Consider the following 72,089-nt stretch of genomic DNA (forward strand, 5'->3'; position numbering starts at 1 on the left):
CTGTGGTAATACCGAGGGTTCAACCCTCGGGAAGGCCGGCGGGGAGGATCATTCGCTAAGAGCATGCCTAGAGAAAGAAAAACCTCGAGAAGAACCCGATCTGGGCAGCCCGTTAACCTCTGGACGGTGTGTGCTAACGGAAGGAAAACTCCGACAGAAAACCAACTTTTTTAAAATTATCATGGTAGATTTCAAGAAAGAGAAGTAACTTACCGGCCTAGGGGTTTCGGATCCCCAGAGCCAGGCGGGTGTGGAGGATTGTCCCAGCCTCCTCTCCATCGACATCCAGAAATGGGCTACCGGGGGAGTTGCAGGCGAGCTCTACCGGCGAATCTACGATCGCCTCGAAAAAGGGCGATTTTCACATCACCCCCTCGGGTGAGATCCTGATCGTTAAGTCGGTCGTGACCTCTGCCTCGAGGGTGGTGCTTGAAAGACGTCGGGAGGTGGAGGTGATGATCAAACTCGAGCCCCCCTTAAAGGCAGTAAGGATAAGAAACCAGTATTCGCGAAAGGGGGCGCGTCTAGATCTCTCGCGCGGGTACGCGTAGTTCACAGAGACTCAGGGGGGACATAGAGACTATTTCTGTTCCAGGTTCCCACACGGAGTCCACTGAGGATACAGCCTCTTCGGTTGATTGGGAGTCGGTGAGCGTGAAGTCTTCCTCGCAGGTATCGGCCGCCTTTGGGAAGAGAAAGAGGTCTGCCTCCTCCGGGGACTGAAGGAGCGGTTGGAGCGTTTGGAAACCCTGGAGTCGGAGAGTGCACTCTTCGACCACGAAAGGAGAGGACTCACACAGGAGTACAAGAGGGTACACTTAGTCCTCAAGGAAAAGGAGGAGATCCGACAGCTACAAGAGGAGCGGGATCAAGCTGTACAGGAGAGGAACACGGCAAGACGGGAGAGGGACGCCCTGGACAGAGACGTTCTCTCCCCTCTAGGTCCGACACCGGGAGGCTCCGCCGACCAGCTGGAGCAGTTGAAGGAGGATTACTCTGTCACTGTTCTGGTGAAGTTGATGGAGCAGGCGGCCTCCGATATTGACAAAGTGGCGGGGTCCTCCTCAAATCTGAGGGGGAACTATCCCATCCTTAAAGAGGATACTAGGCATATGGCGGCAGCGGGTCGGCAGTTTGAGCGTCGACTCGCTGCCGCTTACCGACCAGTGGAAAATGGAGCGCCGACCCAAGGATCCCTCGTTGGCGAGGTCGATATACTCCGTGGAGCTCTTCGGCTGATGCGGCAGCAAAGGAATAAGGAGAGACGACGCGAACTGGAGAAACGGGTCCGGATGTTGGAGACCGAGGGCTCTCCTGATCGGGCGCCCGAAGGCCCAACAAGGACCAGACCATCCCTCTCCTCCCGTCGGAGAGAGGTCTGGGGCGAGGGTATGGAGGTGGTAATGGAGGAGGAATCTGTCGTCCCCCGCATATGCGGGGGGTCCAGAAGAGGAGGACTCTCAGAGGCGACTCTGAGAATGCTCCTCCAACGGTTGCCCACCATGACCCGGGAGACAATTTGGTCTCCCGAGTCATGGAGGCAATGAGGGAGAGGCTTGGCTCTCTCAGGGCGGAGATCGTCAGGATTGGCGCCGCCCTGGGGGAGCCCCAGCCGGTTAAAAAGAAGAAGAAAAGGAAGAAAACGGCGAAGGTAACGACGGCGGCGGCAGCGGCAGCTTCGGACCTACAGCTCACTGTCCCGCTCTTTCTCCCTGATGCTCGGGGAGAGGGAGGTCAAAGTTTTGGAACGAGGGGAAAGGGCGGCCCGACGGAGGGCACGGAAGCCACCTACCGGGCTGCTCGCTCTTCCTCCTCCCTCTCCTCCGGCCGAAGGGAGGAAAGGAAAAAGAAGAAAGACGCATCTTCGCAGCACCCGCCCCAAAAGGCGACTGTGAAGAAGGGAAAGGGAAAGGCGAGGGTTTGCCCGGCTCCGAGGTTGGCGACGGTCTCTTTGATCATCGCTTCGAACTTCGGGCGGACCTACTTCGAAATTATGGCCGAGGTGAGGAGGAACATAGACCTCTCCGCCTTGGAAATAGAAGCGGCTCGCGTGAAGCGAACAATACGAGGGTCTCTTATTTGAGATCCCCGGCCAGGTAGGCCATAATGTGGCAGATAGACTCGCTGCATTTCTGCAGCGGGTCTATTGAGAGAAAGGAGTCGAGGGGGTTCGAGTCGCCCGGCCCATGAAGTCCGCGGATATGCGGATTGGTAGGCTGAACGACTCGATAACGAAGAAGGATGTGACGGATCCCATAATTAGGATGACGGGGTATCCGCCCAAGGCCATTAGGATTGGGGATCTCCGCAAGACGAAAGACTCGGGTTCGATTCCCGATCCAGCCACTTGCGCCTCACATATTTTTCTAGTCTGCGAATATTGTTTTCTAGCAATTATTCGTTAGGCTGAAAAATGTGTGAATGCTCTCTCCACAGGATATGCGTCAATGCCGTTGCCACGGATTCTGTCGCTCGTTGATCAAATGGGCGTAAAGACACGTCCGACCTCCTCCCACATACATCCCTATCTTTCTCTGAACTCGGAGGAGGGGACTCCTCGTGGCCTATTTTTGGCCTGGGTGCGGTGCCCCGTCACGGTTGCGCGTAAGATCATGCGGATTGGACGATTCTGCGTCGGCTGGGCTTCGGTGACCATAGAGCCGCTCGCGGCTCGGCCGATGCGGTGCTTCTGGTATCTCATGTTAGGGCATGTGGCGACTGGCTGCACGGGTCCGGATAGGAATCGGCGTTGCTTTAGATGCGCCAGCTCCCACCCGGCAAGTGGATGTCATTCTCGGGCGCTCATGTGTCCGCTGTGTGCGGACAGTCATGTCTTGGGGGCGAGGTCGTGTGCACCTCCGGGACGGGAGCTGAGGACGGCTCTACGTGGAAGGAGCCAAGGTGGCCAGATGGTGGGAGACCCGCCGGAAGGGGCTCCTAAGTCGGCCACCTCAACAGTGTCCGCGGGTGGGGGTGGGGAGGCCGGTTTGGTTAGAAGTCGGCCCTCCTCGTCCTGCCAAGCAAAAGGTACATATGTGTACAGCAGGTCTAGTGAGGCCATCCTGTTGGGGCCTCTAGAATGGAAACCGATGCCTCGCCGCCTTCGGTGCGGATTGAGTGGATTTGGCGGACGACTCCTCCCCCCTCAGCCTCGAGCGAGGAGGAAGGTAGGAGCCCTTCATCTAAAAGATTCAAGGAGTGCGCTGGGGATGGGAGTGGCTCATTGGCGCAGAGTACAATTGGACACGTTGCAATTGCACACCGTGCTATTAGACACATAAGATTGCGCACCGTTCATTTGGACACATATCTTTTTTCGCACCGTTCAATCGGACACGTTGCTTTTGGACACAATACAATTTTCCATAATTAAAAACATAGACGCATGTATGTAGAAGACTTGAAATTTTTAACAATTTATTAATTTTTTATTTTATAAATGAATAACAAATGCAGTAAATTTGCGCACAGTTCTTTTGCGCACATTACTTTTGCGCACAGTTCTTTTGCGCACATTACTTTTGCGCACATTACTTTTGCGCACAGTTCTTTTGCGCACAGTCCTTTTGCCCACAGTTCAATTGCGCACAGTTCGTCCCGATATCTTCCTGACAGATTGATCATTTATAATTATAAGAAGAGGAAGAAGAGGAAGAAACTTATATTTGTAAGTGTATTTCTACTTTTTGCATGGTAAATAATTGTATAGTAATTTTATTATAGCATTATCCGTATCTTTGTCTTGCATACTGCTGTTATGACAGATTTCCTAACCTCTCGTAGTGCCACATTATAATCTATTTTTTATTTTTAAAGTGTGACCTCCAAAATTTGTAAAGTGTAAATTCTCCAAATCCTTTTTTGTATAAAGTATCATTGCACAGATATCATATAATGTAATCAGGAGATAAGAAAATATAACAGTTAAATATAAAGTTAAATATTATTTTCATATGAAACAAAAAATCCAAATAAAATTCTTTAAATTTCAACTAGATACATTACAATTTTAGTAAGTACTATATTTAAATATTGAATAAGAAATAAGAATGCAATTTAGTGTAGTTTAATTTACATTCCTAGCAGTATTCTAAGAAGTAATAGATCTTTCTTATTTTCAGTGATGATTTTGAAAGATTTCCATATCTTTGTTATAAATAGCGTCTCATGATATTTTATGTAATATCTCCATCAGTGCTGTGAAAGAAGTCATTTATAATGCAAGTTGCTGCTTTCATATCGGTAAAATAATTTGCTATTTAATAAACTATACATACGTATATTGTAATATGCGTAATGAGATTTGATATTTTTTAATAAAGTTATTCTATATAAAATCTATAAAATTCTAATATGTTATTTATATTAATATTTTTAAATGCTTATTTCAGATATAACAGAACTGAGAGCCAAATCTCCTATGCATCTATAGTAATTTGCACAGCAGGCCTGTCATCGAGCAAAAAAAAAGAATTCGTTAACAAAGCACGAGATTTAGACTTTTAAGCGAGAGTTTATTTAAATTTTCTCCGCTAATTAGAATCCTGTGTAATGTTATGAAGACATCGACGATTATCTATTTATCATTTGGACTTTTTGGAATTTACTCTCAAGGCATATTTGTACAATGTCATTTATTGTCCATTGCGTGTGCAATCAAAACAAAAAGCAACATTATGTATTAAATATGATTATGTATATTAAATATGTATTAAATATGATATAAAATTAAAAGTTTAAAATACGATATAAAATTAGAAGTTTGAAATATGATATAAAACTAAAAGTTTGTCCTCAAACACTAATAGAAACAATATAAATATAGTGTTGTAGCACAGTATATACAGTAGCGCAACTCTCTGTCGGCACCTTTGATGTATGTGTAGCACAAAAAGAAATATGCATGCGCGAAGTCAGGGAGTATAACTAGTACTGCCATCTAAACTTTTATCTCATTCTCTCTTGGCTCATCTCGTTTTGGCTCTCTTTCTAGCACATTACCGCATGTAAAACTATTAATAATATAAGATATAATATATACAGTATAAGATAAAAAAATAGAAAATATAAAGTAACATATTATATACATATTAATTAATAAAAACCTATAATAAACTTATAAAACATATTTTTTTATGAAAATTTATTAAATTTTTATATTAATTTTATTTTACAATTAAAAAAATTAATTACATATGTATAATTAAATTAAAGACAACATATTATATTAATTAAATGCATTATTAAGAATTTATTATATTTACAATTTAATTATAATAGCACATACTGTGACCGTTAATTTAATTAAGGGCTGATGATATTACTTGGCCGGTGATTTTGGCCCACGGCACACCTTCGGCGCGATTTCTCTTCAAAACTTCAACTCTAAATTTGCATGGGCGCCAGGTGCGGGAATACGCACCGCTCTAATAAAGTCTTTGGACGATATACGACACTTAAAAGAAAGCGAAAGAATTTCAAAGCTATCGCGACGGACACTCGGCTAGCCCCGTATCGAGAATGGTAGAGGGGCGGTCCGTTTAATTTCTAATTTAATTAGGAAGGATCGAGAATACAAGGTCGCTGAAAATAACACAAGTTATTAAAATGACAAAAATGGTAGTATATTTGACATGGATAATTAAGAACATTAATGTTTGTTAGCAGGCCGGCGCGGGCGGCTTGAGAAAAAGGTTTACATAATGGGTTTTATTTCATCGCCGGCAGCAATGGGCCGGTGTGCGGACACAAGTATCGCGGTAACACACGCCAAGCGTTGACAAAAAGCGTTGAGGGAGTTTTTGGAATTCCGCGCTATGCGAGGCTTGTCGGAGTCTCGACAGCTAAGAATTTAAACAAATCTTTGATAATGATTACCGCGCTATTCGCCCGGTTAATTTTATTTACCCTGCGTGAAAGAAAGAGAGCGAATTATGAGATTAGAATAAATAGCCGGACGCAAAATGAGTGAATTCTTTACACAATGAATTTGATTATCAGTTACCGGTATGTTACACGTTCACGAAAGGAATTTAGATACGACTCGATTAGTTAATAAAAGACACACTAAATCAAACGCGAACAATTACTCTCTATGATATAATACACGGAATGCGAGTTGACGCTGCAACGCAATTGCCAGCTATCGAATATCAAGATCGCCGTATGTGTGTGAGCTCGGTTACAGTACTTTTAACGGACAAAAATTTACAGTTAGCAATAATAATTGTACAACAAACACTTAAAGTGACTGTCGCGCAACTGGGAGAGAGGGCACTTAATTTTACGAAAGCTCGAACAAAGTCTTCCGGCCGGCCGTCGTACTTTAAGACGCAAATATTAAAGACGCAAGAAAAGGAATCTCACCATGAATTTAATGACGGCAGCTATGCGGCACCGACATTGTTCGAGCTAATTCTACCTGAATTATTTAACAAAAGCGGTCAGATGGGGTCGACGCTTGTCTCACCGGTGACTCCTTGCGGTTCTCCGTGCTCTCGGCATCCACTTATCGAATCGATAATTTTGGGCCGTCGTTCCCTTCGCCGGTCCGCCGAACAGTGGCGAGCGGAAGGCCCGTCGGAATCACGCCGGCAAATTAACGCGTAACTAGGCCACCTGTGGCGCTTCCGCAACCCTCAGGGTCGTCGTGTGGTCCATCTTATCCTGCGGCCTTCAGGGCCGTACATGTGCCTGTCGCACCCCGTTTTCCCTTGGATTTTTCCTAATTCCTCTCGTTGAGGCCCGTCAGGAGAGATATTTTCGGCAGCCACTCGCCGTTATTTATAATGTTCTTCTTTAGCGCTGTTCCGGCCGAGGGGGCTCCGACTCGGGGTCCCAGTGTTAATTTATCCGCTGGTTGGCCTTCCCCGCAATTGTTCCCCGCACCTGCTGGGCATATGAATGTTCACAGGGGCGGCAGCGACAGTCTTAAGTGGACTTTACTATTGACGAAATTAGATAATAATACTTAGCTTGGCGTGTTCCTTTTAGTCGGCGCCTCCGCTCGCCCGTCTCCTTGTATCCTGGACTTCTTCCTCAAGTTGAGCCACCGGATGAGATCCCGCCAGCGTTTCCCATCACGTCCGCGCTTAACCTAATCTTATCACGCTAATACATAAATTTTTACGCAAAGGAGGCGAGTTTAATCTCGCCTCCAATAGCCGCTCTCTCCCTAAATCCGGGGAGAACGAGGGCCCACGACTATTCTCGGTCAGATCTCGCGATCCTTGTGACGGACCGTCAAGTGTCACGTCACAATACATTAATTAATAATACGTTAATATAATAATACGTTACAATATAATAATACGTTAATATAATAATACATTACAATAATTAGAAATGTAAAAAAATACATTAGTATAAATACATTAATTATAAATATAATAATACATTTAAAAAATATATATACTCTTATAATGTAATACATGTGATAGAATTCTATATATAAATACATATGATAAGAAAACTAATACATATTATATATTAATTAAAGTACACATTATTAAGAAAAGTAATGTACATATAATAGTAGTATACATATAATTATCTAATACATTTAAATGTATATAAAATATAAACACATATAGTTATTATTGTTTTTACATAATTAAAATTACAACCAAAAAATAATGCAAAAAATATAAAAATACGAAATTATCATATATTTTTTAAATTTAAATTAAGAAATAATATAAATGTTATACAAATGTCACAAAATAAAAGTTAACTTTTTCTCTTCTCTAACAACACATACATATGTCCGAAGAATGTTCGGAGGATATCCATAGAATATTCAGATATCCTATGGATGTTCTCTGGACATCTTTTGGACATTTTGTGCTGTTAGGATTTCTAGGGTTGTAGGGCTCTATCACCCTGACCATACTTCAGCTACTCGATCCACCTCAGTATGAATCAAAGAGAGAGAGAGAAAAAAGAGAAGTATCCTACATTTAACTTAAATATATTATAAGTAATATTACAATATGCATAATATATTAAATATTAAACATTAGTGATATTAATCCATAATTTCAAGTTTTTTATCCTTGTGTTACAACTTACCTATACCTCGATGCAACGTTAATCCTAAACAGATAACAATATTATAAGTAAAATATTTCATAATTAATTAGTTTATTTCATAATTAATTAGTTAACACTACTGTAATTTATGCAGCGCATATTTACCTATATATAATGAAATATAATGCACACTCATGCAAATAACCAAGTTAGTGCAATAGAGAATAGGACAATAAAAGTTAGTGCAATAAAGAATAAGACAATTAAAAAAGAACAATGCACGAAATTGGAAAATCAAAAACATACAAATGTGTATCAAACCATGCAATACAATTGAGTGTATACATACCATAAATAGAATATAGTTAAGTATATACATAAAAGTGTAAGTGTAGTTGATTTAAAGAATAACGTTATGATGAAATGTAAGTAATAAGTAATAAAAGTAAATAGTAAAAATAAAATAAAGAAATAAAATTATTAAAACATTCATAATATTAAAATGCAAAGTTAACATAAATTTAAATTATAAAAATAAGACTGAATAGATATAAAAGCAATTTAAATCATATAAAGAAAATTATAAATGTGAAACATTTAAAAGTTTCCTATTTTTTTTACTGATGCTTTTGCATGATTTATTATGCTGCGATAATGTAAAATAGATACGCATACGTAAAAATAATTTTATCAAAAAAGTTGTCGAAAAATCTGGACATGGGCGTTCAAAAGTTACAGTCTATGCAAGTTGAAACAGGTAGTTGCCAATATTTCTTTTAAAACAATTATTTTCAAAATTTTTTACAAATAATTCTTCTAATCGATGTATATAAAAACAAAAATTATTATTTGGAATATGTAAATTTCCAAATAAATTACCTTCTTCATTAGAATAAGCTCTAAAAGAACAATATAAAGTATTATCATTTAACTCAGTCTTATTTTCATTTACATATATTTTACATGCATTACATGAGTGAAATTCAATACATTTTTTAATTAAGAAACCGCACACATATAAATGCATTTTCTTCTGGCAGATCCATAGTATAGTAATCATGATTTGGGATGTGTAAAATTTTATGTAGCGAAGATGGAATAAAACTTGTACATTCATTTAAGTATGGCTTTCTGATAAAGTTTAACATTTGATCGTTATCTTGTGCACAATTTTGCGCTTCTGAATGTTGTAAAAATTTAATACTAAATAATTTCTTAAAGGCACGTGCGAACTGAATAGGTGTGGGATTTAAAGAATTACCACCTTGTTGCCTTATAGTACCAAAAAAATTTTCAACACAATCTTGATTAATTCTTCGTGTTCGAAGATAAGAAAAATTCAATAATTTTAATTTATCCCATAATTGTATTATACTTTTTATTGTAATCTGCCAACATTCAAAGCATTTTACTTTTACACGTGAACCGTTGGTATTAATTACAGTAATATTGTTGCGTCCGCGGAACGATATTTATCGAATCGCGCGCGACACAACGATCGGCACTCGCGCACACGCTCGCGCACACGGAAATAAACACTCGTGTTTAAACAAGAACACAGGAACTTTAATAACACCAGAGAACACAGAATGTAACAGATATAACGATATTAATAAGCTGCGGATCGAAACGCGTCCGTTTAGCTCGACAGCTATTTCCCGACTCGACTGTCATTCGACAAATCAATATTCTTCTTGACAACGAGATCTTCCTTGCTTTCCAAAGCTGACTCGACCGCTAATTGAACCAGGGACGTAACACGGACGTAACACTTGCCCCCCTCTTTGAAAGATTGTCGTCCCGACAATCACGAAATGGCAAGCTTCTCCAGGAATCTGGTCGAATTAAAGTTCCCGATGTGTCTCCATGTTCTCCCTGAACTGTTGTCCAGGTTACCGAACTGCACATCCTCTTGGGCCCAAACGACACAAATGATCCCAGGAATTTCGTAGTTCCACATCTTCAGGCAAGAGAGGGGTGACCTACCGTGGAACCTTCGTCCTCCAAAGAGAACTTCTCAAGCCTCTGCCTCGGCATTTGCCCTCCGTCCCGCGGGAAAACCACGGCTCAAAAACCGCGAGCGAGGCAGTCTTCGTCCTTTAATGTTCAAATAATTCCATTTCCCTTTTTGACTTCCTCTCTCCTTCCTTTTTCTTTCTTATTTTCTCGTTGTCAAATGAAACATTCCTGAAAAATATTTTACAGCTAAACTCTGGACAAAATATTTTAATAACTTCCCTTTCTTTTTTTAAAAAAAGAAAGGTGGGCTCCGAATTATTCTCCTAATTTAATCTTCGTCGTTCGTGAAAAAGGGCCAACCTATCAGAATGAACTACCTTACATTTATGCCTATTCGATTTCCTAATCCCATAAACAACGTCACTAACTAAGCTTTTTAATAATCCTATAGGGTCCCTCCCAACTACTCTGCAACTTGGGAGATTTTCCCCTTATTCTTCGAGGATTATAAAACCAAACTTTCTGGGAAATATTAAAATTAACCTTCCTAACTCTTTGATCATATCGGACTTTGGAACGAAGGGACTGAAGATTTAAACGCTGCCTAGCACTATTGTGAATATTACTTAATTTCCTTCTCAATCTTTGCACATATCCTTCAGAAGAACCATCTTCCTCTCCCTTTTCCGGAGGATTTCCACGCAATAAATCCAGTGGCAATCTTAGATCTCGTGCGAAATATAATTCCGCAGGGGAGGCTCCGGTAGCCTCGTGTTTCGAAGAACGATAAGCCAATAAATACATCCAATTATCCCAATCCTTTTGGTCTTCCGAAATAAATTTAGCTAAATAATTTAGAACTGTCTGATGATGACGCTCAACCTGACCATCTGACTGAGGATGTAGGGGAGTTGTTCTAGTCTTACGAATTCCTAAAAGACGCGTTATCCCCTGAAAAATTTTCGATTCAAAATTCTTTCCCTGATCTGTGTGAATCTCTAAAGGAACTCCATGACGAGAAATAACTTGCTTCACAAATACGTCCGCTACCGTATTTGCTTTGATATTTTTCAACGGGAAAGCCTCAACCCATTTGGTGAAACAATCAATGACCACTAACAAATATCGATTCCCAGCTGTGGTAGTCGGAAGAGGACCAAATATATCCATCTGAACTGTATCAAACGGAAAACTTGAATTATAAACTTGTAAAGGAGATTTCCCCTTTCCTGAGGGACCTTTCTTCGCTACACAAATCCTGCAGGAACGACACCAATCTTCCACATCCTGCTTGCATGTAGCCCAATAAAAACGTTTTCGAATCCTCTCCAATGTTTTGTTGACTCCAAAATGGCCACCAGACGCGGAATCATGGGCTTCTTCCATTATTTGACTAACAAAATCCTTGGGAACAATTATCTGAAAAACTTCAGACTTCAAATTAGGAGATTCCCATTTTTTAAATAAGACCCCCTCCTTTAAAATTAATGCATCCCAGTAAGTCCAATAAATTTTCGCAGAAACATCCTGTTTAACCTCTTGCCAACAGGGACGACTTCCTAACTCCTTCCCTGATAAAAACATTGAAATAATCGAGTCCTCTATTTGCCGATTACGCCATTCTTCAAAATTGTTTTCCCCTAGAATTATTCGAGCAACAGAGCTTTCCTTAAATTCTATCTTAGCACAATAAGCACAACCAACTTCGAAACAAGGGCGCCTTGATAACCCATCAGCATTCTGATGTAGATGACCTTTTCGATGGACAATCTCAAATTCATACTGTTGTAATCTCTCCAACCATCGGGCCAATTGTCCCTCCAAATCCTTGAAGGACATCAACCATTTAAGAGAAATATGATCCGTCTGAATTTTTTTTCTTCCATACAAATAATGGTGGAAAGATTTTAATGAAGCCACAATAGCTAATAACTCCCGACGCGTGACATAATAATTCCTTTCTGTTTTGCTCAAGACTCGACTGAAGTAAGCGATAACCTTTTCCGTACCATTCTGAACCTGTGACAAAACTGCTCCAACTGCTCCGTGATTCGAAGCATCCGTGTCCAAAATGAATTGTCCCTGCTCCACGGGAAAGGATAAAACAGGCGAAGAAATTAATTTTTGTTTTAATCCCTGGAATGCCTTTTGACAGGAAGAAGACCATCCAAATTTTACCTGATGCTCCGTAAGTGTAAACAAAGGTTTGGCTATCAAGGAGAAACCTTTAATAAATTTCCTGTAATAGGAACAAAATCCCAAGAAACTTCGAAGCTGCTTTCTATTCTGGGGAACAGGCCAATTTTCCACGGCAGAGATCTTCTCAGGATCTGTAGTGATGCCCTGTTCGGAGACAACATGACCCAGATATTTCAACAAAATGTTGCGTCCGCGGAACGATATTTATCGAATCGCGCGCGACACAACGATCGGCACTCGCGCACACGCTCGCGCACACGCTCGCGCACACGCTCGCGCACTCGTAAATAATAAACACTCGTGTTTAAACAAGAACACAGGAACTTTAATAACACCAGAGAACACAGAATGTAACAGATATAACGATAAGCCGCGGATCGAAACGCGACCGCTCAGCTTGACAGCTGGCTTCCGACTCGACTGTCATTCGACAAATCAATATTCTTCTTGACAACGAGATCTTCCTTGCTTTCCAAAGCTGACTCGACCGCTAATTGAACCAGGGACGTAACACGGACGTAACAATATATTTAAAAATACATAACATTTGTTCTAAAAATTGCTTTTGTTTGTCACTACCAGTAAAAACTTTTCCATATTTTTTTGGATTATTTAATGAAGATGAATTTAATATATCAAATAATTTATCCATTTTTTCAATAAAATCAATTGTTCCAACGGCTTCACTTGCAAGGTAACCATATGACATTTGTGTACACATTCCTGCAGCTACCCGATTGCTAAATATTTGAACAGCATATTTTACTTTCATTCGTTGAAAGTTATTTGGTTCAAGATGGATTTTAGATAAATTAGGCGCCATTTTAAGCCATTGTTTGCTATCTCTATTATAGAAATCGCAATATAACTCCATGAAACAATTTTATTATCAAATTGGAAATTATAGTTTAATAAATTATTGCGAGTTGCTTTGATTAAGTGAGGAGTATCAAAAATATAAAATACTTTTTCATCATTAACTAAAAAAGTTGAATTTTCTGTCGAAATACCTAACGCACGGGATAGCTGAATAAAATTAGATCGCATATTTGTGATTAACGCATGCACAATAGCACCACAATTTCGTAATTTTATAATAATATCAAAAATAATACGTTTTAGAACGTTGCTTTGACAAGTTGTTTCTATAAAACAATAACAAAGGGGAAGTTTCCAATTTCCTGCAATGCTACGTGCCAATATTACTAAAGCACTTTTTGTAAGCTGGTGTGATTTTTCGTAACCCGTATCTTGAAATCCTATTATATTATCCTGCGATACATTATAAAATAAATGTGATTTTAAACACATTTCATCAATACACAATATGCAATGTCTTTCAATTACTGGCAATGAGAGTAATTTTACAGCTAATGCCTCAAAAATTTTATCATTTATACCGGGCTCTATGTTCCATAATTTGGTAAATAATTGTAGAGAACGTATAGAAGGTAGGGCAAAATTTTTTAATAATTCTTTATAATTACGTGGACTTATAAAATATAATGATAAAGCAGATTGTTTAAAATCAGAATCATATCTCCTTCCCCGTTTATCTTTTGTCAAAGCATCGATCTGCGCTGCTAACAGTTTTTCAAAATTTCCAGAAAATAGCTTACCGCCTAATTGTCGAATGTTGTCAATATCGCTATTTTTTTCTTGGATATCTGTAGCCCTCTTCTGCTTTTCTTGCTTCAATTTAAGTCGTCTAATGGTTTGCCGCAACTTCTTATTCTGTTTTCTTAATAAAATTACTTTCATTCGTAATCTTCTGTTTTGATGACTTTTTTTCTCCTTTTCTTTAAATAATTTTCTTTTGCTGGATGTGCTCCTATAAAATAACCGTTAGATATTGAAAAACAAGAAAAAAATTGATAAAAAATTTTAAAATAAAAATAACATTAAAATGAAGAAAAGCAATGAAATAAAATTCTTTTTACAATGAATATGATTAATTTTTATTCCTACAAAATAACACAAAAAAGTTAAATAATAATAAATATAAACTTAATCAAATAAATTATAATAAAATTGAAATATAAATAGTTTAATTTTTAAAGTATTTGTTACTACAAAAGTCAATATTTGAATAAAATAAGTAATTATAATGATGTTTTGTAATAGATGAAAACTTACGGCTCACAATCAGTTTTAGCATCCATCGTCAAATTCTCTACTGGTTGCACACTACTGTAAAATATAATAGATTTATTTTATGAATTATAACATTTTACTATTTAAAATAAAACAAAATATCGTTTGATTATTATTACCTATTTTTGTTTCCTTGTGGTATTGTTGCAATTTGTATTTTTTCTATTTTTTCTATTTCTTCTATTTCTTCTATTAACTTATTTGCATTTGATAAAGGAAGAGGGCCCCTAAGGCCTATATTCCGCCCCCTTGAAATTTTGATCCAAATGATTGAAATCTATTTCCTGACAAAGAAAAAGTATATTTTTAATGATTTTAGGTGAAACGAGGGTGTTTTGGGCAAATTAACTCTTAGATTAGTAGGGGTTTGTTTAAAAAAAGGTCAAAAATATGTTCTGGAAAATATTTTCAAATTGTCAAGTAATTCGCTTGAAACTCGTTACTCGGAGGTTTTCGGGGTCGCTGATTACGAATCTGTTGTCAGATTTCAAAAATTCAATTTTAAAAACGAGTAAAATCTCTTTTTGGTTAAAAAAGGATAATATAGAGTGGAACGGGAGTGTTTCCAGCAATGTTTTCTATAGAATGTGAGTTAGACTCGAATGCGGTGGGAGGATTTGTACTAGAAGATATACGACGTATATCTTCTAGTACAAATCCTCCAGAGTATTCGAAACTAAAACTTAATTAATTCGATAAATATTTGAGTTGTCAGAATTATTTTTTACAAGAAAAACCACTTCCCCACCGCATTCGAGTCTAACTCACATTCTATAGAAAACATTGCTGGAAACACTCCCGTTCCACTCTATATTATCCTCTTTTAACCAAAAAAAGATTTTACTCGTTTTTAAAATTGAATTTTTGAAATCTGACAACAGATTCGTAATCAGCGACCCCGAAAACCTTCGAGGAACGAGTTTCAAGCGAATTACTTGACAATTTGAAAATATTTTCCAGAACATATTTTTGACCTTTTTTTAAACAAACCCCTACTAATCTAAGGGTTAATTTGCCCAAAACACCCTCGTTTCACCTAAAATCATTAAAAATATACTTTTTCTTTGTCAGGAAATAGATTTCAATCATTTGGATCAAAATTTCAAGGGGGCGGAATATAGGCCTTAGGGGCCCTCTTCCTTTCCATCTGTATCCATTACAATCTGTATCTTCATCTGCATTTGATAGATTTTTATCTGTATCTGTATTTCTACAAAACAAATATTATATTAAAATATTATCATTATAATAAATAAAATATTGCTATTATTATAAAAAACTGCAATATATTTAGAAAAATATATATAAAAACTTACTCTTTACCAAAAGCTGGACCAAAAAATATTGTGGGTATAGCATCTGGATGTAAACGAGTAACTGTTTTTCTTATAAGCCATTTTTCTTCAAAATGTAAATGGCATAATGTACAATTTTCATAGGCATAATTTGGACCTTTCAATTCCAAATCAAGTCTCTTAGATGCCTTTATCCATTCTAACCATCTATGTAAAATAACAATAAATGTGAAAAAGTTTTTTGTTACGTACATAATAAACTTCCCTAACAACACAAATGTTCAAAAGACATCCAGAGAATATCTAGATATTCTATGGATGTTCTCTGGACATCTTTTGAATATTTGTACTGTTTTATAAATATAAAAATACACACACACACACATATATTTATTTATATATAATTTAGCACCACACATATTAATATTACATAATAATATTAAACCTGTTATGTTCCTTTGGAAATCTAAAAAAGTGCCGTTTCTTTTCTGCATAATATCCCATACATCCTAGTACTGCACACCATTTTTTTCCTTTTTTCTCCATTTTCTCCATTATATTTTTATTTTGTAATAAACAGCAACAGCAATAATCGGCACCTAAAACAGAGCTAAGATCAAAATTTCCTACAAGAGAATTGAAAATCTATATAAATATTTATAGATTTACTATCCTCTTTAAGGAAAGAGCTTCAATCGGCTTTCACTAATTTTTTTAGTGACACAATTGACTGTAACTGTCACTGTCATTTTATATCACTTTTAATTTATTTGCACAACACACAACTCTTGCTGGCATAAATATTTACACCGGCATTTAAACTAAACGCTGAGAGAGAGCGATAATCAAGAGAAGAAGTGGGAAAAAAGTTCAGATAGCGTTACTCAGTATACTCCCTGACTTCGCGCATGTGCACTCCATTTTGTGCTACACAAAATTAGAGAAGTTGCGCTACTGTATATACTGTGGTTGTAGTAATGACTGCATTTACACGATGGCTTAAAATCTGATTTTAGTAACTAAAATGTACTATCCGATCCAAAATTTGATCATTTGAATTTGAGGTTTTTTTGATTAAACTACAATTTCTAGTATATATACATTAAAAGAGATTGATTCTTAAATGATTAGAATATCAAAATAAATTCATATTTAAATACTTACTATGATTAGAAAAAGAACATGTTTAGATGATATACGATAGTGATTAAATTGGATTATAAGCCAGTATGTGAATGTAGTTTATAATTGTAAAATCAGAATGTTTTCTTATTAAAACAAGTTTTTTTATTTGTTGATTCATAATTTATCTTTATTAGACACTTATAAAATGCGTATAATGTTATGTAATTTATATGAGACAATATTATATAATTTATATGATATGACATATGCTATTATGTTTGTACACATTACACACACACACACACACACACACACACACACACACACACACACACATATTACAGGAAGACTATCAAATTTTATTTTTGGTACCATATATATGGTACCAAATTGTAGTTTAATCAAAAAAACCTCAAATTCAAATGATCAAATTTTGGATCGGATAGTACATTGTAGTTACTAAAATCAGATTTTAAGCCATCGTGTAAATGCAGTCATTACTACAACACTGTATTTATATTGTTTCTATTAGTGTTTGAGGACAAACTTTTAGTTTTATATTATATTTCAAACTTTTAATTTTATATCGTATTTTAAACTTTTAATTTTATATCATATTTAATACATATTTAATATACATAATCATATTTAATACATAATGTTGCTTTTGGTTTTGATTGCACACGCAATGGACAATAAATGACATTGTACAAATATGCCTTGAGAGTAAATTCCAAAAAGTCCAAATGATAAATAGATAATCGTCGATGTCTTCATAACATTACACAGGATTCTAATTAGCGGAGAAAATTTAAATAAACTCTCGCTTAAAAGTCTAAATCTCGTGCTTTGTTAACGAATTCTTTTTTTTTGCTCGATGACAGGCCTGCTGTGCAAATTACTATAGATGCATAGGAGATTTGGCTCTCAGTTCTGTTATATCTGAAATAAGCATTTAAAAATATTAATATAAATAACATATTAGAATTTTATAGATTTTATATAGAATAACTTTATTAAAAAATATCAAATCTCATTACGCATATTACAATATACGTATGTATAGTTTATTAAATAGCAAATTATTTTACCGATATGAAAGCAGCAACTTGCATTATAAATGACTTCTTTCACAGCACTGATGGAGATATTACATAAAATATCATGAGACGCTATTTATAACAAAGATATGGAAATCTTTCAAAATCATCACTGAAAATAAGAAAGATCTATTACTTCTTAGAATACTGCTAGGAATGTAAATTAAACTACACTAAATTGCATTCTTATTTCTTATTCAATATTTAAATATAGTACTTACTAAAATTGTAATGTATCTAGTTGAAATTTAAAGAATTTTATTTGGATTTTTTGTTTCATATGAAAATAATATTTAACTTTATATTTAACTGTTATATTTTCTTATCTCCTGATTACATTATATGATATCTGTGCAATGATACTTTATACAAAAAAGGATTTGGAGAATTTACACTTTACAAATTTTGGAGGTCACACTTTAAAAATAAAAAATAGATTATAATGTGGCACTACGAGAGGTTAGGAAATCTGTCATAACAGCAGTATGCAAGACAAAGATACGGATAATGCTATAATAAAATTACTATACAATTATTTACCATGCAAAAAGTAGAAATACACTTACAAATATAAGTTTCTTCCTCTTCTTCCTCTTCTTATAATTATAAATGATCAATCTGTCAGGAAGATATCGGGACGAACTGTGCGCAATTGAACTGTGGGCAAAAGAACTGTGCGCAAAAGTAATGTGCGCAAAAGTAATGTGCGCAAAAGGACTGTGCGCAAAAGAACTGTGCGCAAATTTACTGCATTTGTTATTCATTTATAAAATAAAAAATTAATAAATTGTTAAAAATTTCAAGTCTTCTACATACATCCGCCTATGTTTTTAATTATGGAAAATTGTATTGTGTCCAAAAGCAACGTGTCCAATTGAACGGTGCGCAAAAGATATGTGTCCAAATGAACGGTGAGCAAATGTAACGTGTCCAATCAAACGGTGCGCAATCTTATGTGTCTAATAGCACGGTGTGCAATTGCAACGTGTCCAATTGTACTGTGCGCCAATGAAGGCTTCTCGCTGGGGATATCGAATCGACTCCGAGGACCATCCTCCTGGATGACTTCCAGAAGATGGAGTATGCCGAGGAAGGAGAAGGCTAGAACATGAGATGGGCCTGACTTTTCAGACTCTACCCCTGATCCCTCGACAGCACTAGGACAATGCAAGGGAGAAGTTGAGTGGGCGCCGGAAACTCCGGCGCGGGCCAGTCCACGCCTTGGAAATAATGCAATTAGCAGTTCCCGGGACGTGGGCTACGAAAGTGATAAGGCACTACAAGGGAGGGGTTTTTAATGGGTATACCCAGATCATGCTCCGTCCGGGGAATCCCACATAACCGGCGGGGACGGCCCTGCAGGTATGCGTAACACATTTTTCCCTACGTAGAAAAAAGTATAATCGAGGTACAAACGGATTACATTATTAATTTTTACTTTTTATAAAGTCGAGCGCCAAGTTCACATAGATAAGTTTGATGGATGTCTGCGATGGGGATAGGACCATTCTGCTGTGGACGTAGCACGGTGGAAAAGAGGGGTGTGCCTTATCCTCCGGAAATGCGGAGGCACATTTATCTCGAGTTATGGATGCCCACCGGGCCACGGTGATGTCAAGTGACGGGTCGATGACCCCAAGGTTGACATCGCCAGCAACAGGGTTCTGCATTTCCCCTCGTATAAAAACGCAGATGCAGAGACAAATGACAAGGCGGATGGAAGGCAACGGACAAGTGTTCTTGAACCTGACATCTGCAAACAAGGGTATGCTTTCCCTCTCGTATAAAAACGCGGAGATAGAGGAGACCGTTGATTCATAGTGGAATTGTTACGTCTTACCGACTTCGCGAATCTTTCCTTCCGCGATGACTGCTTAATTCGCCTGTCATGGTTGTAACGTTGAATGTTGAAAAGAATATTGGATGCGTAATTCGGTCGCTCCCGTTCTAGTACACACTATCAGGACTGACGAGACACTAAGAATCTTTCTTTCGAAAGATTGTAACAGCGCGCGCGATAAGAAAGATTAGGCGGTTAGGCTCACGCAACTAATCAGTAAACATTGACTATCAGATATCTGAGTAAAAACACTTAGGAAATAGTACCGATCATCTCAACAAATAATTCTCGTCACGTATCTATGATTTCGAAATTTATCAAGAATAATAAACCACTTAATTCCTAAAATATGAGTGATATTAAGAAATAAATCTTATAGATTATAAATTAGAAAACTATTAATTAACCAGTAAACACTTAAAAAGAGTAAATCTTAAGAAATCGATGACGAACTGAATCTAATCAATATTAAGAAATTGATTAGTCAATAATCGGGAAATCGATCCAAATAAATAAATGTGAAGAAATAATTGCATCAACTGAAAAGATGCGTACGTGACGAAAATTGTTTACATCGGGTATAAAAAGAGGAAGCTCACAGCAAGAATCATCAATAATCCGGGATCAGTAATCCGACCTCAGTAATTCAAACTCAATAATCCGAGTTCAGTTCATTAATACAAGAACAGTCATCAGTCAGTTGGCATCATCGGCCAGTTCAATCGGTCTTCGACAGTCCATCCTCAGTTTGCGTGATGCGGACACACACTTTCGGTCATCGAAAAAACGCCACAAGCATCTCGTCACCCTCGATGCTAAAAATCAGAAGTGCATTGAGAGTCGCAACTCAATCACAACTAAAGTCTTTTATTGCAAAATCGTAAGTCAATCTGATCATTAAATTATTTCATTTCCTTCTTCTTTACTTATAATTTTTATATTTTTAAATCTGACGTTGATTCTCAATAAAATCCTCCTTCTTCCCCTCCATTTTCTACACACATCCACAGTTAATCATGATTTGTTATTCAAGTGAACAAAAATTATTGTAAATTCCAGTCGAGCATAAAAATAAAATAGAGTCACCCCATATTCTGTTCGACTGATGATCTCCGCATTTATATAACACCCGCGAGAAAGCACACATATACAGGGTGATTCAAAATAACCTAATTGTCCTTAAAATGACACATTCTTGAGTCAATTCTAAGATGATTTTTCCTTTGGCAAAATTTCGTCCGACGCTCAGTTTTTGAATTATTAAAAGAAGTAATTAACTTATGACGGGTCGGATACAAGAGGCAGGCAAGAGTGGCGCGATTCACCGTCAGACGCGGGTGCTTACGCGGGACGCCTGCTGCAATCACCTGATCGCTACAGACACACACATGCGAATACATACATTCTCATTCTCTCTCTCTCTCTCTCTGCCTCTCTCTCTCTCCCTCACTGTCTCTCTCTCTCTCTCTCTCTCATTTGCTTACTCACTTTAAGTCATTATTATTCTTACTTAAATTATTATTTACTTATAATTATTATACATTTTCGCTTTAATTACACAGGACCACAAAAAAAAAATTTTATGTACCTTTGACCAGACTAGGTGTATTATATGTTTTTGGGGTCGCTGAAAACGAATCCATAACCCATTTTGCCCCATCACGTCTGGATTTTCCATAACCTCAAAAAATAAGGAAAAAACCGGTGAATCTCAACAATATTGAACCAATACTCTGATCGAACCCCATAACTTCATATCTCGGCAATTTTTTCATATGAAGACACATTATTCGAAACTCTGGAACCCCCAAAAACCTTAAAACCTTATAACCCCATAAACCCATAACGCCATCACCTCAAAACATATAAAAAAAGAAACTTATGCGCTTTGTAATCTAGGAACTCAGAAACTCTGATCCAAATATTCATTTCATCCTTATAATCTCACATTTTTCATGACCATTGAATCCCATAACCTCCAAATCTCCTAACCTTACAGCCCCATAAGCCCAAAACATGATGAAAAAGACTCATATGCTTTTCAACTCCGATACTCAGAAACTCTGATCCAGATTTTCATATTCATTTCAACCTCATAATTTCATATTTCATGACTCAGAAACCCCATAACCTTAAAGTTACGTGAGATGTAGGTTTTTGTTATTGTGATTACTTGCATGCCTAAATTCTGCCGTACTCAGGAACAACGACGTGGAACAACGACGCAGAAATGGTCTACGCTCTTATTGCACGATATCGTTCTTGTAACATTATACTCATCAAAGGCCAAGTTTCCCACCGTTGTAGAGCTGCGGTTGTATGATAACGACGCCTGCGGGCCCGCTTTCCCACCCTGACCAGCCGCCGATACTGGGGTTCCGACACCCTGCATCGTAACAGGTTTTTTACCTGTGCCTGCCATGACGGCATGTACGCCGTTCACCAGGGACTTCGCCGGATAACGGAATCACTCCGTTGCCCACCGTCACCACGTGGAGGTGCCCTGGTGGCAGGCACAGATGAAAATGACCTCAAAAACTATAAACTAAATCTCATCAACTTCAAAATTATTCGGTTTCTGGGTCATGAAACACGAGATTAAAAGGTTGAAATGAATATCTGGATTAGAGTTTCTGAGTTTCAGAGTTGAAAAGCGTATGAGTCTTTTTCATCATGTTTTGGGCTTATGGGGCTGTAAGGTTAGGAGATTTGGAGGTTATGGGATTCAATGGTCATGAAAAATGTGAGATTATAAGGATGAAATGAATATTTGGATCAGAGTTTCTGAGTTCCTAGATTACAAAGCGCATAAGTTTCTTTTTTTATATGTTTTGAGGTGATGGCGTTATGGGTTTATGGGGTTATAAGGTTTTAAGGTTTTTGGGGGTTCCAGAGTTTCGAATAATGTGTCTTCATATGAAAAAATTGCCGAGATATGAAGTTATGGGGTTCGATCAGAGTATTGGTTCAATATTGTTGAGATTCACCGGTTTTTTCCTTATTTTTTGAGGTTATGGAAAATCCAGACGTGATGGGGCAAAATGGGTTATGGATTCGTTTTCAGCGACCCCAAAAACATATAATACACCTAGTCTGGTCAAAGGTACATAAAATTTTTTTTTTGTGGTCCTGTGTTATTATTTTAAATTGTACTGTTTTTTTTTTACGAGAGGGGAAAATGCATTTTATGCATACTCACCGGACGGTCCGGTGAGTTATGTGGGACTCGAATACCAAGTCGAATTACCAACTCGGTACTCCCTACCCACTAAAAACCTCTCTCTTTCGCGAATTTTCTCTAACACTGTTTATTTGACATTCCGAAATCTGTTTTCCCACAACACTAAAGAATAGTTATTATTACCTTGTTCGATGTATTGCTGTAATTCCTTGAGAAATGAATTTTCTGATAGATCGTACTTTCACTCAAATTGAACGTAGATATCACGTTCTAAAGGACAGAGATCCACACTAAATAATTAATCGAAAGTTCTTTTTTCTTTTATAAACTGTATTCTTTTATAAACTTCAACATAATCACATTCATTCACTCACTCGATAAGACGAGAAATTTACCAATGACTCTATCACTAATCACTATCAATCACTGTCGAATAATCACTGTTGGCAATTAAAAACTCGATTAAAGAAAGAAACGCGCACATACGTTATTACACGACGCGACGACGCGACAACGCGACGGTATTCACCCGGCGACAGCAAACAATTTTTGGTTATGGTAGGTTACGGTAGGTTAAGGTACTAACAGCGCTGTCGAACGTGAACATGTGTTTGATTGTAGACGCGACAATTTAGCGTACAATATTATTATCATATGATATTTATACATCGTATAATTATACATCGTATATTTGTTTTGTAACGGGCGGTTTTTCGTGTACCGCGGAAAAGCAATTATGTGGATAGCCGTCGGATCCAGGTGGCGGAATCAATAATTCGGTAACGCGGAAATGTGTGTGCAATAAGTATTTATTGTTTCCTGTGTGAATGTGTGTGTACAAATGTGTTGTGTATACGCGTGTATATGTGCGTGTATAAATGTATATGTACAGATGTGTCGAGTGTGTGTGTGTATAAATGTATCAATTATTTCCGGGCGCGATGCACTCGCCCGTTTTCCGGTATCGGCGCGTTATCGCGTTCTTGCGACTCGTTGTGCGTGTTTTTGTCGCGGTTTTTATGCGCGGTTCGTAGCGCTCAGCTGTTCGGCTTTAATTCGGTCGGCTTTAAATCTCATTCGATATTCGGATCATCTTTCAATAATTCCCAGATGAATTGCGGGTTTTTTGGAAGGCGTCGCGACGCTAGCGAGCGTCGGAGACGGCTCTCGTTCCACCTCGTGAAGGCGCGATGCCTAAGGATCTTGGTTCGGAGGCGATTTCACAGGCGCCGATATCGATCGGCGGAGGCAGCGTTCTCACTACCTTCTGGCCTTGTTATTCTCGCAAGGATTTCTCTGAGCTGCTTTGCTTGCCTTCTGACTAGCTTGGCGCTTGAGAGGATCGCAAGGATCTCCCGGTTGTGCCGTCGAGAGCCCGTTTTATACTCGACTAATTACTCGCGCCGGCGTATTCGGTAATTACCCCCACCGAGCGGCGGTAAAAATCGGTGCGGTTCGGGTCCGCCTGGGGGAGTTCGGGGTGCCGAACGCGGGTTCTCAGCCGCCGGTAACGGCTCCCGACGGCAGTCTCTCAATAGTTGAGAGTCCCTGCCCGGTTGTTCTCTAAAAAATGGGCGCACTGCGCCTCTGCCATTGCCCGACCGATGTTCGTCGGGCGGCAGCTTCCGGCCGGTGTTCGCCGGGAAACGATGCATTCGGGAGTGCATCGTTACATCACCCCTCCCCCCGCTAAATAACGCCTGAATTCGAGGCGTGGCCGGTTCTTCGGGCCTAACGAATACGCCGGTGATAGCGTAGTTTGCCGTCGCGGCTAAAACGCAGGATCCACTGCCCGTCTGCGGTGCGTGGGCGGTATCGACGCGACACGTGGACCGCGAAGTGCGGGACCTCAAACACCAGGCCCGGTTCGACCTGGACGCGAATCGGCGGTGCGGGAATCGGGCCCATCGGCATCAGCAGCTCTGGTACCGGCTCTCTGGATGCTGCTATCGGCTGGTTTTCCCGAACCGGTGGTGGCGGTTGGCGCTCATAGGGCCTCGGTTGACGGCGTCTCGGCGGCGGCGGAGGCGATGTCGCCAGGATAGCGGCCTTCCTGGCATTCTCTCGGTCGGACCCGTGGCGGCCGGGGCTTCTCCGCGGGCTGCCCCGTTGGTTCCGCTGGTACGGTTTCTGTTTCGGCCTCCTCGGCCAAGTAGGCGTCGATTGCGGCTACGATGTCGTCCGGTTCGCTCGACATTTCGTTGCTTTGTGAGCATGATCTCGGTTGTTTAGCGATTATTCGGCCTCGTCATCGCTGTCGGTGGGGATGAGGTCGTCTTCTCCCGGATTGTTTTTGTTTTGAGTCGTTGCCTTGAGGTCTTGAATATGTACGTGTCGAACCCATTTTCCCCGTTTGCTCCTCAGGTCGACAATTACGGGGGACACGTATTTCTTCACCTCGAATGGTCCACCGTATTTCGGCGCTAGTTTAGCATTGAAAGCGTCGGCTTTCTTTGACAGGGGGTGCTCTTTTTTTAACACCCACTCCCCTAGCTGCGGTTTCCAGGCCTGACGCCGCAGGTCGTAATATTTCCGCTGTCTTTGAAACGCCTGGGCCAGGTTGATGCGCACGAGCTCGTACGCCTCTTGTAGTTTCTGGTGCATCGCGTCTGGTGTTTCTTGCGTCGTATTTTGCTCCTCGGTTTCGGCCGGCGAGGCGAGCTCTCTCCCATGATTTAAATATGCAGGCGTGTACCCGGTTGCGTCATGCACGGCCGTATTGTACGCGAATTGTAATTCTGGCATATGTTCGTCCCAGGTGCGGTGGTCCTTGTCCACGTACTGGCTGATCATTGTTTTTATCGTTCGATTCGTACGTTCTACCGGGTTGCAATGTGGTGCGTACGCCGGGGTGGTTACATGTTTGATTCCGCTCTCCGCCAAGCGTTCCTCCAATTGTTTTGAGCGGAGTTGCGTGCCATTATCCGTGAGAATCGATCCTGGACGGCCGTGTTTCAGGATGACGTGGTTGGTGATCGCCTGTGTTACGGCATCGGCGGTGACACGACGAAGAGGCACGAACTCGGCCCACTTCGAAAATCTGTCCTGCATGGACAATAGCCACGTATGCCCTCTGCGAGACCGTGGTAATGGTCCTACCAGGTCGACTGTCACTTGTTCCCATGGTCGCGTGATGTTGGTCGCGTGCATTTTCCCAGCTGGTCGGTGTTGATTCGCCTTGTGTTTCTGGCAATTTTGGCAAGCCTTGACATAATTTGCCGCCTCGCGGAACATTCCCGGCCAGTAGTAATGTTCGGCCATTCTGGCTATGGTCTTGGCGATTCCCAAGTGCCCGGCGGTCATCATGAGCCTTCTCGAGCACCCTTTTCCGGAGCGGTTGTGGAACGCAGACCTTCCACTGCTGTGCCTCCGGTGTCTCCTTGAAATCGAGGCTGTGCAGCACATGTTTGTAGAGCCTCCCTTGCTCGATTCTGTATTCCGGTCTTGCGGCGGGATCGTCTTTTACCTCCTGGAGGATACGCTGATACCAGCGACAGCGAGTAGTGCGGGCGGCACAGCTCTCGGGTTGGCGCGATAGTGCGTCCGCGACGCGATTCAGAGTCCCGCGGCGGTACTGGATCTCCATGTTATATTGCTGCAGTTCCAATGCCCATCGCCCGAGACGTCCCGTGGGCGAGTCGATTTTTCACAGCCACTTCAGGGCCTGGTGGTCTGTTATGACCGTGAAGTCGTATCCTTCCAGATAGTTGCGCATTCGGCGGATGCCCCATACGACGGCGAGACACTCAAGTTCCATTGCGCTATAATTTCTCTCGGCCGCGTTGAGTGTGCGACTCGCGTAGGCAATAACTCGATCGCCTTCTTCGTAGCGCTGCGTCAATACGGCCCCGAGTCCGGTACTGCTGGCATCCGTTTGCAAAAAAAAACGTCGCGTGAAATCCGGGCAAGCGAGAACGGGCGCGGAAATTAATCGCTCCTTGAGAGCGCGGAACGCGTTTGCCTCCTCGTCCCCCCATTTCCATCGGGCGTTTTTACGCGTTAGTTGTGTCAGCGGAGCGGCTATGGTTGAGAAGTTCTCGATAAACCGTCGGTACCATGACGCCATCCCGAGAAATTGGCGGATTTGTTTTATCGTTGTTGGCTCTGGCCAACCGGCCACGGCACTGACTTTCTCCGGGTCCGTCCTGATCCCGTCTCGTCCCACTACGTGCCCCAGATATTTTAATTGTTCGACGCAGAATTTACACTTCTCCGGATTCAGTCGAAGACGCGCTTCCCGGAGTCGACGAAAGGTTTCGGCGAGCAGCTCGAGATGTTCCGAGAACGTGCGGGTAACGACGATTATGTCGTCCAAGTACACGAAGACGTGCGGTTCGAGGTCAGGTCCGAGGACGGTATCTAATAGCCGTTGAAAAGTGGCGGGCGCCGAGTGCAGCCCGAACGGCATGACCCGGAAGTGGAAAAGCCCTTTTCCGGGCACCGTAAAGGCGGTAATTGGTCGGCTCTCCGGCGTGAGTGGTACCTGCCAATACCCGTTCTTAAGGTCGAGAGTCGATAGATAGCGGGCCCCCCTTAACTTATCTAAGGTGGCGGTCACCTGGGGTAGCGGGTACGCGTCGCGGTGGGTCACCTCGTTCACGCGGCGGAAGTCGATACAAAAACGGGATTTGCCGTCTTTCTTCCGGACCACCACTATCGGTGAACTCCATGGACTATCGGAGGGTTCAATAACGCCTTGCTCCAGCATTTCTTCCACTTCGCGGTCGATTATGGCCTGCATGGCCGGATTCCGCGGCCGGTACCGCGGAAATGCTTGATAGGTGTCGCGTCTTTCAAGCGGATTCTATGTTGGATTCTCCCGGTGGGTCCGCCGATTTCTCCGAACTTCCGGAGTTTCCCCTCTAAAAATTTCTGGAGCGCTCGGTGCTCCTCCGGTGTCTGGCTGGCCAGCCCCTTGGCGGCCCAGCATTGACCTCCCTCCCCGATAATGGACAGGGGCGGTGTCGGAACCCTCAGCCTTAATTTGGCCTGAGCGTCGATCCCGAGGAGGAGATCACTCTCCATCTTGGGCAGAATCGTGAAGGTGTGCGTGACCTTCTTGCCTCGTACGCAAAGGGGAATGGCCACGGTCCCGGGGACGTCCGCCGGCGTCCCGTCCACCAGCAGGATTTGTCCCCCTTCCCCTGTTTGTTCGGTTACTCCTTCCCGTCGGAGTGCGTCCACGGTGTGGCGGTTTATGAGGGAGACTTCCGACCCGGAGTCGATCAGGGCGTCGAACCGCCGTCCCTTGATGGTCACGTATATGTGCGATCGGGGAAGAAACCTTACGCGGAATCTTGGGCGGGGGTCGCGACCGTAAGATCCCCCGTCCCTGATGCGTTTCCCGGACGCGAATGACATTCGGAGGTCAACACGCCGTCCTTGCCGCACTGGGAGCAGAACTTTAAAGCCGGGCGCCGGCTGGGCCCGCGTGTGCCCCCGCTGCTTGCAGCGCCAGCAGCATTCGCGCTTGTTATACGCGGCGGCGACGGTCGGGGTCGGTTTCTCGCGCTTCTTCATCTCTCGTTTCTCCCGCTCTATGTCTTCGAATTCTTTTGCCCGGGCCTGCAACTCGGCGATACTCCGGATATCGTCCACGCGAACATACGTCTTGTAATCGGGATGCATATTCTCGTATATTAAGTCGAGCTGCTTTTCGCGCGAAAACCCTCCGGCCCGACGCATCAGTGTCATCATCACCGTGGAGTAGCGTGTAAATTCCTCGCCGCTCGTCTGATGGCGACCCATGATTTTTCGGCGCAACGAGGCTGCGTATCGCCGTGGAAAAAATTGCAGATGAAATGCGCGCTCAAAGTCGTTCCACGTCCGCCAATCCTCGCGGTGGTTCCGGTACCACAACAGCGTATCGCCCTTTAACACCTCGGGCAACCCCTTTAGCATCTGGGGCCCCGAGATCCCATATCCGTCCCTGAGTTCGCGGAGTCGCTTTAGGAACGCGGCAGGGTCTCGACCATCGAAATGGCAACCCCACTTCCGGATCTGATTGATTATCTTCGCGTCCGTGGCCGGAGCTTCCACGGCATGCTCATGTTGGTTGGGAGTGGTCACCGTAATGCACGGAGCCGGCCCCATGCTTGCCTCCCCCATCGGTGGTTCGAACTCGTCCGGATTATCATCGACAAACGTACTCATTCGGCGACGGAGCTTGTCCAGCAGTCCGGAGTCATCGAGGTCGTATGACCGTAGCATGGCCGCCAGCTGGGCCTTCGGCAGGGCGTAAATCCACCCCTTCATTCTCACGCGCCTCCCTACGCACACACACCTGCACGGTTTTCTATTTAAACGGTCCCTGTTCGGGCGCCAATGTAACGGGCGGTTTTTCGTGTACCGCGAAAACGCAATTATATGGATAGCCGTCGGATCCAGGTGGCAGAATCAATAATTCGGTAACGCGGAAATGTGTGTGCAATAAGTATTTATTGTTTCCTGTGTGAATGTGTGTGTGTACAAATGTGTTGTGTATGCGCGTGTATATGTGCGTGTATAAATGTATATGTACAGATGTGTCGAGTGTGTGTGTGTATAAATGTATCAATTATTTCCGGGCGCGATGCACTCGCCCGTTTCCCGGTATCAGCGCGTTATCGCGTTATTGCGACTCGTTGTGCGTGTTTTTGTCGAGGTTTTTATGCGCGGTTCGTAGCGCTCAGCTGTTCGGCTTTAATTCGGTCGGCTTTAAATCTTATTCGATATTCTGATCGTCTTTCAATAATTCCCAGATGGATTGCGGGTTTTTTGGAAGGCGTCGCGACGCTAGCGAGCGTCGGAGGCGGCTCTCGTTGAAGGCGCGATGCCTGATAAGGATCTTGGTTCGGAGGCGATTTCACAGACGCCGATATCGATCGGCGGAGGCAGCGTTCTCACTACCTTCTGGCCTTGTTATTCTCGCAAGGATTTCTCTGAGCTGCTTTGCTTGCCTTCTGACTAGCTTGGCGCTTGAGAGGATCGCAAGGATCTCCCGGTTGTGCCGTCGAGAGCCCGTTTTATACTCGGCTAATTACCCGCGCCGGCGTATTCGGTAATTACCCCCACCGAGCGGCGGTAAAAATCGGAGCGGTTCGGGTCCGCCCGGGGGAGTTCGGGGTGCCGAACGCGGGTTCTCAGTCGCCGGTAACGGCTCCCGACGGCAGTCTCTCAATAGTTGAGAGTCCCTGCCCAGTTGTTCTCTAAACGTTAAAAAATGGGCGCACTGCGCCTCTGCCATTGCCCGACCGATGTTCGTCGGGCGGCAGCTTCCGGCCGGTGTTCGCCGGGAAACGATGCATTCGGGGATGCATCGTTACAGTTTTAAAATTAATTAGAATAAATAAATGTTTAATACTTTCACTATTAATGTTAAATATTATTTATTATTAATACTAAATATTATTATTAAATATTCTTAAATATTATTATTAATATTAAATATTTATTTATTATTATTAAATAGTATTATTAATATTAAATATTTATTTATTATTATTAAATATCTATTTATTATTATTAAATATTATTATTAATATTTAATATTTATTTATTATTATTAAATATTTATTAAACTATTATCTGATTGAAAATCGATAATCAATAATAATATGAAAGTAATATGAAAAAATATCATTAAATTCTGGCGTTTCAATCTCTCTTGGTTTTTTCTTACGGTTTTAAAAACGAAAGAAAATGTTCCAAATGTTCAAAAATATTGGTCGCTCTGAAAAGAGCGGATTGTTTCTGATCGCCCCAAAAAGGGCGGATTAATTTAGAAATCATAGTGCTCGAAATAGCCCCCCTCCATCCTAACGCAAGCTCTCATACGTTTTAATAAATTTTCTTGGACACTTTCCATTATGTCTTCTTCGGTAGACCATATGGCATATCGTAATCTTGTTTCTAAATCTTCAATGTCTTCAGGGAGCGTTTTATAAATTTTTTCTTTGCAATATCCGCAAAGAAAAAAATCCCAAAAACTAAAGACTGTTTGCTGTCGCCGGGTAAATATCGTCGCGTTGTCGCGTCGTCGCGTCGTGTAATAACGTATGTGCGCGTGTCTTTCTTTAATCGAGTGGTTTTTAATTGCCAACAGTGATTATTCGACAGTGATTGATAGTGATTAGTGATAGAGTCATTGGTAAATTTCTCGTCTTATCGAGTGAGTGAATGAATGTGATTATGTTGAAGTTTATAAAAGAATACAGTTTATAAAAGAAAAAAGAACTTTCGATTAATTATTTAGTGTGGATCTCTGTCCTTTAGAACGTGATATCTACGTTCAATTTGAGTGAAAGTACGATCTATCAGAAAATTCATTTCTCAAGGAATTACAGCAATACATCGAACAAGGTAATAATAACTATTCTTTAGTGTTGTGCGAAATCAGATTTCGGAATGTCAAATAAACAGTGTTAGAGAAAATTCGCGAAAGAGAGGGGTTTTTAGTGGGTAGGGAGTACCGAGTTGGTAATTCGACTTGGTACTCGAGTCTCACATAACTCACCGGACCGCCCGGTGAGTATGCATAAAATGCATTGGTTCCGTCCCGAGTAAAAAGGAATTAAATTCCCTTACCGAAAAGGGAACCACCGAGCGAACGTTCGAAAAACAGAGTAACAGCGACTCAAAGAGTGTCGTTTGCCTGTTTTTCGAGCCTTAAAGTTTGTTCGACTCGAGTCGCTTACTTCCTATTGCGACTTTGGGAAAATATATCTGTGTTACACCCATCCTTCTCCGGGTTTGGACGTAACAGAATCATCACGGCTAAATTGCGTGGTCTAACCGGTGAAGGAGCACGTACCTAGACCGATTTCTTCAAACACAGAGCGACCGCACGCCTCTGTAGTAAGCGGGAGGGCACTTCCCTCCTCTCTTTTTTTTGATATCGCAATGGACATGCTTTATGCATATCTTCACACTCTCGGGGGAGAGGCGAGGATTATGTGGGACTCCCGGCCTGACCTGACCTGACGCGGTCCAGCCGGTTTACCCACTAAAACCACTGCGGTGACCTTTCACGCGCAGAAGGGGCAGGCGGGGACCCGGGACTCTCAATTGCAATACTTCGGAATCCCCGCCTAGTTCACCTCCGCGCTTCAGACCCGTCTTAACTTACCGCCGGGTCTCCTTCCCGGAGAGAGCGAGTATTATTGCCCTCCCCTCCATCTTGACGCGCGTCCTTAAAAGGGCGCTCCCAGACACAGAGCGGACCAATACCCACATCCGTCTCAAATGGCCCGAAAGCCATAACCTCTTTGCGAGCAGCAGCCCGATAATCCCGACCTGGAGGGAGGATAGAAATCCTTAACGGTTTCAGGCAGCCGGACAAGTGAAGTCATGGCCACCAAACCCTATCGGTGATGGGCTATACACCCAAGGATACCGAAACCCTCTTCCCACTTCCCAAAGGAAGAGAGGGAATACAATGGTGCGCTCTTAAATCCACTCCAGAAGTACTGGGAGCCTCACTTCGTCAAGGTGGCGCACTGTCGGTGAGGAGGAGCGGAATCACCCACCAGATGGCACAGATATTCACCGAACACGGCTGTTTCAGTGAATATCTGTGTCGAATTGGGAACGAGCGTATCACTGAGTGCCATCACTGCGGTCACCATTGTGACGCGGCGCAGCACACGTTGGAGGTCTGTTCGGCCGAGAGACAAATATTGGGTGCGTTCAGAAAACACAACAGTTGTGCAACCGTTGAGTGAACGCTCACTGAACGCATATGATCAGTATGATACATCGCAACATGTTCAGTGAGCAGACGCCATATTTGTGAGCGGATTTGAAATACGCTCACTAAACACAACGTGTTGTAAAGCTAATGATTTTAAAGAGTTTTGCATCACATAACCTGAAAGGACAGGTTGGAGATACGGATCACTATCCGGTGATACGGGGAAAGAAAGTAGTTTTGTGTTCCGTTACAATGCAGAGTCAGCAGGCGAATGTTTACGAAGCAGTATATGAATATAATAATGCATATTATAGTATTACGGATACCACAGAAATACACGAATGGTTAAAAAACGGTAAATATTAAGCTTATAATTTGACGTTTTTCGAGTGCTTACTTAATCTATATTTATTTGATTTTTTTCAGATTCAAACTATTTAGCAGAATATGTAGCAAAAACCACTACTGCGCCTGTACTTGTATCAATTTATGAAAATACAGATACTTTATATTTATCTTGATTTGAAAAACTAAAAATTTTTAACATCATTCAAAACCAATGTTTAAGAATACATTTAATTCTATGTAAATAAAAAAAATACCATTATATAATGAAGTAATATTATCATAATTCTTTTTTACTCTTTTCAGATTCAGAACAAAGCAATTTTTCATGGACATCGAAGTCAACAAAACTCTTTCTTCAAGCTTATGGAGAAAGAAAAGATAGATTTCGTGATCCAAAGATAAAGAAGAAACAGTTATGGTCCGAAATCGTAGAAGTATTAAAACAACATGGATATAATGTGGATGTAGAAACACTAGATCGCAAAATGAGAAATATGAAAAGATCATACAAAACCATCAAAAAAAATAATAAAAAAAGCAGTACAGGACTAGGGCGTGTATCATGGGAGTATTATGATACTTTAGAAGATATTTTTATCAATGATCGAACAATAAATCCTGAAGTTACGTTACAGTCAAGTTTGGATACTACAATCTCATCATGCCAAGAAAATTTGACATTAGAATATCAAACATTTCCAAAGGGTAATGAATTAGCAAACACATCTACAGCAAATTTGTTAACTCCATCTACAACACCATTATTCGATAGCACGAACTTGCAAACTACATCTTCATGTATAGACAGTTCGTCACTTTCATCATATGATTCTCCTCAAACATCAAAAAACTATACTTTAGTCAGAAATAAAAATACTTCTTTGCACAATCTAAGAAAGAAACAATTGGAAATAGAACAGAAAAGGATTGAAGCAATCAGTTGTATGGAAGAATTCTTGAATAACAGTAATAAAATACAGGAGAAAAGAAATAATTTAATAGAAAAATTGCTCTTATCGTTTTCTTCATCAGAAAAATCTGTGGACAAGCGCAATACTGAGTAATATAGTATTATTATAATATTGATTATACAGGGTGTCCTAGACCACCAGTACACCCCTTTTCTTTCAAAAACTAAGCATTTTAGAGAAAAACGTTTTCAACAAAAATTGTATGGTTTTGAGGGGAACATAAGATGGTGTCATTGGTTTGACCTTGGATGGCATCGTTAAGGTGAGGTCAAGGATACCTTTAATTTCTTAAATGGAACCACCTATTTTTTATTGCATATTCTTATAGCTTATGTCGAGAGCTTTCCAAAACACTATAATAAAGTATATTTCCATCAAGTACTTTTCGAGTTATAAGGCTTGAAATAATTTCTTAATTTTACATAAACCATAAAATATCTAGTAAAATATTCATTTTTCGATTATCTTACCTTAATACTTTTATGTATAAAATAATGAGAGGAATCGATTGGTGTAAAGAAAACACATAATTGTTTCGAAAAAAAAAATGTAATTGTTAATTGCAAATTACATTTTTTTTTTCGAAACAATTTTGTGTTTTCTTTACACCAATTGATTCCTCTCATTATTTTGTACATAAAAGTATTAAGGTAAGATAATCGAAAAATGAATATTTTACTAGATATTTTATGGTTTATGTAAAATTAAGAAATTATTTCAAGCCTTATAACTCGAAAAGTACTTGATGAAAAAATACTTTATTATAGTATTTTGGATAGCTCTCGACAAAAGCTATAAGAATATGCAATAAAAAATAGGTGGTTACATTTAAGAAATTAAAGGTGTCCTTGACCTCACCTTAACGATGCCATCCAAGGTCAAACCAATGACACCATCTTATGTTCCCCTCAAAACCATACAATTTTTGTCGAAAACGTTTTTCTTTAAAATGCTTAGTTTTTGAAAGAAAAGGGGTGTACGGGTGGTCTAGGACACCCGATCGAGATCTGTCATATCGACATGATATAGACACATTTGAGCTTGCGCAGTAACCTCTCCAAATAGTCTGGTGTCTTATTTCAATTTATTACATTGTCATTTTTATTTTAATCTTAAAAGAAATTGGTAATATGGCATATTCATTTGAAAAAATAAACAATAATCCTTGGCTCGCAGTACAAGATGTAGTTGGAAATGCAAACACTTGGCCAAAATTCATTCGAAAAATATTTTGTGACAAAAAATTAACGGATCATAATCGCATGATAATAGTAAATTTTGCATATTTAAATGGAAGAAGAGTTTTTACATGAAGTTTTAACATTCACGTTAAATCATGCATACACAAACGAAAGAAGACGCAATATTAAAGATAGGTTTCTGTATTTAAATCATGAGGTAAATCTTTTATTTGTAGTTAATGTAACTATATCAAATAAGTGTTATATATTTATATATATGTTTTTCATAATTTGTAGGAACTCGGACGAAATCGACGTAGTCGTGTTTATAGTTACAACATTTATTTTAAAGAAATATTAGATTTAAATTTTAATCCACGAAAAATAAATAATTAATAAGATACAAATCAATAATAAATAATAAAAAAATATTGCAGCATAATATTTGACTTTCTATTTATAGACTTTTCAATATACCAATTATTCTCTGCTTTAAAAAAGCATAAACTATATAATAATTTATATTTTATTAAAGCAGAGAATAGTTGGTGTATTGAACATGCAAAACAAATTTGAATTATTTATGTTATCTTGTAATTAATTTTGTTTCACCCTCCGAGACATCTGCTTCATTGATACACATTTTCGATGGATACAATTCCGCAATCGTGCAGAAAAAACTATTCAACCGTTCTTCATATTTATGAACGCGTTTGAAGAGAAATTCTGCTAAATATCCCACTATGTGTGAAGAGCGAGTTCCATACCGTGGGATATTAGCTCTCACTTTTCTCCAAACACGTTCAATATGTTGAGTGTGAGCTCCTGCATATATAAAACAAATAAAAACAATATTACATTTAATATTGTTTAATTTGTAAGATTATATATTTAAATGTCTGTACTTACCGGTATCTGGGTCAACAAAGTTCATGGAGTGATTCACTTTCAGATGTTGGAAGGCTTCACTGTTTAAACAGTCATATGACCTCCAATAATCTGATATTATTGTTGTCCCAGGTAAAATCCATTCTTTTATTAAATTAAGAAGAGTTTTTTCTGTACGATCTGAAATTGGAACGATAAAAACTTTACGGGTATTGCGCTCATATCCACCGAAGATCCAATTTCCTTTAACTATTCGGCCACGATTATATTTCCTTTTGCCGATTTTTGCTTCATCGATCTCGACAATAGTATTGGGTCCTCCAAGTTTTGTTGTATTTTTCTCAACCCAGTGTAAGCAAACCTAACATATTTTTTAAATTATAAATTATACAAATATTTATATTTAACGTATCAATATAATAATACTTAACATAATAACATTAATATTAATATATTAAATATGTATTAAATTATATATTTATATATTTACTTCTCGGCAAAAGGGAACCCAATAAACAACTGAATGAGAGGAAATTTTCAATTCTGTACACAAGAAGTCTTGTCGAGGAGGTCTTAACATGATAAAAAATGCAGTCATTCTGCATATCGTTTCCAAATTTAATTTTGATTTGCCAAACCAAGTATCAACTTTTGCACTTGCTTTAAAGCTGCATTGTTTTTTTTTATATATTTCTTATGTTTATTTTTTTCTAATTTGTTTTTTTTATATATTAAGTTTTTTTTTATAATTTGTTTTTTTTCTAATTTGTTTTTTTTTATATATTTCTTATGTTTATTTTTTTCTAATTACTTTTTGGCAACGAAATGAGAGATTACTTCCGTTTATTTGTAATTTGTTATAGCACTTTGCACAATGTATTTCGTCACTTATAAAATTTTTTTTAATTAAAAAATTAATTAATTTTTCTTTATCGTGAGTTATTGCTAAAAACTCATGCAACTGCATTTTTACTGATACTAATGTACAATGCCTTATGATAAAACAATAGAAAATCATTTTGAATTGTTATATTTTTGACTTACCTATATCAGATTGCTGTTATGTGACCTATTCAATTGCACTTTAACACCACATTTGTAATTTCACGCACTTTTATGTCACTGCGCAAGCTCAAATGTATCTATATCATGTCGTTATGACAGATCTCCTAATCCCGTAACTGTCAACTTTAGTACTTAATAACTTTTTTCCTAATTGAGAGCAACAATTTTAACTTTTAGATTCGTATTTTACGCACCAAAATAGACAAAATTGTTAAGTTTCAACAAAATCGGTGAGGAAGCTCCTCTCCTTCATAATTACCATTATTATATATATTTAATTTGTTCTCAGAAGATAATTTAATTAATTGTGATATTCATTGAATGCAAAAAAATGTTTATACGTTTTGTTTGCATAAGTTATAGTTTATGTAGTTTAAGTTTTGTTAACAACACGATATATATAACATATTTATTTCAAATGAGAAATGTTATTTAAAAAGTTTCTTTATTTTATTTAATAAAGTTTAATTTTTTAATAATTAATAAAAATTATTATAATAAACAAATACTAAAAACTTTAGAAGAAAAATAAAATTTATTATTCTTTATTTCATTTACAAATAATCTTTCTGTTATATATATTTGTAGCTTTAAATTAAATAAAACTGAACATGTTTAAGCTAAGTCTAATTTTGTACCAAAAAATCAAAAATAAAATTTTAAATAAAATATTATGCAAATAAATGCATGATGTTATTTCTTTTTATTCCTGCCAAAGCATTTTCATTATTTTGTTCATATACATTATTAATATTATTTTCTACCAGAAATTGATTATCTATTTCTATATCTTCTTCATAATCTATCTCGCCTCTATCAATCATAAAGTTATGTAATAAGCAAGCAGCTCCTATCATTTTTTGGCCAAGTTCGAAGTCACTGATGTCTAAAAAGAGAAGCCTTCGAAACTTTCCCTTCAAAAGTCTAAAGGCTCTTTCTATTATGCTACGAATACATGACAATTTCATGTTATATATTATTTGACTTCTTGTTAAATGACCAGGGTCTCTAAATGGTGTCATTACATTTTGTAATAGTGGATATGCTGCATCTTCAATTAGATGTTGATGCGATGGCAATAATGGAACTTCTTTATTTGTCAATTTTCTATATGTCACTTCGTTTAAAGACGTGAGCATCATGCATACGTCTGGGTAGTCCAACATATATATGTATAAATCGTCCTTTATGATCACATATACCTAATACAAATTACATATTTTATAAAATATTATAATAAATAAAAAATAAAATAAAATAGATAAAAAATAAAATATAAAAAATATATACAAAATATACAAAATTGTAATATATTGACAAATATATTTAATAATTACCCAGCAATATAATAGAATGGAAACCCTTTCTATTATAAAAATCGTTCACATTATGAGGAGGTGCTTTACATGATATATGACAACCGTCTATTGCACCTATAACTCCTGGGAAACCCCGTGAACGTTTTTCAAAAATCTTAAAATAAAAAAGTATGCATATACACACATAAAATTTAAAAATTTTTTTAATTATAAAAAAATTTATAAATAATATTCAATTTTTTTAATTATAAAAAAATTTATAAATAATATTCAAAGATTATATAAATTACTTACGCTAGATGAAATGTTACACTTATTTCTATCCGGCCATATAATATAATGAGGCATTAACTCAATTAAAATAGTGACAATTTCTTTTAATATGCTATGGCCAGTACTTTTCGCTAATTCAAATCTATCTCCTACTGCAAGATAGCTCTCTTGTTTTGCTAAGATCCAAATTAAAAATAAAATTTTTTTCCTTAGTGGTACAATACGATTTTGGTGTTTTCTTCCTATTATGGCATTACCAATTATATTTTCTAATTCCTAAAACACACAAGGTTTACTATTATTATATATAAGATTTACTAATATTATTATCAAATTATAAATATTAAACTATAAATAATTTTATAATTTTAATTACTGACTGTACATAACATATTAAATTGTTTTACATACATCTATTGCTGTTGGGGTCATTCTAAAGTGTTCCTTAAATAAACTAATATTATATGATGGGATCATTTCCTCAAAATAATTTTTATTTTTTCGCGTACACCACGACCTTGTACAAAATGATTATGTGACAATTGAAGTGACTCTTGCAGTTCGCCAATTAAATATTTTATAATGTTTCTTTGAATAATTAAATCTTCATCATCTAATAACGCTATGGTTATTAAATTTATCATATCTATGTTGTTCATAGAATTAGTATTAATTGACGTGATAATACCTTAAAAGAGATAAATTATTACACAATTAATTATAAAATATATTCATATATCAATTATAAAAATTATAAAATATATTAATTATAAATTTTATAAACAGATTATGATACTAAACAGGTTATGATACGGCGCGTGACGTAAAACTATCCAGAGAGAATCGTTCGAGACATAACTTTTCGCTTAGTGAGCGTTCACTCAACGGTTGCACAACTGTTGTGTTTTCTGAACGCACCCATTGGTGGCCGCAGTGGGGGCGGACCTCTCGCTCCCGGCCGTGGCGGCAGTAACGGTCGGGAGTGAGGGTGACAGTACACGAAGCGCGGAAACGCGGAACGCGGAAACGTGGAAGAGAATAGTAACTAGATTCCCGCGTTCCATTCCGTCTGTTTTGATTGCCTTGTATTACATGAGGCAGATTTTGAGCGGAAAAGCGGAACGGAAAATTATAAAATATTAATTTTTTTAACGATATTTATTGATTAAAATGCTTATATCCAATAGATAAGCTGAAAAGATAAGCATATTAATAAAAATTACAATTAATTAAATGAAAACAATGTTAAGAAATGAATAAAAATGTTTATTTGTCACTATACCATTCCGCTTTTCCGCGCAAATTGTGTTCCATGTAATATAAGGAGAAATACTCGCGGAACGAGCGCGTCAAATTGTTAACGTGGATAATATTCCATCAAATTTCGGAGTCGAGTGAAGAAGAACGCTTTCATATACATATTTCGATTATTTTATTATTTTAAAAATAACAGTATAATAATGGATCTAAATATCATATTGATGATTATTATGAAGTATCTCATACAAGCAAGAGATGAACCGATGAGATATGCAAAGATAACTATATAAAAAATAATTTCAATGTATATTTTGTACTTGCGTTACAAGAAATTGCAAGAAGACAAAAAGGACCGTACAATATAGGTACGGCCTATTTTTACCGAGAGAAGAAGACTTCTTCAAGGTGCTAGCGACAATCTACTTGTGGAGATGCGATTGATAGATCCAAAAAAATATTTTAACTATCTCAGAATGTCACCAATAATCTTCACCGAATTATTCAATATTGTTGAACCACTCATCGAAAAACAAGATGTAGTTCGAAAACCAATACCAGCCAGAACGTGATTAGAGGTAACTATATGATGATTAGCATCTGGCGATAGCATGACATCACTATCGTTTGCTTATCGCAGTACGTTATCACGAATTATTCCGGAAACTTGTCAAGCAGTTTGGCTCTCTCTAAAGGATAAGCTTCTAATTGATCTGAAGAAAATTGGAGTACAATTGCAGAAGACTTCGAAAGAACATGCCAGTTTCCACACTGCATAGGCGCTATCGATGGGAAACATGTCGAAATTCAGGTATATATATATATATATATATATTATAAATTTATTTATAATAATTCAGGTTTAATATATTAACATTGATGACGCAATGATGCTATGAAATGTATGCTTTGAAATGAATGTGTTTATTACAATGATGGTTTTCAATTGCAGGCACCATCTCATGGTTCGTGCTACTACAACTATAAAGGAAAGCATAGCATAAACCTGCTCGCAGTAAGTGATGCCAAGAATCGCTTCACTATTGTTGATATTGGAGCAGAAGGAAGGCAAAGCGATGGAGGTGTTTTTGAAAACAGCGGATTATCGCATTTACTTGAAACGAATACTCTCCATATCCTTTTACCTACGCGTCTGAATAATATGGATTTAGATTTTTCGTACGTTTTGTTGAGATGAGGCTTTTCCTCTGAGCACATATATGATGCGACCATACCCTCGGAGTGGACGATTAAATATCAGCAAAAAAATTTTTAACTATCGTTTGAGTCGAGTAAGGAGAACAGTTGAATGTGCTTTCGGAATTTTGGTTGTAAGATGAAGAATATATCGTCAACCTATTATTACACGCACATCTGCTGCTGTAAAAGCTGTACAAGCAACAGTTATCTTGCATAATTTTATTATTAATAAAGAATTGGACTTACTACTTGCAGAAAGAAGGTATTGTACAAGACGAAGAGCTTAATCTCCTGGCTACAAGTAATGGACTAACAGATGTAAATTATAGAAATACTTCGCAAAAGTCCGCAACAGTGAAAATTCGAGACAACTTTGCTCATTATTTCGAGCATGTCAATTCTCTATCGTGGCAGTGGGATAAAGTTTTAACTAACAACTTTTGAAATATGTAGTTTTAATTCAACGCACTTATAAATAACTGTATTAATTAGAATTTTGTATTTGTAATTATTTGTTTTTTTTAATATTTTTCATAATATTCGTACGTAGTCTGTTTTTCTGATATATATATTCTCAATATGTAATAGTATAGAGCACTTCGTACAATGTAATGAACAACAATGTTATAAATTGAATAGAAAAATATATTTTATTTCTTATAACATAAATATTACAGAAAGTGAAAAATTTATTATATTAAAAAAATACATTATTTGGCACTCGCCCTTTCTCCAAGCTCAGCATCCTCCTCTTCCATGGCAATATCCATGAGCCTTCTTCTTTGCAGGTTTCTGCGTCGTACGTAGCATAGTCGGCATAGAATGTCACCAAGCTGGTCCAAAAAACTGTCCACTACATCACGTTTTTTGCTTGATACTTCATCAATTATTCTGAGAAATTTATTCTCGATTTCAGCTTGTCTTTGCACATCTGTAATTAATAATATATATGCGTATATATAATAAGTGTTTAATAACGATCTAAGATTGATCAATGTTGCCTGGCATTGTGCAAGAACCTTAAGTAGCAATTTTCTCTTCATTTTTTAATAGCATTTTCGAATAAAGCTATAGCATTTTCGAATAAAGCAGGTTTTATCGATTCAAAAGTGATTAATAACGTTATTGACCACTCACAGCCATTTCTTTGAAAACTAAATGGCTGTAATTGATGAATTACGTCATTAATCGAATCGATGAAACTTGTTGTATTCGAAAATGCTATAAAAAATATGAAGAAAATTGCCACTTAAGGTTTTTGCACAATGCCAGGCAATAGGCAATACAAACAGGGAATAAAAAGTATTCACAAATAGAAGCAGGTAATAAAGCTGGCAAGAGCAAACTTAAAAATTGTGCAAAAGCATTATACTCTTCTTTTTCGTTCCTGACGATGAAGATGATGATCTTCGTGATGAATCTGATGGTGAACGTGTAAAACCCGGTATGGAATCATTACAATTGGTCGAATTGTCTGCAGTCATGTCAATTTGCATATCTTCCACATCAAGATAGGATGAATTTGCTTCCAAAAGGTGCTGGACGGAGCTGACAGTTCTGAAACCAAAACAATTTTATAAATATTTATTTTATAAATTATTAAATTCAATTATACATAATTTGAATGTTTGTAAAATCTTAGTTAAAAAACTAATGAGGGACCATTCCATTCTAATCAGCGAAAGAACGAGATTAAAAAAAGATAGTCTGTGATAAGAAATTGTAAACGTATTTGATGGTAAGATTATTTTTTAATCACTCATATGAATAATATGGTAAAGATTGATATTAGGGGACTCACCTCCGATGAGCTTCACCTTGACATATGTTATCAAGGTCACTGTGCTGAGTAGAGTGGCCCCGTTTGACCACGTTAATATTGACCACGGTGATATTGACCACGGTGATATTGACCACGTTGATATTGACCACGTTGCGATTGACCACAGTCCCGATGGACCACAGTCCCGATTGACCACGGTGATTGTGATCACGTGGCGATTGACCACAGTCCCAATTGACCACAACAGAAAACATGTAATTTGCAATTAACAATTATTATATCTTTTCTTAAAAACAACTATGTTTTTTCTTTACACCAATTGACTCCTCTCATTATTTTGTACATAAAAGTATTAAGATAAGATAATCGAAAAATGAATATTTTACAAGATATTTTACGGTTTATGTAAAATTAAGAAATGATTTCAAGCCTTATAACTCAAAAAGTACTTGAGGGAAAAATATTTTATTATAGTATATTGGAAAGCTCTCGAGATAAGCTACAAGAGTAAGTAATAAAAAATAGGTAGGTCCATTTAGAAAATAGAAGGTGACCTTCACGTGACCTTCAAATGACTTTTCAAGGTCAAACCAATGACACCATCTTATGGTCCCCTTCAAGCCATACAACTTTTGTCTAAGGTATTTTCCGCTATCGCCCCTACCTGAGGAGATATTCCCGTGGACGGATTAAAATGTCCCACCCTGTATACAGGGTGTCCCAAAAGTTCCGATACGGTCGAATATTTCATAAACTATGCACTTTAGAAAGAAATGTTTCAGACAAAAGTTGTGTAGCTTGAAGGGGGCCATAAGATGGTGGCAATGATTTTACCTTGGAGAGTCATTTGAAGGTCACGTGATGGTCACCGTCAATTTCTTAAATGGAACCCTCTATTTTTTATTACATGTTCTTGTAGCTTATCTCGAGGACTTTCCAAAACACTATAATAAAATATTTTTCCCTGAAGTACTTTTTGAGTTATAAGGCTTGAAATCATTTCTTAATTTTACATAAACCGTAAAATATCTTGTAAAATATTCATTTTTCGATTATCTTACCTTAATACTTTTACGTACAAAATAATGAGAGGAATCAATTGGTGTAAAGAAAACACATAGTTGTTTTTAAGAAAAAATATGGAATTGTTAATTGCAAATTACATATTTTTTCTTCAAAACAACTATGTGTTTTCTTTACACCAATTAATTCCTCTCATTATTTTGTACGTAAAAGTATTGAGGTAAGATAATCGAAAAATGAATATTTTACAAGATATTTTACGGTTTATGTAAAATTAAGAAATGATTTCAAGCCTTATAACTCAAAAAGTACTTGAGGGAAAAATATTTTATTAAAGTGTTTTGGAAAGTCCTCGAGATAAGCTACAAGAATATGTAATCAAAAATAGAAGGTTCCATTTAAGAAATTGACGGTGACCATCACGTGACCTTCAAATGACTCTCCAAGGTCAAATCATTGCCACCATCTTATGGCCCCCTTCAAGCTACACAACTTTTGTCTGAAACATTTCTTTCTAAAGTGCATAGTTTATGAAATATTCGACCGTATCGGGACTTTTGGGACACCCTGTATATATATATACAAGGTGTTCTAGACCACCAGTACACCCCTTTTCTTTCAAAAACTAAGCATTTTAGAGAAAAATGTTTCAGACAAAAGTTGTTTGGTTTCGAGGGGGCCATAAGATGGTACCATTGGTTTGACCTTGAAGAGTTATTTGCAGGTCACGTGAAAGTCACTTCAATTTTTTTAAATGGAATACCCTATATATTTTTGCACATTCTTGTAGCTCATCTCGAGAGCTTTCCAAAACACTATAATTAAGTTAGTTTTCATTAAGTACTTTCCGAGTTATGAGGCTTGAAATAATTTCTTAATTTTACGTAAATCATAAAATATCTTGTAAAATATTCATTTTTCGATTATCTTACCTTAATACTTTTATGTACAAAATAATGAGAGGAATCAATTGGTGTAAAGAAAACACATAGTTGTTTGTAAGAAAAAATATGGAATGGTTAATTGCAAATTACATATTTTTTCTTCAAAACAACTATGTGTTTTCTTTACACCAATTGATTCCTCTCATTATTTTGTACGTAAAAGTATTGAGGTAAGATAATCGAAAAATGAATATTTTACAATATTATTGTATACGATATTTTACGGTTTATGTAAAATTAAGAAATGATTTCAAGCCTTATAACTCGAAAAGTACTTAACGAAAAGGTACTTAATTATAGTGTTTTGGAAAGCTATCGAGATAAGCTACAAGAATATGCAATGACAAATAGTAGGTTCCATTTAAGAAATTGAAGGTGACCTTCATGTGACCTTCAAATAACTCTTCAAGGTCAAACCAATGATACCATCTTATGGCCCCCTTGAAACCAAACAACTTTTGTCTGAAACATTTGTCTCTAAAATGCTTTGTTTCCGAAATAATTGCGTGCGTTAATTAAAATGGCTCACCCTGTATATACAGGGTGACCCATTTTAACTTAGGCAGCCAAATAACTCGAAAAATAAGCAAGATAGAGAAAAATGTTTTAGACAAAAGTTGTATGGTTTCGAGGGGGCCATAAGATGGTATCATTGGTTTGACCTTGAAGAGTCATTTGAAGGTCACGTGAAGGTCACTTCAATTTTTTTAAATGGAACATCCTATATATTTTTGTACATTCTTGTAGCTCATCTCGAGAGCTTTCCAAAACACTATAATTAAGTACATTTTCGTTAAGTACTTTTTGAGTTATGAGGCTTGAAATAATTTCTTAATTTTACATAAACCGTAAAATATCTTGTAAAATATTCATTTTTCGATTACCTTACCTTAATAGTTTTATGTACAAAATAATGAGAGGAATCAATTGGTGTAAAGAAAACACATAGTTGTTTCGAAGAAAAAATATGTAATTTGCAATTAACAATTCCATATTTTTTCTTAAAAACAACTATGTGTTTTCTTTACACCAATTGATTCCTCTCATTATTTTGTACATAAAAGTATTAAGGTAAGATAATCGAAAAATGAATATTTTACAAGATATTTTACGGTTTATGTAAAATTAAGAAATTATTTCAAGCATCATAACTCAAAAAGTACTTAACGGAAAGGTACTTAATTATAGTGTTTTGGAAAGCTCTCGAAATAAGCTACAAGAATGTATAAAAATATATAGGGTATTCCATTTAAAAAAATTGAAGTGACCTTCACGTGACCTTCAAATGACTCTTCAAGGTCAAACCAATGATACCATCTTATGGCCCCCTCGAAACCATACAACTTTTGTCTAAAACATTTTTCTCTATCTTGCTTATTTTTCGAGTTATTTGGCTGCCTAAGTTAAAATGGGTCACCCTGTATACAGGGTTAGGAAAAAGTCTGGATACCCCCGAAAATTTTGGAAACTAAGGGTTATGGAGAAAAACTTCAAATACAAAAGTTGTAGGATATCAAACGAAGCATCTCATGGTAACCTTGACTTTGACCTTGACAGCGACTTTGAGGGTTGTTTCAAGGTCGTTGTTTTTTTCAAATGAGAACCCCCATTTTTTATTGCAAAAATAAAAAGCGGGGGGAATTTGCTATCTAACGGTATAAGTAACATGGGGGGCCAAATGTTATCTGGAGGTCATTTAAAGATCAAATGATGCTTTTCCCGAGAAATTGTAAAAGATCAGCCTATAATTCGGAAACTTAGCGATAGAACCTTGAAATGACTTGAAAGTGATCCCAAAGTCGAAACGAAGATCACCCTTAAACTTCTTTTTCATTTTCGACCAAAAAACAATTTGACCTTCAAATGACCTTGAAGGTGGCTCCAAAAGACATTGTAGGGGTCAGTTAAATTAACCTTTTAGAAGTTAAACCCCCAGTACATTTATTTCATTAAAGGGTATAGAGAACTCTGACCCACAGATCCAATCTTTCCACTGCATTACTTATTCAAAGGCTATTACAGCGTAACAGTTTTTGACTCGCAAATCCTTTCTTTCGCCTGAAAAGGAATTGAAAAATCTTTATTACGACTTTACTTTTACGTTTATTTTACTATGGTCAATTGAATCGCCATAATATCCATTTTATCGATTTCATATTCTTCAAATTCATTTCAAGAAAAATTTTTTTCAATATAATTTGCACTATTTTCGTTTATTACGTTTCTTCTTTTACGTATTATTTCCATTTTTCAAAATGGCAGAACTTACTGAACGTGAAAGAATTTCACTTCTCATGATGAGAGGGTGGGGAAATAATCAAAGATCCTTAAAAAATACTAGAGATCTCTTCAATGAAACTTTTCGAGCTGGGCAAACACCAATATCAAAATGTACCGTTTCTAAGACAATTAGACGTTTTGAGGAAACAGGTAGCGTAAAAAATCGCCCAAAGTCGGGAAGACCCGCAACAGCAACTAACCCTGATAAGTCGCTAGACGTTTTGTTATCTTTTGTTGAAGATTCACATACTACAACTCCAAAAGCGGCTCAAGTACATGGAATTGATCAGAAATCAGTCTGGAAAATATTGCACACCAACAAATTCCATCCTTATAAAATGAAGTTAGTCCAAGAATTGAACGAAGATGATTTTGATAGAAGACTTGAGTTTTGTGAGATAATGATGGATGAAATAGATACTGATCCGAACTTTTTGTACCGCATTGTATTTTCAGATGAAGCGAAGTTTCAAATTAATGGAAATATTAATCGTCACAACTTTAAATATTGGTCTGATGTCAATCCTAATTGGATGCGAGATAACCATACACAATCACCACAAAAGTTGAATGTTTGGATGGGTATGGTAAATAATGTGTCCTTATTGGACCATTTTTCATTTTAGGAAATTTAACTGCTGCAACTTATGAAATAATATGTTGCGTGATCAAATTATTCCTGCAATACGTGCCGTAGTTGGAGAAGATTTTGAAAACGTATGGTTTTAACAAGATGGAGCTCTGCCACATTTTGCAAGAGATATCCGCAATTTTTTAAATGAGAATTTTACTGAGAGATGGATAGGCAGAAGAGGTCCCATTGAGTGGCCAGCTAGATCACTCGATCTTACACCACTTGATTACTTTTTATGGGGGTACCTAAAAAGTAAGGTTTATGTAACGAAGCCGCAAAACCTTGACGATTTACGTCAGCGAATAATTGATGAAACTGCGTTAATATCACCAGATATGATTCATAATGCTATTTCAAGCTTTTACAATAGATTAGCCCATTGTCAAACTGCTATGGGAGCACAATTCGAACACCTATTATAAAATAGCTTAGACTAAGTCTTCACCCAGCCTTGATTGGCTGGATTACACCTTGATCGTGCCTTGATTGGCCGGGTCGCCCTTACGTCTTGCCTTGATTGGCCGGGTTGCCCTTACGTCTTGCCTTGATTGGCTGGATTTCATCTTATCTTCGGATCAAACCAATGAAAATAATAAGTTAACCTTGAAATAACCTTCAAGGTCACCATAAGATGCCCTGTTTGATTTCCTACAACTTTTGTTATTTGTAGTTTTCCTCCATAAACTCTTAGTTTCCGAATTATAGGCTCATCTTTTACAATTTCTCGGGAAAAGCATCATTTGACCTTCAAATGACCTCCAGATAACATTTGGCCCCCCATGTTACTTATATCGTTGGATAGCAAATTTCCCCCGCTTTTTATTTTTGCAATAAAAAATGGGGGTTCTCATTTGAAAAAAACAACGACCTTGAAACAACCCTCAAAGTCGCTGTCAAGGTCAAAGTCAAGGTTACCATGAGATGCTCCGTTTGATATCCTACAACTTTTGTATTTGAAGTTTTCCTCCATAACTCTTAGTTTCCAAAATTTTCGGGGGTATCCAGACTTTTTCCTAACCCTGTATATATATACAGGGTGACCCATTTTAACTTAGGCAGCCAAATAACTCGAAAAATAAGCACACTACGAAAAAATGTTTAGAATCAAAATTTTGTCATTTCGAGGGGGACGTACAATGACGTTAAAATGAGCCCCCCACCCCTCCCCCTGGGCGGTGAGGGGGGGCAAGTTTGAAATCTTAAATGGGAACCCCTATTTTTTATTGCATATTCGAAATCTTTGGCTAAAAACACATACAATTTGTCTGAAACATTTTTCTCGATTCATGATAGATGGCGCTGTAATCGACGAAATTCAATTTCTTCGATTTCTCTTACTGAGAACCCATGCTTACGATTCTGCAATAAATTAACAATAAAAATACCACGTTTTCATTGTTAATACTCGAAATTAGTCTTAAAACAAACTTCTCATTATTTTTTATTACTCATTAATTACTTCTCAAGAAACTGCTTTTAGCGTAACCCAGGAACAACGTCGTGGACGTAGCAGTTTTCTGTTCCCTTCGGGGTGCTTGATTAACGTGAGTCCCCTCGCCTCTCACAATTCGGGGTGCTTGAACGTGTGGTAACCCAGCCAGTGAAGGCAAGGTCGTGTGGTGATCCAGCCAGTGAAGGCAAGGTCGTGTGGTGACCCAACCAGTTAAGGCAAGGTCAAGTAGTGACCCAGCCAGTGAAGGCAAGGTCGTGTGGTGACCCAACCAGTTAAGGCAAGGTCAAGTAGTGACCCAGCCAGTGAAGGCAAGGTCGTGTGGTGACCCAACCAGTTAAGGCAAGGTCAAGTAGTGACCCAGCCAGTGAAGGCAAGGTCGTGTGGTGACCCAACCAGTTAAGGCAAGGTCAAGTAGTGACCCAGCCAGTGAAGGCAAGGTCGTGTGGTGACCCAACCAGTTAAGGCAAGGTCAAGTAGTGACCCAGCCAGTGAAGGCAAGGTCGTGTGGTGACCCAACCAGTTAAGGCAAGATTGCATTGTTATCAGCTCTCTCCGCATGGAGGAGATGCTCAAAGTGTGCACCATTATTTTCTAAGGATAACAGTAATCGACAGCGAAAGTTACGTTGTACATTTTCTAGCATTAAAGGAGTTATAGCTTCACAAGCTCTTCTTATTCTTTCCATCATATTCAATCTTGTCGTTGGAGCTTTACTATACACTGCATCTTTAACGTATCCCCATAAAAAGAAATCAAGGGGGTTCAAATCCGGTGATCTCGGAGGCCACAGAACTGGTCCACCCCGCCCTATCCACCGATTTGGGAACCTTTGATTCAAAAACATCCGTACAATACGAGCATAATGAGCAGGAGCACCATCTTGTTGATACCATAAATTTAGTCTAACTGCAAGGGGAACATTCTCTAGGTATGCTGGCAAATCATTTTCGAGGAATTCTAAATACATTGGACTATTAATTGGACGTTCAAAAAAATGAGGTCCAATGACTTGGCCATTGCAAATGCCTACCCATACATATAAACTCCAACGATGTTGATTAAGCACCTCACGATACCAATGTGGATTTTCTGGTGACCAATAGTGGCAATTATGCCTATTGAGACTACCATTGCTGATGAATGTTGCTTCATCACTGAAACAAACATTACTAAAAAAATCTGGATTCTGATCTAACATCTCAAGAGCCCATCTACAAAATTGTACTCTGAGTACGTAGTCGGCCTCACTTAATTCCTGTACCAGAGTAATATGATACGGATGGTAATTGACTGATCGTAACAATCTATGTGCCGTAGTTTGAGGGATTCCCAGTTCTCGTTCTATTTGACGGGTACTAATATGGGGATTTTGATGAACCATAGCCAAAACTGCGAGCAATCTAGGGTCATTATTATTATGAAGTCTATTCCTTCGCCTTTCGCGATGAAGTGGATTATTACGAGATCTCCTTTCAATGTTTATAATTTGTTGATCAGTAGGATGGCGGCGATTTGGGAATCGCTCCGCATAAGTACGGGCAGTAAGTCTGTAATTTCTACCACATTCGCCAAAGGTTATAAGAATATCGACTACTTCTGTAGGCGTATAATTTGCCATTTTACCAGAATTTTATCAGAGTACAAATGTTAAAAAAATACATAAACACTTGTGACTTTGGCACTAAATGGACAAAATTTTGGAGGGATACTTAGAGGAACTCCATCAGATGGAAAGTCCAAAATGTCTCGGTACTTTGGACCATTCAAGTTGCCTAAAGGGCAGGTTACGCTAAAAGCAGTTTCTTGAGAAGTAATTAATGAGTAATAAAAAATAATGAGAAGTTTGTTTTAAGACTAATTTCGAGTATTAACAATGAAAACGTGGTATTTTTATTGTTAATTTATTGCAGAATCGTAAGCATGGGTTCTCAGTAAGAGAAATCGAAGAAATTGAATTTCGTCGATTACAGCGCCATCTATCATGAATCGAGAAAAATGTTTCAGACAAATTGTATGTGTTTTTAGCCAAAGATTCCGAATATGCAATAAAAAATAGGAGTTCCCATTTAAGATTTCAAACTTGCCCCCCCTCACCGCCCAGGGGGAGGGGTGGGGGGGCTCATTTTAACGTCATTGTACGTCCCCCTCGAAATGACAAAATTTTGATTGTAAACATTTTTTCGTAGTGTGCTTATTTTTCGAGTTATTTGGCTGCCTAAGTTAAAATGGGTCACCCTGTATATATACAGGGCGATCCTGAAAAACGTTATGTCTGTAAAATGACGTATTCCTGACACCATTCTAAGACAATTTTTCCTTTACCAAAATTTGATTTGAAGCGTAGTTTTTGAATTATTAAAGGAAGTAGTTAACGTATGACGGGTCGAATACAAGAGGCAGGCAAGGGTGGCGCGATTCACCGTCAGACGCGGGTGCTTACGCGGGGCGCCTGCTGCGATCAGCTGGTCGCTATACACATACAGACACACATGCGAACACATACATTCTCTCTCTGTCTGTCTGTCTGTCTCTCTCTCTCTCTCTCTCTCTCTCTCTCTCTCTCTCTCTCTCTCTCTCTCTCTCTCATTCGCTCACTCACCTGTAATTTTTTTTCTTTTTTTACGAGAGAGGGGAAAATGCATTTTATGCATACCCACCGGTCGATCCAGTGAGTTATGTGGGACTCGAGTACCAAGTCGAATTACCAACTCGGTACTCCCTACCCACTAAAAACCCCTCTCTTTTCACGAATTTCCTTTGACACACTGTCCCTCTGATTTCCCGAGATCTGTTTTCACATAACGTCAAAAAATAGTTATCATTACCTTGTTCGATGACTTTTGATGTATTGCTGTAATTGCTTGAAGGAGAAATGAATTTTCCGATAGATCGTACGTTCTCAAATTTAACGTAGATATCACGTTGCAAAAGACAAGAAATCCACACTAAATTATTAACTGAAAGTTTTTCTTCTTTCATGAACTGTATTCTTTTATAAACTTTAACGTAATCACATTTATTTACTCACTCGATGAGACGAGAAAGGAAGAGGGCCCCTAAGGCCTTTATTCCGCCCCCTTGAAATTTTGATCCAAATGATTGAAATCTATTTCCTGACAAAGAAAAAGTATATTTTTAATGATTTTAGGTGAAACGAGGGTGTTTTGGGCAAATTAACCCTTAAATTAGTAGGGGTTTGTTTAAAAAAAGGTCAAAAATATGTTCTGGAAAATATTTTCAAATTGTCAAGTAATTCGCTTGAAACTCGTTACTCGGAGGTTTTCGGGGTCGCTGATTACGAATCTGTTGTCAGATTTCAAAAATTCAATTTTAAAAACGAGTAAAATCTTTTTTTGGTTAAAAAAGGATAATATAGAGTGGAACGGGAGTGTTTCCAGCAATGTTTTCTATAGAATGTGAGTTAGACTCGAATGCGGTGGGAAGTGGTTTTTCTTGTAAAAAATAATTCTGACAACTCAAATATTTATCGAATTAATTAAGTTTTAGTTTCGAATACTCTGGAGGATTTGTACTAGAAGATATACGACGTATATCTTCTAGTACAAATCCTCCAGAGTATTCGAAACTAAAACTTAATTAATTCGATAAATATTTGAGTTGTCAGAATTATTTTTTACAAGAAAAACCACTTCCCACCGCATTCGAGTCTAACTCACATTCTATAGAAAACATTGCTGGAAACACTCCCGTTCCACTCTATATTATCCTTTTTTAACCAAAAAAAGATTTTACTCGTTTTTAAAATTGAATTTTTGAAATCTGACAACAGATTCGTAATCAGCGACCCCGAAAACCTCGGAGTAACGAGTTTCAAGCGAATTACTTGACAATTTGAAAATATTTTCCAGAACATATTTTTGACCTTTTTTTAAACAAACCCCTACTAATCTAAGGGTTAATTTGCCCAAAACACCCTCGTTTCACCTAAAATCATTAAAAATATACTTTTTCTTTGTCAGGAAATAGATTTCAATCATTTGGATCAAAATTTCAAGGGGGCGGAATATAGGCCTTAGGGGCCCTCTTCCTTTGATCTAGAGACGCGAAAATCCTGTTTCGAGAAATGAGGCACCGATATTTCTTCGTTTCCATCAATAGCGTTATCTTTACGCTCAATTTAGGACTTCTCCTTGTAACGAGAAGAGAAAAGGCGAGTCATATGTCGAAGGTAATGGTGCATCAGTGAATGATTTGTCTCCACCCAACCATTTTTCTGTACATTTATATTTTTTCGCCTACTATCTATTCCTGTCTTGTATGTAATATTTGAATATTTTATATATAAAATATTACATAATGTAAATCTGCACATCGCTGTTGTGCGTGTTCACATTAATCTTGCGGAAATATCAACATAAAAATAAATAAATAAAATTTTATTTAAAATACAATATGCACAGAAATAACAAATAAAAAATTGGAATTTATATAGTATAATCAAATATATTTATGTTGTAATAAGATTATTTTTTAAATTATATCTATCAATTCCATTATTAGTTTAATTAATTTGACACTTATTGACAATATCATAGGGTCTCTATTTATTTCTTTATAAAGGTCTTTATATATTTTTATTCTCTGCTCTATCATTTTCAGCGATGTGTCAATTCCTAGTAACTCTATATGTTGATGATAAAGATATGATTACACTTGATTATTTCTATTTTCATTAAAAGATAACTAAATGGATTCATCGAAACGCATCGCTCATGCGTGAATACCGTCTTTGTATTCTCGACGAAATATCAAGAGGGTCTGCGCGCGCGTCGCGCACACGAGGCCTGAATTATTTCTCTCGTAAAGCTGAGTGAGAAGCATCCGACTAATGGACAACTCGTTCACTTATTTATGCGTCGCCCCAAGCAAACTGATGTGGAACATGTATCGAATTTTTCATACGTATCGCCCTCGTCTTTTTTCCGTCGCTCGGGTTCTTTTTAAAAATTCTCGCGAGAAACCAGCAACCTCGATTCTTATCTGAAAGATTGAAACGGCCGTTTCGCATTCGCGAACGAAAGTGTTCTGTGCCCAAGATGCACGTCGTGACGCGAGCATATTGCTATCAATTTTGCTATTCCGCGCCTTCCAGCACATCCACGGATACAATATTCTAGGTATTTGTCCGAGTGCGAGTTACAGCCACCAACAATCATTCCAAGTATTGATGAAGGCATTGGTGGCTCGCGGCCACAGGATTATCGCAGCATCAACAATTCCTCCAAAGATATATAAATCCTTATTTTCTTATTTTTTTTTACTACATAACGCTTCGCTTGTCATCTATCTTATATACATATAAAAGAAACTGATAAAGATTTCATGTGTGATACACAGTAAAAAATAAACTGTTAATTACAATATTTTTCACATGTCCCAGAAAGTTCACTCTAAATTTTAAGTTAAAATAATTCATTCGTATGTTAGTTATTGACAAACTAAAAATGTTAAATAATTGACACAATACTTTACATTTATTTTTATTATTGTGACTTTAAGTGTAATGTAAAAGTAACATACAAATTAATTAAAAATTACATGAAAAAATAGTTACAATAACTCGTAAGAAATGTTAAGGACATTAACATGTAATAGTAATTATTTTAACTAAATTATTTGTAATAGAAACATTTGATTTTAGTAAATTTGATTAGTTTTGTATGTCAAAGTTCCAGATTATTTTGAAAATTCACTTTAACTTTTCTTAGAATGTTAAACTGACTTTCAGACATGTTGATTGTTTAAAATGATTATGTTAAAAATACTCAAAATAATATTCCATTTCTAAGAGACATATACAAAGTTATGAAGTTGACATAAATATAACATATGAAGATGTTATAAAAATAATAACATATAGGTTGTATGTTAATTTTACATTGAAGTTCTAATCAAAACATATATGGTAACACAAGAAAATTTTAACATATGGACGCACAATTTTTTACTGTGTAGCAAATTTCTTGAACTTGTAATAAATGCCAACATCTTGTTAAGTCGTGAATGACGTAAGTCAAAATTAGACTGAAGCACTTTGACTGAAGAAAATGAGACTATAACGTTCATTATATTCGAGATATTTCCTATATAGTTTTATTTTCTTCAGTATAATTTTGATTTGCTTTATTCACGACTTAAAGAGATGTTGGCGTTTGTTCGAGAAATTTGCTGTCACAAAAAATCTTTATCAGTTTCCTTTTTCTATCCTCTCAATTATCGTTACGATTTAACACTTGCCTATTGGCGCTTATGAAAAGAAATAACCATAAAGCCGCGTGTGTTCGTTGCGAGATATTGCATCGTTCTTGAAAGTACGAGGTTATTTTCGAGTCTCGGTAAAACTTTGCGGCTTTAACAATATTTTGGATATTTCTCTGGTCCGTTTAGATATACAACCAAACTAAAACTACCACGGCTGAATTTGTAAATAATGTTTTATTCATTTTTCGCTCTCGGGTGTAAATCATTACTCCAAAAACTTACCTTTTTAAAAAAAAAAGGTAGAAAGAGGGCGCCAAGTTCACGTAAAATGTATCTAACTGTTGCCTTATCTACAAAAATAGTGATATATAAAAATTGCGCCAATTAAGGATAGAAATTTGTATAAGATAAATAAAAGTACAAAGAAGAAAACTTGTACAAGTTAACTTGTACAAATTAATATAAAACAAAAAAGTAAAAAAAGTTTAATTAAAAAAACTTGGCGCTGCCAATTTTATTATATTATATAGTATGTTGTTCAGCTTAAGAGTCTAAATTTCCAAAAATAAATCAATATAAATTAATGAAAGAAATTAAGTCATTAAATTTAAATGTTAGGCTATAAAATTAAAATTAAAAACTCGGTAAAAAACTTTAGAAAAAGACACCAGGGTCAAATCGTCTTGGCCTTGACATATGTTGTCAACACTGTCACTGTCCTGAGTAACATCCAAAAGATTTTGAGCCGTCGCTCGTTGTTTATTAAAAGTTATTAACAAAAAAATTTTCAGGAATTATATGCAATATGCGACTATACGAATTCCTAAGCAATGTTGATTTGACTTCCAAGAAGGTCAAGGTTATTTTAACTTTCTCTGCAAAGCGAGATTCATCTCACACCACCCCTGAGTCAGTGCGAAACGAGATCTATTATTGTATGGTTCCACGAGGGTTTACAACTTTTCATGCGAAGCGAGGTCCACTCCACATCACCCCTGAGTCAGCGCGAAACGAGGTCTATTATTGTACAGTTCCACATAGGTTTGCAACTTTTTATGCGAAACGAGGTCTACCCCACACTACCTCTGTCCGGATCGGACTACGTCCGTCCAATTCGACATGTACTCTCGTTTTCGCAAATCTTATTACGGATGTGATAACAGCACCACGCTATTAACCATTTCAAAGTTTCTACATTGCGGTCCTCTCGCGGTTATTGATTGCTCGCGACAAAACGAGTCTGTCAAAACTGCTACCGTGGACGTAAGAATAGAGTTTGAATGCAGGGAAAATATACCGGCGAATACTACCGCCTATTGTCTCATCTTGCACGATCGGGTTGTCGAATATAATCTATTGACCAATGTAGTCCGCAAAATTACATAAGTCAGCAAATATCCCCTCCAATGCGCATGAAGAAAAATATAAAAGATTGAGATGTTTGACGATCGACATCAGTCTGCGATCGGATCTTGTCATCATGGCTCCGCCAACGTTTGTGGATCTACAAGGATTTATTGTCGGGAGAAATTTTGTCGTGAAGGAAGCTGCGATTCTGAGAAAAGGATCCATACTTTCTCATTACATTTTTATATGTCCCGTACCATGGCACATGCTCACAAAATCTGAGAGATGTCAGGTTTTATAGCTGATTAAAAATCACCATGGATTATCGTGGGATGATGGACACGTTTCATATTGGAAATCAAAACGTTTAATTACGACGGCAGTGATAAGTGCAACGGAGGAGGATGATGCGTCACCTCTCGTATACGTTAAAGGGCACGAAAAACGACAATGGCTAGCCGATATACTGGACAATGATGTTATTAAGAGAGCAAGAAACGATGTTATTATCGAAACTTTGGATGCAGACTATGAGGATGTAACTTCTTTAAATAAGTTAGATGTTAAGAATACTGTGCGTTGTGAAAATCATGTAAAAAATTACGCTTTACAAAATGTATTTAAGATTTATAATTGGTGGTTGAAACATGATAATGATTCATCGAATCCATATTTATAATAAATTGGTGATGATGCAATATACTTTTATCGTCTTTCTTATTCTCTCCTTTCTTTTCTTTTCCTTATCTATGTACGTGCGCAGTATCGTATTTCCGTACGTGACACAGCTGCCACAGATATTGTATTTCAATACATGGTGATACATTGTAATACATTTAAATATTTGTTTGATATTTGAATATAGTTTTGCGTTTGATAGCCGTTGATTTCCGTTCAATAGCCGTTCGGTAGCCGTTCGACAGTCGTTCATTTCCGTTTGACGGGTGTTCGATGACCGTTCATTTCCGTTCGATGACTGTTCATTTCCGTTCGACAGCCGTTCATTTCCGTTCAACGGGCGTTCAATACCCGTTTAATGTCGTTCAACGGTCGTTCGTTTCCCTTCGACAGTCGTTCAATTGCCGTTCATTTTCGTTCGACGGTCGTTCATTTCCGTTCGATGGGCGTTCAACAGTCGTTCGATAGCCGTTCGACGGTCGTTTGTTTCCGTTCGACGGTTGTTCGTTTCCGTTCGATGAACGTTCATTTCCGTTCGACGGGCGTTTAACAGCCGTTCGATGGGCGTTCGATGACCGTTTAATTACCGTTCGATCAGGGTTGACGCATTATATTATAGCGTTATAATGACGCATTATATTATATCATGCTAATTTGCATGGGAACATGCATACTTTTGTCTTACGACGTGTTTTTGGTAAAGCGATAATGATACGTCCCTATTCTAAAGTTTCGTGCCGAGACCTCGTTGTCTCCTCACAAAGTCGCGGTATGATAATATTAATATTATATTATATACCATGCTGAGTGGCATGGGAACGTGCATACTTTCGTCTTACGACACGTTTTTGACATGGTGATAATGCTACATCTCTACTATAAAATCTCGTACCGAGACCTCGTTCTCTCATCAGAAAGTTTTGACCGGTGCACGAGGAAAGTACCTACATAAGTGAAAAAAAAGAAGAAATGGATCATCTAGTATCATCATCATTTATTAAAGACTGGAAGACAAAATTGTTGGACATATTTTGCATCGTTGTACTAAACATGCGTTACGAGTGGAACATAAGTATCATTTTCATGATAAATTGTTAAAAATTTGTGAAAAAAAATTGTGTATTTATATTAATTATATTTTTATGTAGTTCCAGGATGAAGTCCGGATACCGGGGTTCGTCAACATAGAGCACCGCCAATGGGTGCGGGCGGTGCGGCGGCAAGCGCGGGAGGACTTCTCCTATATGTGGGACGACACCCCGGAGGGCCGCCTCGATGCTGAGATAAACGGTTGGCGATACGTCGACATCTTCGATCTACGGCAGCTCTTCGGGGAAGAGCCCTACATTGAGATTATAGAAGAGGAAGATTGGAATATTGAAGAGGAAGAGGAGGAGGAAAGAGAAGAGGAGGAAGAGGAGGATGAAGAAAGAGAAGAGGAATGTGTGGAAAGATGTAAGTGTTTTTTCTTTTATAAATCTTATTGTAATATATTTCCATTAATGCAGTATCTTTTCTCTTTTCTGTTTTAGGAGCGGCATCCCTCAGTCCGGCGCATCGCCCCCTCCCCTTATATTAAATTTTAATTATTTTTATATTTTTATTATTATTACTTTTATATTTTATATTATTATTATTATTATTATATTTTTTATTATTATTCTTAATTTTAAGTACACACACACACACAAATGTATAACACACATTTTTAATAAATTTTATATTTGTAATTTATAAAAAATTGCAGTTATTTACGCGCCTTTCCCTTGCGCTCCCATCCCTTGCGCTATCTATCTCTCGCACGTTAGTTGTAAGTCTCGCGATATCTTCGTTGCATTCTCTCTCGCACGTTAATCTTAAGTTCTCTCTATCTTCGTCATTGCTCTCGCGCTTAGATAGAATAAATAATCTCTCTCGTACGCGCTATGACACAAAAAATGTACACGCTAATAAATTTTATATTTAGTATTGACAAAAAAAATATATTTATTTACACACCTTTCCCTTGCGCTCCCATCCCTTGCGCTATCTCTCTCGCGCTAGTTATAAGAATTTATCGTTCTCTCTTTCGCACGCGTTGTTCTCGCGCTATTATCGTTCTCTCTTTCGTACGCGTTGCTCGCGATATTATCGTTGTCTCTCTCGCACGCGTTGTTCGCGATATTATCGTTCTCTCTCTTTCATATGCTCGTCGCTATCACTCACTCACTCACTTACCTTTGCGTCATCCTTCTCCCACCTATGCGCCATCTTACAATGCGTCGTTCTTGTCCCACGTTGACGTCATCCTTGTTGCACGTTGACGCTATCCTTGTCACACGTTGATGCCATCCTTGTCGCACTGTCCTTTTCCCACACGTAGCGCTATCCTTCTCATACCTTCGCACTGTCTTCTTTTCGCGGATCCGCCTTCTCCTCCCGGACCCCCTCGTCCATCGGTCGCACCGCGGATCCCCCTTTCCCGCGTGGACCCCCTCGTCCATCGGTCGCGCCGCGGATCCCTCCTTCCCCGCGCGGACCCCCTCGTCCGTCGATCGCGCCGCGGATCCCCCTTCTCCGCACGTGACGTCACTCCCCCGCGCAGCGGTTCCCCTCGCGCCTCACCCCCCCTGAGAGGACCTGGGTTAGAAACCTTATAGTATCACTACTACAATGTAATTCAGAAGACGAAAACATTATCCAAAAGATGAATGTTTCGAATCTGAAATAAATGTTTTGAATATTTTAGCAATGGAAGCAACTATTGTTACTGTTCCGAGTGCAGAACAAGATGACGATTGCATCATTGTTAGTTACTCCAAAAATAGAGAAATAACTGAAGACGATGAAGCAAAGCAAAGAGAATTTTTAAATAATTCAGTTGCTCCTTTATATGTAGTAAAGGATAATGTTTTACCTATAGATAGCAAAATAAATGACGAATCATTAGACCTACTTTTACGCGTTATAAGAGATGATTCTCATTTTAAAACACAAAGTGTGCTATATTTGGAATATCCTCATATAATTGTAGCAAGTCGTAGCGACAAAAACTTACAAATTATTGGAGGAAATTGTAGTGATCATTGGCGATGTATTTTTTTGGACGGCACCAAACTTCGAATGTACGATAGTTTACCTGGTTGTACATACGATAAATTGGTGCCTAAAGAAAAAAATTATATTCATAACCGTTATCCACAAATAAATAAAAATAATATAATATTTGAAAAGGTTCAAGCACAACCTGATGGTATATCCTGTGGAATTTATGCTGCAGCTTTCGCTACAACTATAGCCTTAGGAGGAAATCCTTGTAAGGAGAATTATTCCATTAATGTGAAATATATGAGGCAACATTTTTTTAAAATTGTAGCAGAAAATAGACTGTCGCCTTTTCCAAAATGAATATCGTTGGAAAAAGACGTCTCAATGCAAATATCTTTGCATATATCGGAGAGACGAAAAAAATACATATATTAATGGTTGCGTCTCACGGGAATGGGCGATGGAGGGGCCTATTCTATTCTCGATATAAATATATTATTTCGAGGCAACAAATATATTGTGAATATTTGTAAATTTTACAAATATACAATATTACTTCAAATAACTTACACAATACATTTAATATTTTTAGCTTTTGATTATATCGATTAGTAAACGAGTCGTGCATAATTTGTAATTTGTTAAAAAAGTTATACGCAAATATCCTTTTTATTGTATATACAGAATGTCGCAGCGCATTATAAATAAGCGCTTGTAGAGCGCAGTAAATTGAACAACAGTCCCATATCATTTTGCGCGATTGTCGCAATAATAACAGAAATATTGCCGGCGATAGCATTGTAAGCAATGGCAGCGGCGCGCCGCGCTGACCGTCCCCTTGCCGCGTGCCGACTAAATGTCTGGCCCATGCTATAGCACGAGCGGCCGAACGTTTCTCTCTCTCTCTCTTTCTCTCTCTCATACACACACACACACACACACACATTCGTCCGATTTTATTAAATATATCTGTTATTATTGCGACAATCGCGCAAAATGATATGGGACTGTTGTTCAATTTACTGCGCTCTACAAGCGCTTATTTATAATGCGCTGCGACATTCTGTATATACAATAAAAAGGATATTTGCGTATAACTTTTTCAATAAATTACAAATTATGCACGACTCGTTTACTAATCGATATAATCAAAAACTAATAATATTAAATGTATTGTGTAAGTCATTTGAAGTAATATTGTATATTTGTAAAATTTACAAATAATAATTATAAATATATTCACAATATGATTTTATTATACATATCAGTATTTTGACAATATATATATTTTTTTACATTTTTCATATATTTTTACATATTTTATATATTTTCATATATATATATATATATATATATATATATGTATAATTATATTTTTATTATATATATAAAGACATAACTAATGAGAGCAATAGTAGAATTGTGCAACATGTATGCAATAAAGACAGATCTATGCTTTAAAATCGTTGCTTGTGTGAGACGATAGAGCAGTGAAAATGCAACATATTTTTTGTTCCAATAAACACAAAACACAATGTAAAGAAAAGCTTTCACATTGCTCTTTCTAAAATATGCATGTCTTTTTATTCTAGACAATATTGTCGGTAACATAACTATAAGTGTTGGTAATGTACCGACACTTTTAGTTATGTTAAAATGAGGGCGCCTACCCGTCGGAGTTCGGCTGCGACTCCGGCATCCTCTTAATGGGAAATGTAGATATAAAAGCTTATTTTCTTTTTTTAAAATATGTTTTAAATTTCTTAATATATTTAATGCTTTTTTTCAAGCTCACGAAACAAGGATCCATTTATTAGAACCTAAATCCGTTAATTTTCTTATGAATATCGCTCAAAACTTTTTGAAACCAGAATTATTAAAAGATTTGCTTAAAAATATTTCATTTCATGAAAAGGAGAATCATAAATCCCTTGTTAATATAACTCTAGGATCAGAATGCGAAGAATATCTATGTAAATTAATGGAAGAAGGACATGCAGATGTTATAATAACCATTCAAGAAAATTGTTTGCAATTTTATATTACTGCTGCCGAGGAAATTAAAAAGAGATTACCTGTTAATAACATATTTTTGCATAAATTAAAAGTTTTTCAACCAAACGTATCTTTATTTGACAATAACAGAGAAACATCATTTAACGATTTTTCCTTTATCGCAAAAACTCTAAGCGGAATGGCTTATGTTGTATTCCGATTTCACTCACGAAGAAAAATAAGATCTTGCAAAAATGATTTTCGATAATATGTGGAAAAAATTTTGAAACGTCCATCTATTTCTAATCCTAAGTATCCTAATTTAAAATCGCTTTTAAATGCGATAAGATCGCTTCCAAATTCCAATGCTGATTCGGAAAGAGCATTTTCTGTTTTATCCGACCTTAAAACAAAAAAAAGAAATAGACTTTTGTCGATTTCGGTTAATGCATCTTGCGTATTTAAATCAGCGTTGAAGACGAGGGGGGAAACGGCCTTAAATATGGTAATAAATGAAAAACATAGAATTGATGACCACCAAAAATTTATATACCTCCTGCAAAAAAAATAAAAAAAAGCTTAACATTATATGCCGCAGATGTTACAGATATTGCAGGTCCCTCCTCGTCTAATGATACGCAATAATAATGTCCAAAAAACAATGTATAATCTTTTGGACATTATTATATACATCATGTTATATGAATAATAGTATATTCTCAATAATATATTATTGAAAAATATATTTTCTCTCTCTCTCTCTCTCTTTCTCAGATTATTATTCATATAATATGATGTATTAACATAATATATGGGTTAAAGTTTTTAGAAATCTTAGAACACACAAGCACACACAGACAGAGAGGGTTTGGAGTCGTTAAATACTGTGGAAGTGACGAACCACGGGGACCTGATCAGTGTTGCCAGACGTACGACTATAGTCGTATTTATACGACTATTTCATATTTTTTCTCAGATACGACCCGAAAGGATGTCGTACGCTGTTTTATACTACTATTCAACGATGTACGACTATTTATACTACTATTAGTGCTTAATAGCAATTTTCGATAGGATCCTATTACTCATGTGCGAGATGTGACAAGAGATCATGCGATATCCAATCAACTTTTTGTTTTTATGGAAAGTGATAAGTTGATTGACTATCTTGTGCGCATGCGTTTCCGCGTCTTTTCTATGCGAATGGTAATGAATTTCAGAACGTAGTAAAATAATCCGAGTTCACCAAGTTCGCAATACGTGCAATTGTAAATAATTCCATTATGCGATATATGTAATATATTAAATAGGAATTCCTAAAAAAAAGAAAATGTTTATGTTAATTATGTTTAATTAATAATTTTTGTTTTGTTTATTTTTTAAATATATATGCAAATAATTAACTATAATGTAATAAATTTTTAAAATTAAATTGTGTTTTTACCTAAATTTCATTATAACAACCCAGCAAACACCAAGTAACAGTTATATAATTGTTAGTTATAATTTCCTACTCAACAATATAATTGTTATCTAACACATAACAGTTATATAACATGTAACAGTTATATTGTTGAGTAGGAAATTATAACTAACAGTTATATAACTGTTACTTGGTGTTTGCTGGGAACGTATATTATTTTAAAAATTATTTATCTATAAATTAACAAGTAATTTTCACATATTAAATTAAAATATTTACTAGTATATACATGTATAAAAGATATTTCTTTTTAATTTCTATAATATATAGAGTCAAAATTAGTGAAATCGGACACTAAAAATGGACCTATTGAATCCCAATCAGTTTAGTGCACACTTACGTTGCTATATGTGTAGAGAATACTCAGAAAAATTTTTGTCAAGAAATTCGCATTTTTGGCGATGTTATAAACAAATTAATTTATAAACGACTTTTTTTTCAAATTGATATATCTCCGGAAGTACTCGATGAAATTTGATGAAATTTTGAGGGTAGATTCGTGAAAAATAATTTAAAAGAAATAAAAAATAAAATTTATGAAAATTTAAAATTTGTTTTTAAATAATTAATTTTTAAATAAACAATTAAAAAATTAATCTACTTCTCGTAGGTTTAGAAAAAAAAGCTTTGAAGCATAATATTCCTTATGCTTTAAGCTATATTTACGCGAAAGAAAATTACTGTATTTCCAAATAGAATAAGAGTTATGAATATTTTAATGTGAAATGTACGAACGAGATATCTGTCACAGAAGACTCGCATCGGGTTATCTACCTTACAGACTCGCTTTCTATCATTGCAACTTTTGAAATTATTAATCTTATTTAACTGTGACTTGAAAAATGTTTATTATTTAACATTAGTATTCAAATAAATAACAAATACGTGTGCGTTTTATACATCATATATATACATAAGTACATGTTTATATTTATATATTCACTTTTACGCTTTCGGTATGTTTTGAAAAAATTTTACATTCCATAGTAGTTGAATTAACTATTTTATAACAGTGAAATTGTCGCGTTCCTGGGATACTTTTTGCTGTGGAGAAACGCGCTTCCAATTTTTTCTTATGTTTCTCGTATTCTATCAAAGAAGTAAAATCAAAAAATATTTTTTTAAAAAAGTTTTTTGCCCATTCGCACAATTTTTTTGTCGTTGTTATTTGCTTGTCGTTTTTATTTTGTAAGCTTGCACGATATGCATTTCTTTTAATGCACCCACCAATGCCGTCACAAGCCCCTTTACCGTGCGCGGTCGCGAAAAAGTGCCATTCGGCTTCAATTTTAAAATCCTTGTCGTGATTCAATAAATTTATAAAATTATATTTGTTTTTATATTGAGAGCTCCATCGGAGAAATAAATAATTTTCTTGATGTTCTTCGTGCCAAATTTTTTTTTTAAAAAACTTATCATTCTAGAATTGTACAAATGTACACCAGCAGCATCGTGATTTATATATTCAGAGAAGACTACGAAGTTAACATGTTGTTTTACACCATTTTTTTTGTAATATATTACATATACATGTAATGTGGCTTGGTCTTTTGACCAGTGCTGCGATTGTATCGCATCTTGGACATGGAAAGAATAATTTTCTGAAAAATCTAAAGTAACTATGAATTCACCGTCACCTATCGAGTCTTTCAATTCTTGTAAATATTTTCCTTGAGATTTCGCAATAAAATCATGTTTTAAAAGAATCGATAAATCTGTACTGAGATTTTTCAAAAAAATATTTTGATTTTCTGTTTGACTAAGAAGCTGACATCTAGAAACAAAATTTTGATTGTAAACAAAACATAAAAATTTCGATATACTGAAAAAACGAAATGAATACGATTACCTGTCAGTCGTGAGCCACTGATTATACGTTATTTCTGAAATAGCATATTTTTTAAAAATCGACTGTAGTTCTTTCATAATTCTATCAAAACCAGGGCAGTTTTTACAATTTCCCAAGAAACAATTTGCATTTGAGACTGAACAAATAATATCGTTAAGGTACTGCTTATAGTCTGTCCCAAAAGTGATTTTTTTCCTATCGAATTCGTGTTGAAGACCTCTTAATTTTAGTCTAATATTTCCGTGTGTTTTGCAGACGCAGACGTTGTGCGTACTTTTGGGACCAGCTAGTATACATTGAGGTGGCCTCAATGTTCTGAATACTGACAAAGAAATTTTTAAATCGGGACAATTGTTTAAAAAATCAGCATGCAACTCTGATAGATTTCCCAACAACAAACGTTTCTGAAAACAATTTTGAAATTTAATTTAAAAACGTAAATTTACAATCAAAATCAAAATTAATGTTTTTATAATAATATTGAATAATTGATAAATTTGTTGATAATATTTTCTATTTTAAATTACCGTTTCATGACGACGTTTCCCGTTAACAATAACAGATTTATAATCTTTCATCCCTGGCATAACTCGACTCACATTATCGGAAAGAAAAAAATCTCGCACTTTATTTATTATGTCTATATTCATAGAGTTGCCTTTCTTTTTATCGGGATAAGTACCGTAACCATTTTCTTTCTTCAATTTTCGAGCCATTATCACCACGTGTTTGCTCACTGAAAATTCTTTCGCGGTTCTCCGAATAGACCATTCGACCGGCATGGTTGTAAGTAAAAAAATTTTCTCTTTTCGATTAGCTGCTTGTAATAATGCTGATTTTAAATCCGCGATCCAGTTATCATGATTTTCTTCATTATTTAAACTTGAATTCGGACTGATAATTGATTTACGAATAAACTCTTCATTATTTTCTAACAAATTAAAATCTAATTTGCCGTCAGGTGATTCCATGACAGCTTTTTCTAAAACGGAAACTAATTTTATTCGTTTTATTTCTTTATCTATTTTTTGACACTTATAATCTGGATCCTTGGACGATACATCAATATCCATATCTTCTTCTTTCTCTTGCGTATCTACTTCTTCTGTAGTCTTATCCATTCGTTTTTCCGCGACATTACTTACTGTTATTAAATGATCTTTTTTCTTATATAGCTGCGTTCTACATGATTGGCAAATGTACTGACCTTGCCAATTGCGAAATTTTTCGTCACATGCACTTGTCAAAAACACTAAATTTATCCGGTAGCACTTGTGACCTTTCTTTTGGAAAGGATTGCAGCATTTTGGCGGAGGTGTCATTACAACTTAGACAATAGACTTACTGAACGACAATGCGTCTGCTCGAAGAAAAAAAAAACAAAACAAAACACAACACGCCGTGTCGATTGTTGCTTGTTTTTCAACCAATGATATCGATACAGTAGATTGCGATCTGTTTTTTTTTTTTTATAGTAATATACCAACGAACGTATTTGTTATTTATTTGAATACTAATGTTAAATAATAAACATTTTTCAAGTCACAGTTAAATAAGATTAATAATTTCAAAAGTTGCAATGATAGAAAGCGAGTCTGTAAGGTAGATAACCCGATGCGAGTCTTCTGTGACAGATATCTCGTTCGTACATTTCACATTAAAATATTCATAACTCTTATTCTATTTGGAAATACAGTAATTTTCTTTCGCGTAAATATAGCTTAAAGCATAAGGAATATTATGCTTCAAAGCTTTTTTTTCTAAACCTACGAGAAGTAGATTAATTTTTTAATTGTTTATTTAAAAATTAATTATTTAAAAACAAATTTTAAATTTTCATAAATTTTATTTTTTATTTCTTTTAAATTATTTTTCACGAATCTACCCTCAAAATTTCATCAAATTTCATCGAGTACTTCCGGAGATATATCAATTTGAAAAAAAAGTCGTTTATAAATTAATTTGTTTATAACATCGCCAAAAATGCGAATTTTTTGACAAAAATTTTTCTGAGTATTCTCTACACATATAGCAACGTAAGTGTGCACTAAACTGATTGGGATTCAATAGGTCCATTTTTAGTGTCCGATTTCACTAATTTTGACTCATAAATAAATTTTAGTTTTTTATTTAATTTCAATAAATGTTACATATATTCCATTATTTATGATTATACTTTTATTAATAGAATAATTATCGAATTAAAATAAAAAAAACATTATACTATGAAAATAATTTATTATCAAAATTCAACTAATTTTTAAATAATAAAGCATTTTTTTATTAAATTCTATTATATTTCTTGTGTTATATATGTTATAAAAATTCAGAAATTGTTATATATTATTGTTTTGTTTTGATAAATGTCATATAATAATTTAAAAGCATGCTTCTCTTAAAAAAAATTAAAAATTATATAATACGACTATTTGTACTACTATTTGTCAAACTGGTACGACAGATATACTATTTCTCTAAGTTGGTACTACACTTCTTCCTCCAGTATCTGGCAACACTGGTCTTGATCTCTGCTGTGATACACGCACACACAGACAGAGAGGGTTTGGAGTCGTTAAATACTGTAGGAGTGATGAACCACGGGGTCCTGATCTCTGCTGTGACACACCATACATACAGACACACATACACACACACACACACACACACACACAGAGAGAGAGAGAGAGAGAGAGAGAGGGTTTGGAGTCGTGGTAGTGATCTTAGCTATTTTAAATTAGGATACTTAGAATCAGTAAGGATGGATGTTTCAAAATTTTATTCCACATATTATCGAAATTCATTTTTGCAAGATCTTGTTTTTCTTCGTGAGTGAAATCGGAATACAACATAAGCCATTCTTCCTTTAAATTGTCTTTATCAAAACCGCTTAGAGTTTTTGCGATAAAGGAAACATCGTTAAATGATGTTTCTCTGTTATTGTCAAATAAAGATACGTTTGGTTGAAAAACTTTTAATTTATACAAAAATATATTATTAACAGGTAATCTCTTTCTAATTTCCTCGCGACAGCTGTAATATAAAATTGCAAACAATTTTGTCGAATGATTATTATAACATCTACATGTCCTCCTTTCCTTAATTTACCTAGATATTCTTCGCATTCTGATCCTATAGTTATATTAACAGGAGATTTATGATTCTCCTTTTCATGAAACGCGAAATATTTTTAAGCAAATCTTTTAATAATTCTGGTTTCAAAAAGTTTTGGGCGATATTCATAAGAAAATTAACGGATTTAGGTTGTAATAAATGGATCCTTGTTTCATGAGCTTGGAAAAAAGCATTAAATGTATTAAAGAAATTTAAAACATTTTAAAAAAAGAAAATAAGCTTTTATATCTACATTTCCCATTAAAGACAATAAATATTCCCCAGACTTTGTTTTTTCGCTCACGACCATTTCAGTAAGAAAATGTTTTATCTCATGATTCAAGAATTATGTCAATACAAGAATAACGTGAAAGCCATCGAGTATCACATAACTTCAAAATTTTATGATTTGAATCTTGAAAACATTCGCAAAATTCATCATAATAGCTAAACGTTTTGGATCGGCGTTAATATAACTTGCAATTTTTTTCAGGAATTCTTCGTAAGAATTAGGAATTTAAACGCATGTGCAACGTGCGCAGTTAATGCGGCGGAATGGCAAGGACATGAAAATGTTATATTTAATTTAATTTTTAATTTAATTTTTTAATAAATTTTTATATTTTGATTCTCGTCTCGTTTGAAAAGATAAATGTTTTCCTATCATATCAAATGCGTTATCACATGACAGAGCAATAATATTTAAAAACGGAAGCTGAAATTTATACATTTCATATTCAAATGCATTAAATAATTTTTCTGCAATCTTTTGCATCAATGTCTATTAATTTTACAAATTGCGATAGAATATCTAAAGTTTCGGGATCAACTTAACGAACAAGAAACGTCATCCATTTTTCATTTGTTATATCAGAAGTTTCATCAATAAAAATAGAAAATTTTGGATTGTATGTTATTGACTGTACGTTAAATGTTAATAGAACACGAAACTATCCTGAGTTCTGATATACATATACATTTAAACACACATACATACACATACAGGTAAAGAGGGTTTGGAGTCATTAAATACTGCGGGAGTGACGAACCACAGGGTCCTGATCTTTACCTGTCATACTTTCTAAATTTTACCCATATTATTATTGTTAAAATTATTAAATGTTCTATTTATTCGCTATCTTTCTCTTTAAATTTCTTGGGCCAAAATTTCACTTGAAAAATAATGATATCCGTTCAAAATAAAGTAACATTTTACTCTTATTAAAATTCTACTACAGAATGAAATTCTTTTATTATTAAAATTTTACTTATTTTAAAAATGAATCTGTCCACTCAAAATGATACAATGAAAGATTTATTCCATGAAAAAGTGTTAAGAATTTATTTTAACAAATTGAAAATTATATAGATTGTAATTATTCTTTATGGATGTAGTTAAATGTTTGTTCTTATGATAAATGAAATCACTTTCTCTGAATGACAATATTATCATTATTGCTGCATTAGTGAAGCCTCTGAAGATTAGAATTTCGAGTGAAATTTTACTCCAAGAAATTTAAAGGGTTTATATGTTTTACTTAATATAATGCATATTTTAAATATCAAATATAAAAAATAAAACTATATTGCTAAAATAAAATAGAGAATTTTCAATTTTCAATTTTGTTAGAAGATTTTGTTCTATTTAAAATTATAATTTTGTGTGATGTAATATAGTAAAAAAATTATTTAATATAAAGGAAACGGCTTCAATTGAAAAGAGCTTTTTAATATTTCGAAAATAACATTTTCCATTATATTTTCATTATATACGTTGAGTGCCTCGCAAACTATGGAATTGTTTTGCTTCTGATGAAAGACCATTTTTAACATATTCTTTCTTGCCAAAAATATATTGAAAAATAAATATTTCTGAATATCAATATTAAAAATTTTTTTGCAAATGTTATTGCAATTATTAAACGAACATAAAGTCACCCCAAAACACCCCCAAAACACATTTTTTCTAACATTTTTCTAAGATTTTTTCTATAGTTACATTTTTCAAAAGATTTACAAGAGTACAATTTTAAAATTAACTCTATATTTTATAAAAACAACGAATACTGCCGACATTAGCGTTATGTAACGTAAATTATATGAAAATTTAACCCCGATCGGATTTTACAAACCGATGTTTCAAGAAAATTCAATCCATATTTCAAGAAAAGAAGATAAATACTGAAGAAAGTAAGAAGCAATTATCAATCAATGTTAACATCATAACTACTCTATTAATATTTCAAGAAAAGAATAAATATATTGAAGAAAGCACAAGAAGCAGTTATCAATATATATGTTAACATCAAGATAAAATTATTCTTTGTCAAAAAAAAGGATAAATATTGAAGAGACACAAGGAGCAATCATGCTACCATCATGATTTGAAGAAGAATAATAACAAGACGAATTCGCGAAAACTTTAACTTTTTATCTATATTATTCTGACTGTAACTCTGGCCTCATACAAATATTAACTTGGCCTGCAACAGAATCATCTTCTCTGAACTTCTTCGAGTAATTCTCGATAGGCACATCTACGACATAAGGCTCTATAAAGTGGTCGTATACTATATAAAATGCCTAATTATAAGTTTTACCAAGTCTTATGGGAAATAACACAGTTATCCCCTCACGAGGAGCTACGGAATCTTATGAAAAATAACAGTTATTCCCTTACGCAGAGCTACGGGTGAAATTCTGAATAATGATGAAAAGTCGGGACAGCGAATTCGGTGAAAAAGGCATCCCACTCCAGCAAGATTGAAGGAATGGCAAGATAAGTCTCAGCCTAGTAAAGCATCTTCAAGTCAAGAAAGAAGAACTTCAAAATGAAACTTGAATAAAAACCAAAACAATAATAAATCAATTTGTCTTATTAATAACAATATATACATACATACATATATATATATATATATATATATATATATATATGTAACGATGCATCCCCCCGTGCATGTTACTTTTCCCGGCATGCGATCCACCGGAAGCTGCCGCCCGGCAGAACACCCGCCGGGCATAGGCAGGGGCGCGGTGCACCCACATTTTTTAAACAACCGCACATACGGCTTTAAGCCGTAGGCTAAAATTAGCCGAACACCGCCGAGCGTAACCGATGTGGCCCGAGCCGCCGGCCGGCGAAAGCCCGCGTTCGGCGCACCTTCCGAACCCCTCCGAACGGGCCCGACCGCACCGTTTCCG

General features: G+C 36.6%; 2 protein-coding genes and 1 pseudogene across 2 annotated transcripts; all 3 read right to left on the reverse strand.

Moving 5' to 3' along the window:
* Window positions 1-35,640: 35,640 nt before the first annotated feature.
* On the reverse strand, window positions 35,641-36,540 carry LOC145976631 (uncharacterized). The gene is made up of 3 exons (XM_083107860.1): window positions 36,433-36,540; window positions 35,964-36,303; window positions 35,641-35,879 (listed from the first exon to the last, which is right to left on the reverse strand). Exons 1-3 carry the CDS (start codon window positions 36,538-36,540, stop codon window positions 35,641-35,643), a joined length of 687 nt encoding a protein of 228 aa, XP_082963986.1.
* Window positions 36,541-37,678: 1,138 nt separating this feature from the next.
* Window positions 37,679-39,031, reverse strand: LOC145976632 (uncharacterized; annotated as a pseudogene).
* Window positions 39,032-41,766: 2,735 nt separating this feature from the next.
* Window positions 41,767-42,881, reverse strand: LOC145976633 (uncharacterized). The gene is made up of 3 exons (XM_083107862.1): window positions 42,874-42,881; window positions 42,429-42,613; window positions 41,767-41,987 (listed from the first exon to the last, which is right to left on the reverse strand). Exons 1-3 carry the CDS (start codon window positions 42,879-42,881, stop codon window positions 41,767-41,769), a joined length of 414 nt encoding a protein of 137 aa, XP_082963988.1.
* Between the last annotated feature and the right edge of the window lie 29,208 nt (window positions 42,882-72,089).

This window comes from Camponotus vicinus, unplaced genomic scaffold (assembly GCF_025532165.1).
Source record: "Camponotus vicinus isolate PSW18456_S1 unplaced genomic scaffold, iyCamVici1.0 SCAF_9, whole genome shotgun sequence".
NCBI classification, from domain to species: Eukaryota; Metazoa; Arthropoda; class Insecta; order Hymenoptera; family Formicidae; genus Camponotus; species Camponotus vicinus.

Excerpts from the sequence above, each read along its gene's own strand:
- LOC145976631 (XM_083107860.1), bottom strand. The coding sequence starts at position 36,540 with ATGACTGCATTTTTTATCATGTTAAGACCTCCTCGACAAGACTTCTTG. Across the intron at positions 36,304-36,432 it reads GGGTTCCCTTTTGCCGAGAA|GTTTGCTTACACTGGGTTGA; the intron begins GTAAATATATAA and ends AAAATATGTTAG. Across the intron at positions 35,880-35,963 it reads CTTTGTTGACCCAGATACCG|GAGCTCACACTCAACATATT; the intron begins GTAAGTACAGAC and ends TTATATATGCAG.
- LOC145976633 (XM_083107862.1), bottom strand. Across the intron at positions 41,988-42,428 it reads GTCAGGAACGAAAAAGAAGA|ATGTGCAAAGACAAGCTGAA; the intron begins GTATAATGCTTT and ends TATTAATTACAG.